The following is a 72,089-nucleotide window of genomic DNA, read 5'->3' as shown; positions in this document are numbered from 1 at the left end:
ACTCAGTAATAAGTTAAACAATCTTTTTTTGATCCTCCTGGTATAGTGATTTTGTCCTCCACCCTATCTTAACCACTGCATATCCAGAGACAAACTTTTAATAATAATCATAAAATCTCAGTGCCCGGCGTCCACTTTTCTGACCATCTCTACTTCCTAGGTTTTCAGCCTACTCTCTATACTTGCTCCATACTTTTTCAACCCCCGATAACAATTCATGAATCTTAACACAATTTCTCTATTCACCTCTTCATATCCTCACTCCTCCAGCTAGCTTACTAGTGCACGATTCATCATACTAATTGCTCTCATACACACTCTCAAGAATGCGTTACACTCAGTTGGAAAATCTCCACCAAGTTACAGCATTTGCTTCAATTGGTTGCAGGTGTCCAAATTAGAGAAAATAATAAAATCAAATTGCCTCATCTTACCTTAAATATATGACCAAAACCTTAAGTAGACTCTTGTCAAATTATGCTTCCATTTTCCCGAGGATACTATCCTATTCATGCTTTCTCCTCTCAAATCTAAAGCTTCTCCTTTTTTTTTAAACTTTATTTTATTGGTACATTTTAGGTATACAATATAATGACATTCATCCTTGGAAATTTGCACCTATAAGTAATCTCTTTTGGTTCTTATTTTTCCCCCTTCCCCTTCCCCCCCTTCAACCCCTCCATCCTTCCCTATTTACAAAGACTTTGTTTCCATTTTTTCATTTTCTCATATTAATTCCATTCCCCTCTTTCCTTTCCCCTACCTATCCTACTTCCCCTTCCACTTTGCCCCTTTGCTTCCTATTTCGCATTATCTATTATACCTTTTAGTCCTTATTTACACTTTCAGTTTCTCACACTAGAGAAACTATTTGGTATTTACACACGTGTGTCCTATTTATTTCACTTAAGAGTATCGCCTCAATGTGCACCCATTTAGCTATAAACGTCTCTAATTTCTTATTTTTTATAACTGAGTAGTACTCCATTTTATTAAAAAAACCCCACATTTTCTTGATCCGGTCTCCAGTTGATGGGCAACTGGGATGCTTCCAAGTTTTAGCTATTACAAATTGTGCTGCTATGAACATGGGTACACATATATCACTGTGATATGATTCTTTTAATTCTTTGGGGAAGATACCCAGCACGGGAATAGCTGGGTCAAATGAGACTTCCAGTCCTAGTTGTTTGAGGTATCTCCATACTGATTTCCACAGTGCTTGCACCAGTCTACACTCCCAACAGTGGAACAGGGTTCTTCTTTCCCCACAGCCCCACCAGCAATTGTTATTAGTTGATTTCATGATAGTAGCCATTCTTTCTGGAGTGAGGTGAAATCTCAGCATTGCTTTCATTTGCATCTCTCGAATTGTTCCAGAATAGCAGAAAGGAATGTATGGAGACACAGAAATTGGGTAAAAAACAAAGCCTTTACTCGCCAGTGAGGGGAACCGCCAGAAACTCGTCTGATCAATGTCCACCCCGTCCATTGTTTTAACATTTCCTTTTATATCTTCTTTTAGCCATTACCTCATTTCTGGTGGTCTTAGTAAAATTTCTGTTTCTCTTTTACAACTAGTTCCTGTTAATGATTGTAGTCACAGACATATAACAAACAGATGACGCCTAAAACACATACATTGTAAACTACCCAAACATTTCTACTTTGCTTTTCTCCAGGTTAAATGTTACCTACAGTTAGGTTACAGGTCAAAGGTTCAGTTAGCCATCACCTTAAACAATAAGAGTTACAGGTAGGGCCGGGGATTTAGCTCAGTGGTTCTGCCGCCTGCCTTGCAAGCAGAAGGACCCAAGTTCAATCCCCGGTACCAAAAAAAAAAAAAAAAAAAAATGAGTTACAGGAAAGGTAAATCTTAAAGGAACAGATTACTTATTCTACTTCAGCTACCTTAATAACTAACCTATAGTTTAAATTTTCTGTATCAGAATGACCAGTGATGTTCAACACATTTTCATATGTTTATTTGTTATTTCTACTTCTTTGTCTGAGAAATGTCTGTTCATTTCAGATGCCCACTTTTGGATTGGGTCTTTAAATTTGGGAGGTCTGATTTTTTAAAGTTCTTTATAGATTCGAGATAGTAGACCTTTGTCTAAGGAAGAGCAGGTGAAGATTTTTTTCCCACATTGTGGGTTGTCTCTTCACACTATCAGTGGGTTCTCTTGCTGTGCAGAAGCTTTTTAATAAGAAGAGATCCCACTTGTTGATTGTTTGTGCTAGTTCATGGGCAACTAAGGTTTTGTTCATAAAATCTTTTCCTACATCAGTGTCTTCAAGAGTTCTACCTGACATCTGTTCCAGGTGATTCAGCATTTCTATTTTAATATTTAGATCCTTAATCCATTTTGATTTTAGTTTAGTGCATGGTGAGAGATATAGGTCTAGTTTTAATCTTTGGCAAGTTGAAACCCAATTTTTCCAGCACCATTTATTAAAGAGGCTATCTTTCCTCCAGTGACAGTGTTTGGCTCCTTTATCAAAATGAAATGACTGTGTGTGCCTGGAGTTTTTTGGCATCTTCTAATCTATTCCACAGGTCCTCAGGTCTGTTTCTTTGCCAGTATCATGCTTTTTTATCACAGTAGCTTTGTAGTATAGTTTCAAGTTGGGGATTGTGATACCCCCTGCCATGTCTCTGTTACCTAGAATTGCGTTTGCTATTCTGGGTCTCTTGTTCCACATGAATTTTTGGATTATTTTCTCAAGGTCCATGAAATATGCTGCTGGGATTTCAATTGGGATTGCACTGAATCTATATAACAGTTTTGGAAGTGTGGACATTTTCACTATATTGATCCTTCCTACCCAGGAGCAGAAGATGGCTTTCTATGTATTTCATTTTCAATCTCTCTTTTCAGAGTGCCATAGTTTTCAGAGAAGAATTCTTTGATTTCTTTTGTTAGGTTGATTCCTAGGTATTTCAGTTTTTTGCATGCTATTGTGAAAGGAATTATTTGCCCTATTTCTGTCTCAGTGAGTCTATTGTTTGTGTAGAGGAAAGCTATTGATTTTTGTGTGTTGACCTTGTATCCAGCTACTCTACTGAATTTGGTTTTAAGTCTAGAAGATTTTTCGTGGGGTTCTTGGGGTCTTCTATATAGAGTATCATGTCATCTGCAAATAATGACAATTTGACTTCTTCATTTACTATCTTTATTCCTTTCTCTTGTCTAATTGCTGTGGCTAATGTTTCCAAAACTATATTGAACAGGAATGGTGATAGTGGACATCCTTGTCTTGTTCCTGATTTTAGTGTGAAGGATTTCAGTTTGTGACCATTTAGTATGATACTGGCTTTTGGTTTTTCATAGATGGCTTTTATCAGTTTGAGTTACAGACCATCTATTCCAATTTTTTGTAGGGTTTTTTATCATAAATGCATGTTGGATTTTATCAAATGCTTTATTTGCATCTATGGAGATAATCATGTGTTTTTTTCCTTGGCTGTATTGGTATAGTGTATTACATTGATTGATTTGTGTATGTTGAACCAACCCTGCATCCCTGGGATGAATCTCACTTGGTCAGGGTGTATGATCTTCTTGATGATCTTCTGCATTCTATTTGCCAGTATCTTATTAAGGATTTTTGCATCTATGTTCATTAGTGAGATTGGCTTTGGGGATCAATGTGATGCTTACTTCCAGGAATGAATTTCAGAGTATTCCTTCCGTTTCAATTTCATTGAAGAGTTTAAACAGTAGTGGCAGTAGTTCCTCTCTAAATGTCTTGTAGAATTCAGCAGTGAAGCCATCAGGACCTGGGCTTTTCTTAGTTGGAAAGTTTTTATGTTTTCAATTTCATTGGATGGTATTTGGTTGTTTAGAATTTTTATGTCTTCTTTGTTCAACTTTGGTAATTCATATGTGTCTAGGAATCTGTCCATTTCTTCCGTGTTTTCCGTCTTATTGGTGTATAGATTCTCAAAGTAGGTATTGATGATCCTCTTGATTTCCGCTGGGTCTGTTGCAATTTCACCCTTTTCATTCCTAATTGCATGGATTTGGGCCTTTTCTTTCCTTTTTCTGATAAAGTTGGCTAAGGGTTTGCCAATTTTGTTTATTCTTTCAAAGAACCAACTCTTGGCTTCACTAATTTTTTGTATCATTCTCTTAGTCTCCATTGAATTGATTTCTGCTCTGATCTTTATTATTTTCTCCCTTGTATGAGCTTTGGGTTTGTTCTGCTCTTCTTGTTCTAGAAGCTTGAGGTTCAGCATCAAATTGTTTAATTAGGCTCACTCTGTTTTCCTAATATGTGTATTCACTGCTATGAATTTCCCTTGTAATACTGCTTTCATTGTGTCCCATAGATTTTGATATGTTGTGTTGCCATTGTCATTTAATTGAAGGAACTGTCTGATTTCTTCTTTAATTTCCTCTGTGACCCATTGGTTATTCAGAAGTGTGTTATTCAATTTCCATGTGTTTATGGAATTTTTGCAGTTTCTTTTGCTATTGATCTCCAATTTCATTGCACTATGGTCTGATAATATACAGGGGATAACTTCAATTCCTTTGCATTTACTTAAAGATGTTCTATGAGTGAATATATGGTCTATTTTGGAGAACGACCTGTGTGCAGCTGGAAAGAATGTGTATTCTGATTCTGTGGGGTGGAACACTTTGTAAACATCTGTTAAGTTCATTTGTTCAAGTGTTCAATTAAATTCTAGTATTTCATTACTTATTTTTTTGTCTACTTGATCTATTTATGACAGTGGGGTGTTGAGGTCCCCCACTACTATTGTATTAGTGCATATATGACTTTTCATAACCATTAGTATTTGTTTTATATAGTTGGACACACTAGTGTTTGTTGCATAGTTATTTATGATTGTTAGCTCTTCCTGTTGGATTGTTCCCTTTACAAGGATGTAGTGTCCTTCTTTGTCTCTCTTAGTCAGTGCTGCTTTGAAATCCACTTGATCTGCAAAGAGGATAGCTGCTCCTGCTTTTTTTTGGGTTCCCATTGCAGGGACTATTGTTTTCCATCCTTTAACTTTTAGTCTATGAGTTTCTTTTTGAAGTAAGTGTGTTTCTTGTATGCAGCATATTGTTGGATCTTGCCTCTTGCCCCATTCTGGCAGTCTGTTTCTTTTGATTGGTGAGTTGAGACCATTAACATTGATGGTTATAAATGATACCATTGTGGGATTCTCCCCCTGTACGTTGTCATGCCCAATGGGTTCATTCTGCTGTGCTTCCTGGGGTTGTAATCCTCATTGTCTGTTCCTAGAATATTATCTAAGATTTTTTGGAGTGCTGGTTTGGTATTCATGAAGTTCCTAAGGTGCTCTTTGTCATGAAAGTATTTTATTTCTCCATCAATTTTAAAAGATAATTTTGCAGGGTACATCAATCTGGGTTGGAGGCTGTTTTCCTTTAGGACTTGGAAGACATCACTCCAAGCTCTTCTTGCCTTGAGGGTTCATGTTGAGAAGTCTGCTGTGATTCTGATGGGCTTTCCTTTGTATGTGCTTTGTTTCTTTTCTCTCACTGCTTGTAGAATTTTGTTCTTCTGTTGGGTTTCTGGAATCTTAACAATTATATGCCTATGTGTAGAATTTTTTTTTTGACCAAGGCTAGCTGGAGTCCTATATGCCTCACTTATCTGTATGTCAAGTTCTTTTCCCCTCCTTGGGAAGTTTTCTGCCATTACTTCTGTGAAGAGTTTTTTTTTTTTTTATGTCATATGCACTGTCTCCTGTTTCTTTGTTGACTCCAATCAGTCTTATGTTATTGTTCTTTGCATCATCTAGTTGCTGCTGGATTGATTTGTCATGGTCCCTTACAGTTCTGAAGCAAGTTTTCTTTTCCTGGCCACTAATTGCAATCTTATCTTCTATACCTGAAATTCTGTCCTCACATTGGCTCATTCTGTTTTGTAGACTTTCAGTGGAGTTTTTTAATCTCCTGGAAATCTGTTTGTATCTGTTTTATGGATTCCATTTGTTTCTATGTTGGGATTCCATCATGTTCCTCAGTTCCTCTATTTTTTTTATCTGTGTCTGCTCTAGATTTATTAATCATGTCTTACACTATGGGCACAATCTCTGCTGTTACTTGAGAAATTATTTCTTATTTCATTTTTTCCAGATCCTCTTTTGTTGCCAGTTCAGGGAGTCCAGGTGGTTGAATATAAGAGTATTTTATCTCCTTTCCCTTTGGAGTTGCTTTAGGTGATCTCGAAGTTTGGTTTTGAGACTTGTTTATGTGTCTTCTCATTTCGATGGGGGGTGCTGTTGGCACCCACACAGCTCACCTCCTCTGGGCTGGGAGTCGTGGAATGGCAGCCCAGGAGCCCCTTCTTCTGGGCTGGGAGTGGTGGAACAGTGGCCCAGAAGCCCCTACCTCTGGGCTGGGAGCAGTGGAATGGTGCCTGAAGCTTCTTCTTCTATCTCACTCTTGTTTGCAGATCTGGGGATAGAACCCAGTCCCTTAGGCATATTAGCCAAGCACTCTACCATTGAGGTATGCCCTCAGATCTGGCCTCACTCTTTGATTTTATATTATTGAGAAAATAGACTAAGATTTCCACATCCCTGCCTTTGAAGCCCTGCATTGCCTCCTTCCTATTTAAATGGTTAAATACTAAGAAAATACCCTGCCTTGGGGTCCCTTATTTCTCAGGTACATGTGGAAGTTCCTTTGTAGACCCCACCTCTCTTCCCTGCATGTTCACACTGCATTAATTTTTAAATGAAATGCGATTCATGTGCAATAACGACATCATTTAAATCATAGAATTCAATTGTTTTCAGTATCATCACAAAATTACACAAATACAGATACCATCTAATTTCAAAGTATTTTCACCACCTACAATGTATTCATATTAGTCAGACTTTTGTCACTGTGACTGCATACTTGAGAAAGTCATCTTAGCAGAGAGTTTAGTTTGGCTCATGGTTTTAGAGGTTTCAGTCCATGGTCACCTGGTTCCATCACTGTGGGCCTGAGGTAAGGCAGAGCATCATGGCGGTAGGCTTGATGGAAGAAAGCTGCCTACCTTACAGCAGCCAGGAAGTGGATAGCAAAGGAAAGGCCCCAGAGGAATGGGCCAGGAATCAGATCCCAAAGGTCACACACTCATGATTCAGCCAGACATACCCAGAAGAGGGCTTCACCAATCTCCTAAGCTTTGCTTAGGCCAATCAAGTTGACAGTCAAGATTACCATCGCACAAATCTTTTATTCTTTACTTTATTCCTCCCTCTATCAGCCCCTTGGTCTACCTTCTACTCTTTATGAATTATTCTTATTGTTATTCTTATCATTGCAGTTGAACTCATGGCTGCACGCACACTGGGCAAGCACTGAGCTTCACCCCCAGCCTATGAATTAGTTTTTATTCTGGAAATTTGATATTAAAGAAATCTATAAGGGCCCTTTTGTGACTGGCTTCTTACATTCAGCATAATGTTTTCAAGTTTCTTTTATGTTGTAGCATGCATGTATCAGTACATCTACTATATAAGATAGTAGTTTATGTTGTAGCATGCATGTATCAGTAGACTTCTACTATATAAGATATACTGTACTTCATTTCTCTTGTATATACAAGTATGAGTGAAATTACTAGCACTAAATCTATATTTAAAATTTGGAGAAACTTCAAAAACATTTTCCAGTGCAAATGCCCAACTTTACATGCCATCAGCATTGTATGAGGGTTCCATTCTATACATGCCTTCTCCAACACTTGTTGTTTTCCAACTCTTGCTACAACCATTCTAGTAAGTGTAAAGCAGTTTCTCATTGTAATTTTTTAAAATTAATTTTATTGGTACATTTTAGGTATACAATACAGTTACATTCATCATTGACAACTTGTACCTTTACATGATGTATCTTGGTTCTTATTTTCTCCCCATTCCCCTGCTCTCCCTTCAATCCCTCCATCCCTCCTTATTTACAAAGACTTTGTTTCCATTTTTTCTTTTTTTCATAAGGGAATGGAATCAATCTCATTGTAATTTTGATTTGCATTTCCTTAACAGCTAATGACAATGAATACATGTTCGTGTTCTGGCTATGTGTGCATTCAAATCCTTTTCCCAATTCCTAGTTAAATTATATATCTTTTCATCTTTTACTTGTAAAAGTTCTCTGTGTATTCTGAGTACTAGACCATTTTTAGCCATGACATGCAAGTATTTTATCATATTTCTGAACTGTTTTCTTACTTTCTTTACAGTATTCTTTGAAGCACCAAAGGTTTTAATTCTGATGAAGTCCAATTTATGGATTTTCAATTGTGTTGCTTGAGCTTTTGATGTCATATTTAAGAAACACATGTTTAATTCAAAGTCATAAATATTTGCACTCATTTTTATTGTAAGTGACTTATATTCCTACCTCCTATTTTCATGTCTTGATCTGTTTTTGAGTTAGGTTTTGCCTATAGTGTGAAGTTGAGGGTTTAACTTCATTCATTTACCCGTGACTATCCCATTATCACAGCACCATTGATTGAAAAATCTACTCTTCACTTCACTGAATTGCTTTGAAACCATTGTTGGAAATTCTTGAAAATCAATTGATTGAAAATCTAAAAATTCCTTTCTGGGCTCTTGATTCTAACCTACTGATGAGTGTGTCTATTCATATGTCCATGTCACATTGTCCTTATTACTACAATTTTTAAGCTATTATCCCAACTGTGTCCTTCTTTTCAAATTATCTTTTGCATTTTAGAGTTAGCTTGTCAACTTTATGCCAGCTATTTGGATTTCCTAGATAAAACTGACAAATTTCTAGAAAAAATCTTTAGCTAATGTGACTCAAGAAGAATTAAGCTCCATAGATCTACAACATGAAATTGGACCAGTAACTAAAAGCCTCCCAACACACTAAAATCCAGGAATACATGGCTTACAAATGAATGGAGACAACTCCAGCTTTAATAGGAAATATTTTAAATCTGTAGATAAATGTGGGGAGTAATCTTAATACTGTTTTTGAGCCATAAAAAATAAAAAGATTTTTAGAACATGCATTATCTTTCTATCTTTCTTCAACAATTTCATAGTATTCAGTGTATTTTTAAGTTTTTCAGTTTACTTTTAAGTTTATTGCTAAGCACTTATTCTTTTGGATATTACTGCAAATTGAATTGTTTTATTTTTTGCATCATTGAGTGGTGCTGAGTACAAATGGACTTGATTTTCTGTATTGACCTTGCATCTTTCAACTTTGCTGAACATGCGTATCATCTCTGATTTTTGTGGATTCTTGGGGATTTTCTATACTGTGGTTTACATGGTTTGAGTGTGTCTCCCAAGGACCAAGTTTTGTGAGCTTGGTCCTCAGAGTAGTGGTGCTGGGAAGTGGAGGAACATTTAAGGGTGGGGTGGTGGCTGGTGGGAAGTAATAGTTATCATGGGCACTGCCCTAGGAGGAAATGGATGTAGTTAGTTTTCACAAGAGGGTTGTTTTCACTGAGGAAGCATGGCTTCTCCCAGGTCTCTCTCTATCTGGCTTTCTGCCTCTACCCATGATCTGTCCTTCTTGCAAATGCCCAGCCATGAAGTAATCCACCAGGGAATGTAGATAAGGCCCCTCAGTAGAGCTGAGCTGACATGTACATGCCCTTCAGCTTCTAGGACTGTGAGCTAAACAACATCTTTTATACATGCCCAAGCTTCAGCTACTTAGTCACAGTAATGGAAGCTATGTACAACATCATGTCCTCTGTGAATAGAAGTAATTTTTATTTATCTTTTCCAGTCTAGATAATTTTATGTCCCTTAATTGCTCCATTTAGGACCTCCAATAAATAGAACTGGTAAAAACAGACATTTTGGTCTGATTTTGACTAAAATGCAGGCAGAAGGAAGCCTTCAGTCATTCACCACTAAGTATGATGTTATCTCTGGGTTTTTAGTAGTTGCCCTTAGGCTGAGGAAGTTCTCTTCTATTCCAGATTTGCTAGTTGAATTTTTTAAATCATGAAAGACTATTGTATTTGTAAAATGCTTTCACTCTTTCTAATGTGATATTTGTCCTTTATTCTTTTTGTGAAATTTAATATTGATTGCTTTTTGATTAATAAACCAAGTATGTTGTCTCCATTCCCTCCTGACAGTTATAGTCTCTGATGAAAAATCAGCCATGAGTGTTATCAAGGATCTCCTGTACATACTGACTTCCAAGATTCTCTCTTAGTGTATGGACATAATAGTAATTGTCTTATTTTTTCTCATTTCTGAGACAAAATATCCAACACCCAAAGTTAAAGGAGGAAGGATTTATTAGAGCTCACAGTTTGTAGAGGTTTTGGTTCATACTTGGCTGGCTCCAAGGCAGGGTGGCAGGGCAGAGAGGCATCACAGAGCAGAAACAGTCCATGGCAGGCAGAAAGCAGCAAAGCAGTGAAGTAGTGAAGAAGCAGCAAGCAACAGTAGCAACCTCTCTCTGTCTCTAAATTCTATCCAGGCTACACACCCTTACAGTGGGTAGCACTCACACCCAGGGTGGGCCTTCTCATTATCCACACTCAGAACTATGCCAAATTAATCAGTGGACTAATTTAGTAATCACCCCCTTGATCCCAGCATCACACATTTGATTCCAGCATCACACACTCTAGATGCAGCCACCTCTGAAAAGCCCCACCTATGTCCACATGAGTCTTTGGAGAGATATCTAGACAGAAACCATAACACTAATGATGCATGTAGGTGCAGACTTTCTTTAATTTATGCTGCCTGCTGCTTGACAAATTTTTTCGGAATGTGTACATTTTTTATGAAATATGGGATATTTTGACCATTTTGTTTTCAGATAGCCTTTCTGTTTCTCCTCTCCTCCTGAGGCTTCCAATACACTGGTACACTTAATGGTATCTCACAAGTCATGAGACTCAGCTATTTCTATTCATTTAGAATGTTTTCATTTCTAAAACTGGATATGTCAACTAACCTATTTTGAAGTTTTCCATTTCTCTTGCCAGCTTATATCTGCTGTTGTTACCCTGCCATGAATTTTTCATTTCTGTTACTGGAATTTTTATTTCTGGAATTTTTGTTTATTTAATAGAAATTTTATATTTTAATTTCTATAATATATACTTCAGTTTTTAGAAGATCATCTCTATTTGGTTAACAACTTAGACCCATACTACCTGTTAGTTCTTTTGATAGGACTTACTTTAATTCTTTGGACATATTTATGATAGTTGATTTCAAATTTTTGTCCAGTAAGTTTTAAAGCATGTATTTCCTCCAGGACTTTTAAAAACTGTTTTGTTTTTTTCTTTGTACTTTTTCTATTTTTGACTAGTTCATCAGTATTTATTGATAACTGTTCATTTAGAGGATTGTAATATGCTAACTGGAAATTATATCCCTTCTTTCCAGGATTTGTTTTAATTGCTATTTGGTGTTGGTCACATTTTTTATCTAGTTACTTAAAATCTGGGTATTTGTTGCACATGTCCAATGACATCTGTGCCCTGTTAGCTTTATGTTCACCTTGTGATTGGACAGAGATTTCTTTACATGCTTGAAGTAGTTCATCTCCCCGTGTTTGTGTTTGTGACATGCCTCCATTGCTCTGAAGATGGTTTTGTCTTGATTTTCTGCTCATACACAGCCTTAAGGTCAGTCAGAGGTGAGAGGTTAGGGCCTTCCTAGGTTTTTCCTGAAAGTATGCAAAGCCCTGCCTATGTGTGTAGTCTTTCAGATTCCTAAGAATATTTCAAAATGTTCTAAGCTCCTTAATGAAATTTCCAGGTTTTAAAAATACTTTTATTCTTTTGGTCAACTTCTTATTTACCCCAACTGTTATTGCTACTCAAGGAAGCAGTGATATTAAACTATCACCCTGGATCATTCTCAAAGAAGCTGCAGGGAGAATTCTGGTTGCAATGAATGAGCTCTGATTCTCTCAGGTCAGATCAAGACCAGGTGTAAATTGAAGTTCCTGTGCGGCTGTCACACAAGCCAAATAATGGCATTTATTTGAGAATGACGTTTTGGGGGGGGGCTCCTGACTTGTTTTCCTCCTCAGTGGCTGCCAGACTTCTGGATTTCATGGTTACCATGGAGGTGGAAAGGTGAGTAAGAAGAGGGCAAGTTGAAACAGCCCCCGACCCAAGTTTCTCCTGAGATACACTTGTTTTTCTTGAATAGACATTCCTCAGATTCGTGCCAGCCTTTGGTTAATTTCCAGAAGTCTGAAACTGGTGGTTTTGATTATTTTTTTTTATCACCATTATCACTGCTTTCATGGAAGAGTAGAAATTCAGAGATCCTTACTCTGCCATTCCAAGTGTTCTTTTTGATACCATGCTAGTCCATTGCTTAGCTCCACCCTTTCAAATGAGATCTCTTAAGCCCCACATCCTCCACATGATTCTGCCCTTCATCTCTTCTTTTTCCATTAAAATTGCTTGAAAGGGTTATCTCACTAATTCCATTCCTGCTCACTCTGTAAACATTCCAGTTAACTTTTTTTTCTCACCTTTTTACTAAAATAACAGCTCTTCTCAAGGTTACCAGTGTTTTTCCTGTCCTCATACTGAAAGATCAACTTCGAGTTTCCATCCTATTGAATCACCCAGTCAAATTTCATGTAGAAGATCACATTCTTTTCTTCAAACATGTTCTTCCTTTATATATGGAACTTCACTTTCTCCAGTTTTCCTCCTACCTCAGCTGCCTCATTAGATTTTCTTTATAGATTCCTGGGATAATCATCTTTCACATTTCTAAATTTTAGAATAATTCACGGCTTAGTTTGGGACTTTCACTCTTGCAACATGTAGTTCCTGCTAATATTATCCATTCTCATGGACACTTTTATTAACAACATGCTGATTTGTACCACATTTCACTAAAATCTGATCATGAATGACAGAAAGGTGTGGTACACAGAGTTCAAGTTGCCCAAGGACTGGGATGCAAACTTGTCAGTACTTGCATGCTTTCCATGGGAACTCTGCACTGTAATAGTGTAACTGGTACTGCAAAATAGAATGGCAAAAGTTAGATTTTTTCTCTTAGAGATAAACAATTCCTCCAAACTTTTTCCTACTGAGTTTATAGCCACCACTCCCTGCTCCACTCAGCCCAAAAGAAAAGACAAAATATGCAAATGCCACCTGCCCCAGGAGTCTGGAGCCCAGTTCCTCTTCCATTAGAAAGGGGAGTGAGGCAAGCAATTAGGGCATAGCAAAGCGGCTGGGTAAGTGGGTGGAACTGTCAATCACAGAGATTCAGAATATGTGCAGAATAGCTTCTTCTAAGTCCTGCAGAGAATGATATTTTCAATTGTTCTGGCACAAGATCAAGTAGGATTTTGATAGGATGGCCTAGATCTAATATCAGAGTGGGGTATAGAAGATGGCAGCCATTGGCCTTGTGGGCATGGCCCTCTTCCTTCCTCAGGGGCCCACTCTGCATGCAGGGTGTATTTCCTTTTCCCACACTCACTCTACAGAGAACTTCTTTTCAGAGCACTTCTTCTCCCTTCTGCTCTTACCTTTAATAAATGTCAAACCTCACTTGCCAAGGCCTGTGCAGCAGGGGTCTGGGGCCTGAGATGAAGAATCATAAGAAAACTGTAGTGGGGCTGGGGAAGCCTCACCACCTGCTGAGTGGAGAAGACCGCTGTGCCCTGCATGCCACCTTATTTAAGGCATAAGGAGGGGAAGTACAAGCAAGGAGACGGGGCAGGATGTCCTTGGTATCTTGCTGTTCTAATACCTTCTGAGGATTGCTCACTGATAAGGCTGGTGGGAACAGGGACATGCCAGCTTGCTGTTCCTAGGACCATGTCAACTAGGACTACAATAAACAGAAGACAGGGAAGATTTCCTTGTCCTCTGGGCTATCTGTTTTGGCAGAGTGAATCGAGGAACAAAGAGAGGGAAGTCATGAGGTGCAGGAGGTGAAGGGCCATCGTCAGGTTTGGCCCACAGCACTCACTAGTTCATTTCCTGTCCAGAACATTTTTCAGGATAACAAGAGCTTGGAAAGGGACTGCTGGAAAGAGTCTGTGGCATCCAGCACCCCACTAATGGGAGGACTAGCTACCAATGTCTGGGAGTGACGTGTGATTTCCATTATCTCCCTGTGTTCCCTCCCCTCTGTTCCTTACTACAAAAGACTTTTGCCCAGCTGCACATGAGGAGATGACAATTTGAGGCAAATGGACCCCTCCACCTCTTTGGAACTAGTTTGAATAAATCCTTTTTTCTTTACAAAAACATATGGCTGCCTTTGATTTGTTCAGCAGCCAGCAGATGAATCTGAGCATATGAACCTAAATGATCAGGAACAATTTTGGCAACCACTAAGGGACATAAGTCCCTGTTCCTGAGAGCCATGCACACTGGAAGGCACTTGGGAAGAGGAACTAATTGCTCATGCACAGATGAACCCATGGTCAGGACTCTAGGGATATCCCAGCACCTTCTGGGACACTTCTGCTCCTGGGCATCTCCCTCCTTTCCTGTTCGTGGCACCAGCTGCCTACAGATACTTTTGATGGAAAGTGGGAAAAGGCTGTGGAGCTGAGCAGCTCTGCCTGGTTTCCCATTGGAAAGTGCACTTCAGGCATCTAGTGTCTTCAGTTTGTGCTTCCTCTGAGATCATTCAGCAGTGCCATCTAGGTGAGATGAGGACTTTCACCATTTGGGGACTATTTGGGCCCTATTGCAGGTCATTGTGGAGCACTGATTGGTGTGAGAAGAGAGTCAGAGGAAGAAAAAATTCCAGACATTTGTTTTGTTTTGGTTTTGATTTTGAGTGTTCATTTGTTCTCCTCCTTTGGTATGCTTTCATTTGTTTTTGTTTCTTTTATCTTTCCCTTCTTATAACCACCTTTACTCTAGGATGAGCAACAGGGTTTTTCAGTACCATCTAGAATTATGCACGCCGCTTGGGACTTAAGCCATTCTGAAGCTTCTTTGTAAGCCAATAAATACAGAGTTCAAGATTCTTGAACCATTGGTCAACAAAAACAAGTTTGGATTAAAAGATTTTAAGAGGATAGAGACACTGCCGGTGTGCTGAGAAATTCTGCTAAAATCTGGTCAAAAATAAAAGTGCTTGTACCACTTTGCAGCTCCCTAGAAAAGTTCCAGTTACCTGTGATGTTGTGTGATAACAACATGGCCTTTATAACTGAAAGGGCGATCTGATGTCACAGAACTGTTCTAAAGCAGAGTCTTTCGGCAAGCTTTGGCCAAGATAACGTCCATGGCTGCTTTCCTTGCCCTTTTCCAGATTAGTGGGGAGTACAAGCAAAAGCCTCTGTACCCGCTGACCACGCAGCTACTAGGCTAATATTGCTGAGTTCATTGGGGTTTAATTTCCCCTCATTTGGCTAACAGTACTTGGTACATTCTAAACCAGTTGTGTTTCAAAATATGTATAAAAATTTGATTGCTGGTAATTGATTTTTGTCTCCTGCCACTTCAGTTCTTCAACTAGAAAAATGAAGAAATTTGACTACAGGGGAGTATTGTTCCTTAACTGCCTCTTTTTGTCATGCTAGAGGGCCTGAGCAATACAGACAGGATAAGATGCGACCAGCTATCTCTTCTCACCAGCTGTCTCTAAATTTTAGCACAGTGGAAAATATCTTAAAGCCTGGGAACTTTAAAATTGACTATGTTCTATAATAAATTAAGGCAGGAAAAAGAAAAATCTTCAGGAAATTCAAACTCAGATACTGGACAAGCAATGTCCTTTGAGATGTATAGTTCTCACTTTGCTACAACTAGGAATCTTACTGTTTTAATGACTTTCTTATTGTGTGGACAAAATACATGACACCCAAAGTTAAAGGAGAAAAAGTATTTGGCTCACACTTTGTAGAGGTTTCAGTCCATAGTCACCTGGCTCTAAGGCATGGTGCATGGCAGAGGGGCATCACAGAGGAGAAACAGTCCATAGCAAGGCAGGCACAAGACAGCAGAGCAGCAGCAAGCAGTCTTTCGCTTTTATCCCATCAAGGCTACAAGCACAAAGGTGTGTTCCAAACTGCCAATATGCATTTTGCCTAGTCAAATCAGAATTATTTTGTTAGTCAATCAGAATTATATTTGAGGTGTTTAATTTTCAAGAATATTCTCAGATTCTCAGGTTATAAAAAATACTGATGAGCAAAAAGAAAATTTAATGAAAACTTTTGAGTTTACTAAGTTCTTAAAGATTCTTAGAAATCAGAGTTGGTAAAACATTGAGATAATGCAATACACATTATACAGCACTGGCTGGGCACTCTTTTATGTAAAGTTTAAATTGTTTAGCTTCTCAGAAACTGTTTCGCAGCCATAGTCAGTATGAAGAAGTATGAAAACTTCTTCTTCTACTAGTAGAAGGTATCCTAAGAGGCAGTATTTTACCAGACATTGGTTAAGAGTGTTTTGGTCTATAGAAAAAATGGCTTTTCTACTTAAAAGCTTCCATACTAAGTCTATGAGAGGAAATGGACAGTTTTGTCTCGCACATTAGCTCATGTCTGAGTGAACATTGTCTAGCCATGTTGTAGTCCTTCCTAATTTCCCGAAAAAGTCAGGTCCATGCTTGTAGGAGGAATAACTTCCTCAGCTCTGGAATGACAGGTCAGGAGGCACTGGTGTGGGACAAGTATAAATGATATATTTGGGTCTATTAAATGTATTTCATGGATTGTTATATGTATAGGTTTAACTCTGATATAAGATCAAGAGATATCTAATCCTTTAATAAGTTTGAATATTCTGGAAAGACAATAAATATCTAAAAATGGGGACTTCTTTCAGATTATAGGTCCCAGTTAAAATGAGCTTTTAAGTATTAAGTGTCAAAGTGATTGAGGGCTGTATGTGTCCATCATTTTAAGATGTGCCAAAGTTAATAATTTATGTAAGTACAATTCATTTCATATTCTAGTAATAGTTGGTTTTAAGAAAAAGAAAGATTTTGTTGAAAGGAGTTAATAGCTAAGACTTACATAGCCTGTTAACTTTTTTACGTGCAGACTAATGCTAATAGTTTTAAGAGAAGCTAAAATGTTTGCTTGCTTCTCTGTAATAGATAAGGTGCTATTATTTTACTATCTAGTCTTTGGTTAAATTAAGTGCTTAAAATGAGTGTTTTTAATCATTTTGTTTTTTCAGAAAAGCCTTGAAATATGCAGAAACACACATTTTGGTTTTTTTCCCACCTCAAGTATGTTATATATTTTTTCCCAGAAGTCTAGTGCTTACATCTATATATGATACAGTTGCGGACACAAATATGAGTTAATAACACAAGGTTTAAAACTGCTGGTAATCTGTGTGTGGGATGGCATAATATTCTAACAATGTAAAAGTTATATATTTATTTTAAACTGGTTATACATGTTAGGAGTATAACTTCTGAATAAAACATATCTAAATAGAGACAGTTGGTACTAAGATAAAGTTTTTTTTTAAATTAAAAATGTAACACATAAGGATAATGTTAGCATCTTTGTTTAAAGTAATGAGGCTGAAGATACTGATATTATTACTTTAGGATCTCTAAATGATATAGGGAAAATAAATGTAACTCCCAACCTGCTAGATGTCAGATATGCTGAGTTAGTGTTCCCCAAAATCGAGGACCGAATTTTAAGAAACAGCAGAGGTTAAGAGCAGGAAATACTTATTGAGGGGAAGATACAACTCCTGAGAGAGACAGGAAGGGAACTGAATGGGGTGCTAGGGACCCCATTCTACAGGGAAGGTATTATAGAAGAAGATCACAAGGTGGGTACAACGTGGGACGAAGCTATGATCAACCAGTAACATTACAAGTATAGCTGCTTAAGTACTACTGATTTGGCAGGGAAGCAGGTCACATGTCAGGGTACATGGGAAGAACAAGATTTTTAGGAAGGGGTGGATCCAGGGGTCTTGGTCACCCAATGGCATGACGGACGTCTGTCTGGACTTTATTGGGCCAGGTGTCACCACCTATCTTATCTCTTGGGGAAATGTGCAGGCCTGGTCATTGTGTCTTTGTCTTGAGGCCTGACCTGCAACAGTTGTGTCTCCAGCCACCCTTGTAATGTATTTTATCTTTCGCATTGCCTCTCTTAAGGGCCTGCTTCTCAAGGATCTGACTACATATACTGTTTCTACCTAACTTAGCTGTCTATAATATTAAAAGTATCGATGAAATTTACAAAAAAACTTTTAAAGAGAGGTTTTAAAATAATAGCTTGTGTGTTCAGTCTTCTTAGCATTAAGTGTTTAGGAAAATGAAGTCTTAGGGAGTTCATTTATTGAAATATATCTGTTTAATATTTTGTTTAACAGTTCTGGTTACATAACTACTACTATGTGATTTTCCTTACTTTTAAAAATGTAATTATCCTGGAGTAATATGCTCCTGATTATTGCCTTAATATGCTATAGAAGTAACTAAAATGTCTCACTAAATTGTTACCATATGTATTGCTTATAGTCATATAACTGACAAAAGACATGTTCCTCTTGGTTGGTAAGAGACAGTCTTGCTCAAAAATGTATGTTCTCAGTGGGTAACATCAGCATCATTTTTTGCACACTATATTCAAACATGCTTACTTTTCTGTATGTTTACCTAAGAAATACTAAAGATGTTACTAAACTGCAATTCTTAGTCTTGCCGTTAGTAAGTTGTATGGTTCCTCCTAAATGGTGATTCACATTAGTTTATAAGAACAGGGGACTCTGAAGTATTTGCTTGCTATACCTTTCTGGCAGGACCAAGCCTGTTTCACCAAAATATTGGCTTTCCCTAATTAACTAGGTCACTATGTTTCTTAGTGCAAGTCTACTGTGCAGATGGATTTGCCTTGCTCATATTGGCTTATTTTATGTCAGGTTATCTATCACCTTTGTAACTATTTGTTAAAGTTCTAATGTTTTAGGGTGCTGGCTACCAAATAGACAAGATTAGACTTGACGTTGGACACTAGATTAACTTAACCCAAGATCCACTCTCTCTAAATCCCTGGCATTGCTCGAATTTGCCAAGACAAGCTTTCGTGGGCCAGACTCTAATCCTCTCACATGCCTGCCACAGTGGGAAGTGTTCTGGACGGCCATCACTAAGGAAAGCCACCTCGACACCAGGGGACAAGGTTGCCGATGGTTAACTGGCAGTGCCTGCAGGAAAGAAGAAATCGCATTCTGAGAGCAGGGGAGAAGCTGTGATGTGAGTATCACAGGTTACCAGTATGTCACCCTAACAAAACAAGTGGAGCTGCAGCACGGTTACGAAAGATGGCTCTTATGCATGACTGCCCGAGCGCAAAAAGCCCTCTGGCACGTGTAATAGTTAGATATCCCCTGACTTTTGTTTTCTTTTGCCTTTGACTTCACACTTTTTAGTGACAATTTTTCAGGCTCCAGCTCCTGGCTTCCCTTTGCATGAGCCCCAGCTACCCTCCGTGGGATCTATGCACCAGTCCTACATGAGCAACCAGTCAGATGGTTTAGCCTCAAGACTAAGGCTAAAATAAGCAAGGGACGAATTGTAACTGGCCCTGCAAAATGGAACTTTGAAAGTTAGAGATTGTCTTTTAGGGATAAGCAACTTCTCTAAACTTCCTCCTGCTGAACACAGAGCCAACTCTCTCCAGCCTAGATGAAGTGACAGAATATGCAGATGCCAGACCTGGGAGCCAGGAGTCTGGTTTGTTTTCCAGAAGAAGGAGGATCAGGAGTGGAAGATGGCTGGAATGGTACCGCGGGTGTGCAGGTCTGCACTGTCTCTCTGTGCCCACTCCGCTCTGCTCCTGACTGTAGAACACCCTTGCCCACAGCACACAGTGAGATGCTGATTTGAGGTAAATGGGCCCCTCCATCTCCTTGGAGCTAACTTTTAATAAATCCTTTTTCCTCTTTACCAAAATAAATGGACAGCAGTAAGCAGACGAACCTAAGTATATGAACTGAAGTGGCAGGTAACAGCAGCAGAGTAGCCAGAGGCTTCTGGGCAGAAATAATTGAACACTGACACGCTATACACAGTCTCCAAGATTTTGAGTGCATCACCTAAGATATCACCTAAGGTCCATACGCAGTCTAGCTCATTATCATCTTCCATTAACTGTTCACTGGGAATTGGTGAGATGCATAGCCAGGAGAAACTAGGAGAATCCTGTCTTTCATGGTAGGATGTGCTTCTCTCTTTCCCATAAGTCAGGTTCAGATTCCCTTGCTTGTACCCCACACTCTTCCTTCTTTGACTTGTCATTCACCTGAGTCTGCAACTGAAACCGAAAATGTCAGCCTCTGCATCTATAGTTACTGAAATTTCAAAAGTTAAATGCAGAATGCTGTGAATTGAATGCTTGTGTGTCCCTACAGTCCATATGTTGAAGTTCTAACCCCTGCTGTAGTGCCCTTCGGAGGTGGAAGCTTTGGGGAGAAATGGGTTTAGAGATCAGCAGGGAGAGGTCTTCACAGCGGCATGAGTGCCCTTACAAAGAGAGGAATCAGCTCCAGAGCTTTTTGTCTCTCCAGGCACAGGCACGGGGAGAGGCCATGGGATCCCATCGCCAGAGGCCCTCCTGTGCATGACCTCAGGCTTCTGGCCTCCAGAACTGTGAGCAGTAGGTGTCAGTTGCACAAAGCACCCATCAACACAATGCTGTTTTGGCAGCCCTGGCAGTCGGAGGCAGTGACCAGGCTCCTGCTGACTAAGCTCTGAGGAAGGAGCCCTATGATCCCGTTTGCTGCACTGCACTCCTGGTGCACAACAGACACAGTCATGCCTGTAGCCTGGGCACCTCCTGCACTTGCTCTTCCCTTCCTTCTTTCAGGCCTGCGGGGTGTGGCCCTCACCCTGGTCCTCCACGGTGGTGCCATGTACCCACAGCTCCTCTTTCTGCTAAATGTCAGGTCCAAAGGACAGAGGGTGGAGGTCTGGGTTGACAGAGACGTGCTCCACAGCAAGCACACCCTCTCTCCTTCAGTGCGCTGCCTCCTTCTTCCCTTCTACTTGTCACTCCATCCTCCTCGGGCAAGCCCAGCCCACCTACCTGCACCCAAATTCTCCCTCCGGGATGCCCTGTCATCTCCTGAAAAGACACTGGGAAATGGTGATGCTATGCTTTCAGGTAATAGATTCACATTTTCACAGAATTATTTGGTGACAATGCTTCACCGCACATCACGGCACCTCACAGTGCTGCTGCAGGCTGCTGTCTGAGTTGTTTTAAAGCTGATGATTCTTTCTTTAACCTGATTTTGAAATTCTACTCAATTTTATTCTAGGAGTCCACTTAAACTTGTGAGCATGATTTTCATGTTAATTTGAAAAAACATAGTAGATCATTATTGATTCCAATCAAAATATTCTATCTCCATATTCCTGGTTGTTTTGTTGTTTTGAACTAAACACAAAGATAAGTTTAAGACTGACTGTCAAAGGAGAATAGTAAACTAGATGAAAAGAATCTCCTGGACATACTTCTGTGTAAAGTCTTCTGACTTTTGTTGCTAAATAGAAGTTGTATTTCAAATGCCTCAGGCTAGCAGGAAACAACTAAGGAGTTATGAGGAAAGTGACTAACTTCCTCCACTCCCTGGAAGCGCGCTGTGAGAGGCCCTCTCTGACACTCACCGGGAGAGGCTGTAGCTTCTGATCAGCATCGTTAGAAAAACTGCCCACTTCTTCCCTATTTTTGGATTCCTTTCAGACTGGGGGTGTAGCTCTAGCAAGCTTGGCAGAGTTGGAGCTGATCAGGGAAGGAAGTGTGGGGTGCCAGCAGCTGTTTTGCTGCTGATCATCCCTGGCGCGGAGGGCCACCCTTCAACTCTGAGTCATGCTTTCCTTGCGTGTAAGAGGAGGCAGAGAGACGCAATGACCTCCATGTTTCTCTTATAGTGTGGGTCGAGATGTCCCTCCAAAGCCTCGTGCAGTCATGAGGTGGCTTTTCAGGAGGTGACCTGATCTAGAGTGTGTGACACGAGAATTGATTCATGGTGCAATGCCAGGCTCAATGTCACCAGGTTTGAGAGCGTGAATGCTACCCGCCCTGAGTAGTCTGGATAAGATGCAGGGGCAGGGGGACACTGCTCAGGTCCCTTGCTGCCTTTGCTGTCTTCTGCTGCCATGAACAGTTGCCTTTCTGCCATGTGCCACCCTGCCTTGGAGTCAGCCGATTACAGACTGCAGAGGTACAAACTGAGCTAAATAAACTTTCCCTCCTTTAATCTGGAGTGTTGGATATTTTGTCTCAGCAATTAGAGAAAAGTAACTAAGACAGTTTCCTTCCACACCTGCTCAGTGAGCTAAGCTTTCTCATTCAAAGGCAAATGAAATAGTGTAGGACATTCTTGGTTCACAAAGCTTTAAATCACACTTGAAACAAAAATTTAAACTGAACAAATCTACCTGAACCACTTCCTTTTGTGACTTACTATGGTGCTAAGAGGGGAATGACAGATTTTCCTTATGCAACTGACATATTGAACAACCTCAGTGTGTGGATGGGAATCTAAATACAGCTTTATTTTATCTTTAACTTGAATCAGTGGTGGTAGTCATCTTTTTCCAGGAGGCCTGACTTTTCCCCTTGCAGTCTTAGGAAATGATGCAGCATTTGATTTCAGAGGCCAACCCTCTCAAACCAGAACTTATAAAGTCTAGTTCCTTATAATCATCAAAATGACAAAATTATCTTAGTATAATGCTTCCCTCTGCCAATTTGGACTTGCTTCTCTGAGCAGGGGCTGTGGTCCTGTTGACTTCCCATTATCTGTTGCATTGTTCCCCAACAAGATCTTGGGGGAAAGCAGTTGGGAGCAGGAGGGGGACACTTCTTTCTCTCCAGTCTGGGTGGCTTGGTGTGCTGTGGGCCTGCTTCTCCCACAATGTGTTTGGAGGACGCTTGCCAGTTGCTTCCAGGACCCTCTCCCTTGCAGTTTCCCTGACCCAGGGGAAACACACTTGGTCTATGTGGCCAAGTGAGACTCCTTCTTCCGCCCTTGGTCACATCATTGTACACGACTCTTTCATCTCCTCCCGACAGAGGTGCCCTAACCCCTCCGCCTGGACCTGGTGGGCAGGATTCTGGCCAACCCCACTCCTGCTTAATGGCTAGATCCACTCCCCACCATGGGAGAGCTCCTGCAGCTGCTGCCCCCACAAGCTTTGGAAGGCCACCTGAATTTCAGCACAGTTATGTGGGCATTCACTTTCCTCGGTGTTTCTGGACAAGGCTCAGACTGCAGCCCAGAGCTGCCTTAAGTTTGCTTAGTTTCAAGGTGAGCCCCAGTCTTCTTTGTCTCTCAGTGTCAGGAAACTGCCCCAGTACTTGATGTGGACACCTCCCCAGCGAGCTACAAGCCTTCTCACACCCACAGTCTTCCACCAAGAGGAAGACAGGCAACAGCAAGACAACCAGACTCTCCATCTATTGCTCCTCTACTTTTGATGGGGTTGCATCCTGGTGGAGCCAAATACTCCAAATAGCATAATTCAAAAGTTCTTGTGGTATGCCTAACCCACTGACATCATGGGTGAGCCTCGCCTGCCTTAAATGTGTTCAGAACACTTACATCAGCCTACAGTTGGCAAAATCATGCCGAGTAGCTTATGTAACTTGCTGATACCTGTTTTCAGAAAAAGAGACCCCACTGACAGCAGGATTTCCTGTGGGGTGACAGTGCCCCATCATGATTGCCTGGGAGCTGGAGATTGCAGCCAACACCACAGTCTCGAGAGCGGATTGGCCCATGTATCACCAGTCTTGGAAAAGATCAACATTTCTAATTTGAAGTATGGTTCCTGCTGAATGTGTGTATCTTTTACACCACTGTCAAAAAAACCTTAAGAAGTGGGGACTGTTTGCATCTTTGCTGTACTTTCCCCAAATCTTCCCTCTGATGCTTTTGTACCTTTATTGTCACTGAAGTATCTGAGAATTGAGGGGTTTCCATTAACTGTACACATTTTGCATTAGGAGTGATAGGCAGACTCATGTCTCCTTGAGTCATCAGCACTACATTTGTGCTTTGGTTGGAACAAGTGAACAATGGAAAAAGGTCTCAGTTGAACAGCCTCTTGCAGATATGTTAAGCCCAGGGCTGATATTTGCCATTAGAAAGACACATTAGAAAAGATAATAAAACAATGAAAATATTTTAATTGCTTTGACAGAAGCACACACTTTGATGCTTTTACTTTTGAGTCTATAAAACCGTACTTCATTTGTAGCCCTCATCTAATTGTGTCTATACTTCTGCAATCTGTGCTTATTAACTTACTCTTCACAGAGTTGTGCTAGATCCTGCTGGAATTTTAATGTGTGCATGTGGGCCTGTATGCCCACAGGCTGTGTATTCATCAATGGCTTCTCAGACACTTACCCTGTGGCCCAGCGTGGCTTAGATACTGGGTAAGATGAGAGCCAGCTGAGCGGAACGCAGGGATGACAGTGTGAGATCCTCCTTGCCACCCCCAGTGCCACATGTGAGGTGGGCTGCAGAAGGAAACTCATGCTTCTTTTTGGTGCCAGGGATCGAACTCAGGACCTTGCACTTGTGAGGCAGACACAGTGCCACTGAGCTACATCTCCGGCCCCTGAAAACTCATGCTTTTAAGGAGAACTAGGTGGAAGCCACGAGGACAGTGTTGAGGTGTTTGTGGAGGGTGTGAGAGGCAGACACACAGAGGCGGACACTTGGTAGGCAGAACTATGCCTGCGAGAGCTTGGGGTTTGTTTCCATAGTAAAGGGGCGATGTGCTTTTTGTTCAAAATGGATATAGCATTGCTCTAAAAAGTACTCATTGAATAACCCTTTCTCCTCAAGTAAGACGTGACACTGAAAGCTAGTTTGGTTATACCCTAATTGCATCATTTTGTCTACGGATGGCACCTCCTCCCAAGCCCAAGGATTCGTGGTTTTCTTTGAACACCAGCACCATTCTTCTTGAAGCATGGTAGCTTTTCTCATCTTCTCAAGGACCTAACGAGCTAACCTGTTTTCAGAGCTTCTCTGGCAAGAGTTCTTTTCTGAATTGTTCTAATTCTAATACCGTCTCAAAGGAATCTAGTTCTCTTTGGATTTGTAGGTGTCAAAAGTGTTTTTAATATTTTAGAACACTTGAAGCAAAACAGCTTCAAATTTTCAGCCGAATCAATGATTGATTTCATTTCATTCTCGCTTACCTTTGCCTTTAGGTGAAAATCTTACATAACAGTTTTGAAGCCAAATCTTAGAAAGTTTGAAAATATTTCATTGCCATTATTGATGGAGTTTTATTTAGTTTAGGTGTGTTTCTTCATACAACCCTAAAAGCACATAACTTCATAATCTCAAGGATTTCAAAATGCCCATTTTTCTTAAAAAGTGTGGGGTTTAAAATGAATCTTCCAAGCTGTATAATTTAATCTAGTGAGTCAACCCAGGGATATGTACCTATTCCTGCACTCAACATAAGGAGGCAAAGTGATGAGCATTTGGAGATGGTTGAGGATGATTAATTCCCTTATTTAATACTCAGTGTTAGATTGATATCAATTTAGTTCCACGTGTTTCTTCTCTTTTTTCCTGAAACCCTGAAGAAAAATATGCACAGAAATAAAACATACATAGGAAAGATCCCATTCTGAGCCAGTTAGAGTTACTGACAGCCAGTGGGCTGTGGCCCCAAAGCACCCCATAAACTCGATGATGGTCCCTGGGGGTAACTTGCACGGGGGCTGCAGGGCATGGGAGGAGAGGGAGGAGGAAGCCCACCTCAAGGTCATGGCACACAGCACCTGAGGTCTTTCTCTGAGTTTGGAGAGGAGGCAGGACCAAAGCGCAAAAGGTGCGTTACGCAGATGTGGGCTTGAGCACTGCCGCAGATGCGACAGTGGCCTGATCATGTCTGCTACACTGCCACCCCGAGAAGACTCCAGGTGCAGCACACACATGCTGTGAGGCACTCCTGAAGGGTCCTCCTCGAGGGCAGATGAGGAAAGCATGACAGATGCTGCACGGTGGCCAGCAGCACCCCTAAATCTGAGGTGAGGCCAGTCTCTGGAGTCATTGGTTTAAGGGAAGGAAGCCTTGAGGTCCTCATGGGTGGGAACCGGGACAGTCCAATGCCATTCATAGCACTGGTGTGTGCATGAGGCGAATGGACTCCGGCCACGGGTGGGTCAGGTTTACAGTTACTAAGTGCTAACTGGGTTCCACTGAACACTCACATCAACCTATGCCTTTCTGAAGGGTTTTGCAGTTATCCGAATACCAAAACAAACAAAAAGCAGCCCTGGAATAGTTTGGCGAATCATCAGTCCCACGTAGTAGGAGACTCTAAATAGGACTCAGAAGGCATCATTTCTCATTTAACTCAGGCTCCTGTTTGCCCTCTCTGGACTGATAGGACATTCGCAAAATGAAGGAGTGCCCTAAAAAGTGCCCCCCCCAAAAAAGATTGTTGGTCTCATGCATGACCAGGAGGGGAAAGTTCTTCAATAAAGTACTACTAAATGGAATCTAGCAGTGCACAAAAGAATAAAGCAACTTGAAAATCCAGGGCTTATTTCAGACACAGAAGAGGGGTGCAAGGTTAGGGATTCTATAAATGAGACTCACAGCATCAATATTTCAAGGGTGCAAACAGTAGATCATCTTCATAAATTTCAAATCGTATTTGATGTTACTTGGCAACCATTCTGATAAACAAGAGAAAACGTACTTCCGTGCTTTGCAGCTGCTTCTGTTTCTTGATCAAAGCTATACGGAACTATGGCATTCATTCCTACTCTAGACTAGTCGGGGACAGATGCCGCCTGTGGGTGCGACTGAACTGTGGCTTGCTATACAAATAGAACCCCAGAAATACTGCAGTGCCTACTCTTGGCTTATGCCATACAACACCTGATATCACACTTGTGCCCTTGGCAGCCATCTGCCAGGGAAGAGAGCAATTCTCCCTTGTTGAGAGAGCAGACACCAGCAAAAAATCTAGAGGATTAAGTGCCATGCAGACAGAGAGGCGCACATCAGGAAGGCCTGACATGTGAGTGGTGAAGCCAGATCAGTAAGCAAAGCCTGCAAGCAGGGATTTTTATGTGGCTAGTTAGTCACAGTAACTAAAGCACCACAACATAGGTAAAAAGTGAGGTATACAAATAAATGTAACATAGTAGAGAACCCAGACACAAACACAAGTACTAAAGGAACCTAAAACACACACACACATGGGTATATCTTATATGTATACACACACATTTATGTAAATGCCAGTTGGATTGGTGCTGACACTATGAATTATGCACGCATGATTCAAAAAATGTTGCTTAGACAATTGATGTTCAGGTCAACAAAAGGAGAACAGATTTAGGTCTTATCCCATCACTAGCACAAACAAATCTAGATGAATAAAAAATTTCAATTAAAAATGAACTATTAAAATATTAGAGGATAACACAAGCAAATGTTTTTTATATTTTGGGGTGAAGAAAGGTAAATTATAAGCAATTTAAAACTTAAAAGACCATAAATTAAATTATATGAAGACATTAACAAAATAAAAATGAAAACTTGAACATGACAGAATTATACTTATAAGCAGATGTAAACGATAAATGTGGGAAAATATTTGTTATTTGTTTGTCAGATTATTATAGCCAGCTAACTTAGGTAGAAATGTTACGGGCAGTCAGATAGGGCCAGGTCCTCGAGAGTCAGGCCAAAGGTGAAACTCACCACAGCTGTGGCCGGAGACATCGGCTGGAAACCGGGCCCCAGGATAAAGACAGATGACCAGGCCTGCACACTTCCTCAGAGGATGAACACAGGGCCTAATGAAGTCCAGATGGACATCAGCCACCCCTGATGGTGGCCAGAGACCCTTGGACCCACCACCTAGCAGAATCCTTGTTCTTCCCATCCATGCTTGTTACATGACTTGTTTCCCAACTGGACCACTACTATCTAAATGACTGTGCTTGCAATCTTATTGGTTGATCATGGCTGTGGCCCACGTTGTACACATGTGGGTTCCATTCTATAAACTCCTTTGTAAAGTGGGGACCCCTCCTGCCTCTCAGGAGCTATCCTATCAATAAATATCTTCCTATTCTTAAACTCCATTGTTCCTAGAATTCATTCTACGATTTTTAGAGAACACAAGCTTAGCGTATCAGATAGCTAACAGACTGAGAGATATAATATTTCATATTTCATCTCCAATATTATTTCCTGTATTATTATGATTACATAACTTTACTATGTAATGTTCTTATTAATTATTACATAAATGATACCTCCTAGAAAAATGAGAAAGGGCTGTCAATAAGCATTTCACTGATGTTAAATACAAATATTTAGTAGGATCAAGATGCAAATTAAAAATGAAATTTTATGTATTTTTTATTAATACCAATGCTCAACTTTTGAAGAATGAAAACATTTGTCTTAGGAAATGGTCATTCTCAGATTTTTCTTAGATTGAATTTTTAATATCTTCAAAAAATACTTTCTACTGAAGAATAACACATTCAAAAGTCAAATGTGTTACATCATAAACATCTGTGTAACTACCGCAAGTCGAGCATTGTAGCCACCAGTCTCTCAGAAGTCCTCCTCATAAGAGCTTCCACATATCTATGCGTCCTCTCTCTTCCCTAGGTAACCAGAAATCTCATTTTTAATGCCATAACTTGCTATCTTTGAACTTTGTAGAAGTGGAGTCATTCTTTATGTCTCTCTTGTTTTGTCTTGTTTGTGAGACTTACCCTTGTTATTACAAGTAAATGCAGTTCTAATACGCACACTATTGAACACAGTTTCACCTCATGAATACATACAATCTACCATTCTAGTCTTGACATTCAGGCTGTCTCTGGTTTTTACCATTTTGTGTAATGTGTCTGTGTCTCTTGGTATAGGTGCAAGGATTTCTGCCCTTTCATACATGGGACTACAAAAGCTTATTCTTGATGGATGCTTGTGTTCAACTTTGATAGATAATGCCAGATAGTTTCAGGAAATTGTTGCACCAAGTTCTCTTTCTACCAGCAGTGTATAATGGCTCAAATTGCCCCATAATATGACCAAGTGCTAATAATACAAGGCTCCCTGAGGTTAGCCATTCTAGCTTGTAATCCAGCACCTTTTCATATGTTTATTAGCCAGTTAAATAACCTTTACAGAAAAAAAAGCAAATAGCCTTTACAGATAAGGACCTATTCACTTACCTTGCTCATTTAGGATTCTCTGTGGTTTTCTTCCTAACTTATAGGAAACATTTATACATTCTTAAAGGCATTGGAAATATTGTCTCCCATGCTGTGGCTTCTTTGACAGTCTTTTAATGCTATCTCTGGATGAAATATTTTATTAATTTTAATATAATGCTAGCTATCAATGTTTTCTCTCTCACTCCTCGCCTTCTGTGTCCTGTGCATAAAATCTGTTCCTGCCACAGGTCATGAAGATAGCTTTGTGTAATATTCTTTAGAGATTAGCTGTCCAACTCACTAGCGACTAACCATATGTAACCTCAACTAATTGTGTGAACTTAAATGAATTGAAATAAAATCAAATGAACAAAAAAGTCAGCTTCTCCTTCATACTAGTCATGTGTTAAGCCCTGAGAATCACAGACTGAGGATTTGTCTGTCACTGCAAAACAGTTCTATTGATCAGACAGGTTCTAGAAAGTTATTTAGTTTGGCCTTTTGTGGCTCTAAAAATTATTGTACCCAAATAAGAGGATGATCAGTTGTGACATTTTAGACAAAAACAAAGCAAAAATGATCTCATGGAATATTTATTTTTTAAAGAGCCTAAATTTTATTTCACTGCCAGATTATGAATAAATAATTAAAATATGGAGCACTCGTGGACAAAGTGAGAATTTAAACCATTTGCATCTAAGCCTAGGCTAATTTACTGTGAGAAACAAGGATGTACCTAACAGCCATCAAAGGGTGGGAAGGTAGTGGGAAGAAATAGGAGAATGTTCATTTTCTTTCATCTTCAGCAGGAAGACAACCAATGTTTTCTAACATAAACACAGGTTGAAAAATTTATGCCATTTCTTAAAACTTAGCCTTACGAAGAATTTTTTGGCTATATCTCTGATATGAAAAAATATTGATATAAAGCATAACCATTGCTTCAGTTTTGCTCCCTCCTTATTTTTCTATTAAATTCAAGTGGAACTGATTTTCAGTAACTGAGAATCTACAGGATGGCTCTATGAATAGATTGCATCAGATCCCTGCTTTCCTGCTTTGACCCTTTTTTCTTTTTTTTTTTTTTCTCCCCATTCTGCTATTTCCCTTTTTGCCTCCTTCTTCCCCCAAACCTTGGAAATCCACAAGGCTTGCAAAAGCAGCTTTCAAAGGAATTCTTCTGAGAGTTGCTGGAGTGAAATTGTACCAATGATTTGAGCAAAAGGCATGTGAATCCAGAGCATTCCCTCTTACAACTGTGAGTTTTGCAGCAGTTAGGGCCTAAAGGTACAGCCTAGGCTGGAGCCAAAGGACATAGGACCTCTTCACCTTGTCTCCAGAGCTCCGGGCTTTGACCGGGAAATCAGGGATACTACCTGGCTTTCAAGTTTTCTTGAAACCATTTGCATCAACTAATAAAGATTTTGTCATTTATTTGAGTCAAGTAGCTTTTTTTCCTTGAAATCTTTTTAGAGAATTCAATTTATGCCTCCATTTGCATATATGCTGAGAGAAGGATATAGACCATTACTTACAGATTTTTCTGAGTTGTTAAATTGGGTGAAACTGGTATTTTTCTATGTTTGAACGTTCTTTATAATGAACATAAATTAATGGAAGTAGCCACTCTTTGAAAACTGAGAATTTAAATCTATAAGTCTGATAGTGCGCAAAACCTAGAGTATATTGTTAAGCAACAATAATAATAATTTGTAGAATAATTTGTAGAAAAGGATTCCACTAAAAAACAACTACAGCATTATCCCTGTGCGTCTGAGTTTGCACATGTGTTTGTAACGTCTGAAATGTGTGCTACCTAATGGCAAACAAAAGATCTAATGATCCACAAAAGCAAATAATGAGAAAGGTGTTACAAAAGGAGTCTGAATGAAGGTAAAAAATCTAGGTATGTATGTTGATGAGAAGTGAATTAGAAATGTTTTCACTGGAAAAGCCACAAAATGCAGTGACTTTTAGATTTTCATGAAAAATATCCGTGTGCAGAGCCGTTGCCCACAGTGACTCACGTGTGCGGCCCAGGGCCTAGAGCGTCATTCACACAGTCTGCACTGAGGGGCCTGGCAGCACCGACCCCGGGTGGCCTACAGACGGGCGCCCTCTCAGTCCTGCCCTGGGGCAGCCGCTTTCCCCAGTGCACCTGGGGAGTTTGAAACAGTACTCGCCACTGAAAGAAAACAGACATCCTTGCGGGGAGGCTGACCTCTGTCTTGTGGCTTAAGAAAAGTCAGCCTGGAAGCAGAACATCTTGTTTCTCTCAAGGCACAAAGATCCCATCTGAAAATCCTGGGTATTGCTCTGAGAGCCACATACACACACATACCAGGTGGTGGCAGTTCCATCATCAAAAAGTGTAAAAGAAAGTGCCATTTAACAAAATGTATTAAAGGGTGCCTTGCAAATATGATTATGATGGCTGTAATGGTAATGATGAAGGGTGACTAAAATATGCAGTAAATATTTACATTCTTAAAATTATTATAGCAAAACACATTGCTTTCAATCCCCCTCAAGCTACTCTACCTTGCTTTGAACACACCCTATCATTCTCTGCACTCTCCAAAGCAGCTCTGGAGTCCTCTTTCCGAGTGTCTTTGGTCACACCGTCCTGGCTGCCTTGATGTCCTGAACTGATTCAAAACCTTGGCCTTTCACGGTCATTTTGACTGTGGGGAAGAGCCAGAAGCCACACGGTGCCAGATCCGGTCAAGAAGGTGGATGAGGACGCAGCGCCATGTCTGACAGAAACTGACAAACGTGATCAAGGAAGGGTGATCAAAAACTAAGGTGAATATTTAAAATGTTTTAAGTGATTACAGAAAAGACATATTGCCACATTGTCATTAACCCTCCCCAGCATATTCCTCATTTCAAACACACTTATCATATTGTTCTTGGCAATGTTTCTTTTACTGTAATGTTTTAAAACATTTTAAAATATTCACTGAGGTGTTTGATCACCTTTGTAGATTTGTGCATCACAATGCCTATAGAAGAGATGATATAGCTGAATATTGTTCCTTTAAGTATATATTGAATTTTGCTTTTCTATGCAGTCAGGAATGAGTGGATTCAGGGGATTGTGAGTTTATTAGTTACTTTTTTCTCATTGCTGAGACAAAATATCCAACACTCAAAATTAAAGAAGGGAAGGTTTACTGAGTCACAGCTTGTGGAGGTTCCAGTCCACAATCGGCTGGCTCCAAGGCAGGGTAGCACACGGCGGAGGGACAATAGTTTATGGCAGCAGAAGACACCAAAAGCAATCAAGGGACCTGAACAGTGTCTTTCTGCCCCTTTTATTGAGACTACTTAGGGCTGGTAGCACTCACCCCCTTAAACCTAGGGCCCTTGGGCTTAGCCCCACCATGAATCAGTCACACACTCTAGATTCGTCCACCTCTGAAAAATCATGAGGCTTTGGGAGCACATCTAAACACAAGCCATAACAGTGAACAAACGAAATATCTTAAGGAAATTTCATATGAATAGAAAATTCTGAGGACTAGCCAATTAGAAATAGAATTCTAGGGTCCATGTTGAGGTGATGGACCAGTGAGAGGACCCACGATGAAAGACAGCTCCATAGACTAGAGCCTCATTTCTATAATTACAAAGCCTTAGACAAGTCTCCCAGTGATAATAAGATGTGAATAAAGCATTTCCATGGTGTCAAAAATGCTAAGAGAAATTTGCAATGATATGAATAAGGTTGAAATATCAATGGGTTTGCAATGCAGGTCAGGTGGCAATCAGTAAAAATTTTCTTCAGTTTTGTTGCATTTGAAGATGAGATCACAAAAAATCCACTTTAAAATGGGGGTTGGCTGCAAAGAGGGCCTATGGATAGCATTTATCCAGCTATGAAAGATTCTAGAGGCCACAGTGAAATCCCAGGCCCTGGCCGAGGATCACTTAATTAACACTCCAAACCCCACAACTTAGCAGAATTCAGGGGCATGGTATTTTCTTTTGCATATGTCAAGATTACTGTAACCCTGGGGAGGTATAAAATTAGTACAGAAAAACAAATGACTCAAAAACATAGTGTCAATATTTTGTATTAGGGTAAGTAAAAAATATAAAAATAAAATTTGCAATGAATTTTCTCTGTTTTCAAGGTGATGGAATTAACCAAAAGAAGTTGACATATAAGACCTTTGAGTTTATTGAAATATAGAGAGTGTGGTTAATTGCATTCTAAATCAAGGTTTAAATATTTAAAAGGAAACATTAAATGTGCAAATACTTATGCTCTGTGATGTTTAAATGTTTAGAAACATGTTCAGAAGATTTATAGATTTTAATAAAATGAATACCAAGTAGAGAAACACAAATAGAGATATTCTTCATGTCTGTGTTTGGTGTGTACATAAAACAAGAGCTTACTTTTGACAAATGAGAGGTACAGCTAATGGAATGACACGAGAGTCTCTGTAGAGAGGGGACAGCTCTACATCTCTTCAAGTAGACTCTTTAATAGCCCGAAACTGTCACTCTTACAAGAGTGTTAATGGCAATAAAAGTTAATAAAGCTGGACTGGATGGCTCAGCAAGACTTACCTTTTATGTCCGACATTGGCAGAGCCTGCAAATGAGGCAAAGGGACACTGGGAAGGCCACACGGGCTTTCATTTGGGGTGCAATGTGAGAGTACTTCTCGTGGTTTAGATTTAAAATATCTCCCAGAAGTCTTGCATTTGGAGGTGGGGCTTGGCCGCAGGAGGCAATCGCTGGGGTGTGACCTGGAGGGTGCATTCTAGCTCCAGCTCCTTCCAGCTCCAGCTCCTCCTAGTTCTCTCTGCTTCCAGGTTGCCCTGGGTGAGCGGCTGTCTTCTGCCAGGCCCTTCCGCCATGCCATCTCTGCCTTGGGCCAGTGGACCATGGGCTGGACCCACGGGAGACCATGAGCCGAATAAATTTCTCCTCCTCCGTTAAGGTGTGGGCACTGGGTATTGTGCCCCAGGGATGGGAGAGTGACTCAGACAGTATAGACAGCTCCAAATATAATAAAGTTTTGAATGAGAATATGAAATATTAAGTGAAGCGTCAGGCATAGGAAGTCAAATATGGCGTAGTCTCATTTATAGGTGGAAATTAAGTTGATCTGAAAGAAACGGAGAGTGGAGTAGTGGTCACCAGAGCCTGGGATGTGTGGGGAAGGGAACGGAGTGAGGGTGCCCGAAGGCGACAGTGTGTGCTGGACAGGAGGAATGCCTTCTGACACTCCAAAGCACAGCAGCAGGATGACTGTGGTCCACAACAACTAGCTAACGGGTCACAAAAGCTGGGAGAACTCTGGGCGTTCCCAACACATGGGAATAACATATGTCCAACACGCCAGACGCGGCAGACACCTGGTCATTACACTTCAGACACATGAGTTGAAAGGCCACATCATACCCTGGAAACAGGTGTGGGTACTGTTGTTGATTTTAAAAATATGTTTAAAAATTACAGAGAGAAAACGAGAGAGAGTGAGTGAATGAATGAATGAGTGTAAGAACTAAGAAAGCCCAAGCCCCAGTAAAGTCTAACCTAACTAAATCATATTATGTGATGATGCTAAGGTCCCAGGGTGGACTCTGGTTATGTGATGTGTTGTCACTGGGGGAAGCTGAGTTAAGGGTATTTGAGGACTTTCTGTACTGTTTTTGAAAAATTGCGAGTCATAGACTATTACAACATAAAGATGCTGTCAAAGATCTCTGTGGATAGCAGTTATTGCCCAGGAGTGAGTGTGGGCTCTGGCGGAGGCAGGCAGGGGGTCGTCTGGACCTGAGGGGCATCCCACGTCCCTCTGCTTCATCTGCATGCTTGGCCTGTGAAACCGATATGCGACAGGAGAGGTGAGACTTGCTAGTTCTGCCGGTTCAGCTTTGTCGATTCCCTTTGGTATTAACACTCTTTGATGCAGCAGGAAATCAGCACAAGCATAAACACTACAAAACAGTCACTTAGGTTGACGTACAGTAATTCTGCTCTCCAGCCTCTTGGGATGGTGCCTCCTTAAAGACGAACCTTCAGGCACACACCTGACCCTGTCATCCTGCACCAAAGCTTTTGGGGTATGAAACATGGCTCTCGCATTCCCTACCACCCTCCCAGTTGCTTCCCCTTGCACTCAGGGAAGAAATGAGGCTTCTCAGAGGCCTCCAGGACCTGAACATCTGCCCACGCTGTCTCGCCTGCCAGCCTCCGTGACCCCTACGCAATTCCCGGGATGCCCACACACCTGTCCCAGGGCTCTGCTCTGCTGCTTTCTTTGCCACAATCACCCATGATTTAAAGTGACTTCCTCTGTCACTCTCTCTTCATCAACTGCTATTATCTTCTATATATGTCTTCCTTTTTGTCTTCATTTTAATCTCTATTATCTAGTGCATAATTGATGTTCCATAAATATTTTTGAGCAAATGAACAATGGATAAATGAATGAGAACCCTCATTGATATTGCTTATTGTGAGACCCATAAGTGAGGACCAGAAGACTTTCTACTTCTTACGCATCAGGGCAAGTTGATGTCCTCATACCAAGAGAAGCTTATTTCGCAAGCAAGTTCAAAGTAAACATACATGCACGTGCGTCTATTTCTGCTGGGACCAGATGACCGCAAAGATCATTTTTGACTCTAGCATTCTAAGATCTAGAGTTTTCAAGTGATTCTTAAGACACAGGAAGAGCCGGACATGGTGGCACGTGCCTGTAATCCTAGCTATGCAGGAGGCTGAGACCAGAGGAGCACAAGGTCCAACCAGTCTGGGCAATTTAGGGTTAGTGTCTCCAAACAAATAAAAGAAAGGGCTGGGTGTGTAGCTCAGTGGCAGAGTACTTGTGTGACATGCACAGAGATTGAGTTCAATCCACAGGACACACACACACACACACACACACACAAATCAAAGATACAAAGGAGAGAGAGCACAGTTTAGCTCTAAATGGTGTGGCTCAAGATAGAATCAGTGGATTCTATTTTCCAATTTTGAATTAACATAAAGCATGAACCAGTGTCAGTATCTAGAGCCTTCCAAGAATCCCTTAATATACAGGTTAATGTGGGCACGTGTGCTCCTTCCCCGAATCCCTGAAAAAAAAATCAGGCCAAGACCCTCAGTTCTCTCTGGCCACCAGTGATGCATGGGAGAAACAGGCAGTATCATCCTGGAGGGTGGCAGTGAGCTCACAGGCGTGACAGCTATTTCCAGATAGAGTACCCCCTTTCCCATCTGGTCTTTGGATGCAAAGATACAAAATCCCTGCCCTTGCTTTGAGGGTAATTACCGGTAACACTGAACCATTTGACTTCTTGGCCAGGAGGTGGGCAGGTAAGGGCTCACATGGACTGAATATTAAATTCCTAGCATACCTTCGCCTCTCCTATAGTGCATTTAGGCAACCTTCAAAGATGTGGAAAAAAGACAAGATAACAGCAGAGACAAGAAAAGGCCTGAGGTACGTTAACATGAAAGCCGTTTCTCAGGGACCCAGGCTTTTGTAAATAGGCTGCAAACGTCTGCTGCACCCTTCTCAAATCCAGTACAGACAAGGAAACTGGATCAGTCACACCTTCTTCAATATTGCTAACATAAGCTAAATCAAATCAGTTGCACTGTCAGTTCACGCCTCTTCCCAGGAGACAAGTAGAAGGAAATTCTCCCTGAAAGTCTCTGTAAGGAGAATATTATTCTTAATCTTTTTCTCCCAGTGATTTTTTTTTTTTTTTTTTTTTGGTACCAGGGATCAAACTCGGGTCCTTGTGCTTGCACAGCAGGCGGTGAAACCACTGAGCTAACCCCTGCCCTTCTCCCAGTGATGTTTAATCTCATTAATGTTAATTTAGGGAAATGTTAACTCCAAAACGCAATTAGGCTAGAGCAATTCCACAGTGATGGTGGGCGTGAGTGGGTGTAGAGGTTGTGAATGTGGTTCAAAATAGATACTCGTGGCCTTAAAATATTCACATGCATTTTCATCTTTCATTTGCCCCAGGATGAGACTTAGAAGGCATACTGCTTTAGAATCCGCCCCTGGCACTCAGAGAGCAGAACCAGAGAGACTGGAAGTTAAAACCACCTAATGTCATGTGTTTCTGCCTCTCTGATCAGATGTATTTTGGGCATATGAGTCAGCACAGTATGAGCCGAGTGCTTGGCCTGGACTTGGTCAAACTTTACATCGGTTTTCAGCAAGTGCAGCTGTCCCGCTAGGTACTTCAGACTCGGTGGGATCAGGGCTGAGGGTGGGGTCCTGCACCAGTGACAAGGGCACCCCTGAGCGCAGCTTCTCTGTCCCAGCTGCCTCTGTCCTGTCTGGGTTTGTAATGTCACTGCCTAGCTTATTACTTTCCCATCACTAGATACAGCTCCTGACACCGACAACTTAAAGGAGGAGAAGTTTATTTTGGCTCATGGTTTCATTCCACATTTGGCTGATTTCAAGGCAGAAACAGGAAGGCAGAGGAGCCTGGCTGGGGAAAAGGTGGCCAACCTATGGTGGGAGAAGGAGAGTGAGTCAGGAACACACCCTTCCGGGTCACTCTCTCAGGGACCACCTCCAGCCAGGCCCCACCTCCTAAGGGCAAATTCAGCTGTGAAGTCATCCAGGAAGGCATCCACTGGTAAACAGCTCACCCTGTATCCGGGCCCTTCCACACACAGGACACTGGTGGACATTTAGATCTAAGCCAAAGCACTATCTTAAGCCCAAGTTGCCCAGATCAGCCAGGGCTCCTGTGCTCAACGCTCTGCAGTACTCAGCAGCGACGCTGGCCTGCCGGAGCTCTCTCCAGGGCAGATTAGTGCCCAGGGAGGAGGTGGTCCTGGTGATTCTAACTAAGTGCACTCTATGGGTTTGATGTGCATGAAGGAGGAGGTGGCAAAGACCAAGACTTATTCCTGTCACCAGAAGCTCTCAGTGTGCTGGCAAAGACAGAGCTGGACACAGCTGCCACAGGGCCAGTCAATGAGAGCACAGCAGAACGAGCCCAGAGGTCCTGGAGCAGGGAAGAGAGGCCTGTCTCTGGAAAGACTCTTCTATGCCCTTTCCTTGAGGGCCCTGCTATTTACCAGACACTTAACACATTTTAGCAAATACCTAAAAGTTGCTAGATAGATGAGTAAGTGAACGGAGTGCTGGGTGCGGAGGAAAGAGTAGCCTGTGAAAATGCAGAGATGCACAAAGAGGGTCCTGGAGGTGAAAGCCCCTTGAGGGACGGTGAGGTACAGAGCCGGCTGCGGTTGGGGCGGCTACAGCCCAGCGTGCCAGCTCTCCAGGGCTCCTGGAGGTGAGCCCAAGAGGCACTTGGAGAGGCGGAGGGAACCTCTTATTGGGCCAGCGGGCCCCGAAGAGCTGGGACGCTGAAGTCTGAGTCCCAGACAGAAGTGGAAGCAACCTTACAGAGCTCTGTGGGGCGGGGCTTGGTTCGCGCGCAGGCCAGCGCGGTTACGGAAGTGGGAGGCGGATTAACAGAGTGTCTTGAACCTTCCGGCGGGGTGGGAACACCCTGCAGCTTGTACATTACATTTGCAGTTAGGATGCTGGGACAGTTGCATTACCTGAACCATTACATTGGCAGTGCAGATGGCTTTTACATAACATGAGTCCTGGCAAAAACATGGGGGAGGGGAGCTTTGAAACAGACAAAACCCTGCTATGTTGTGCATTATTTCCTTATCAGGGGGACGAATAGTGGCCTAGAGTGATCAAAACCTAAGAAAACTAATTTTCAAAGAAATATGTATTTTGATAGTCTAAAAATGAGTTTGGAAGTACATATAAGCCCTTGGAAAATGAGTACAGACAAATACTACTATAAGATTGAAGTTGGTTGATATAAGCAAATAAATACACTATTGTAAGATAAGATATGATATGATATGGTATGAACCCAAGATTTTCCAGTGAAGTCTAGTAGGCCCACCTGTTGACTGCCTCTTACCTTTTGTGGCACAGCCCCATGGGGACCTAAGGATACAGAGACCTAGCATCAGGGTACTGGCACACAATAATAGGGGAAACTGGGAGGGTTCAGGGAAGAGCTATCTATAAACTTGCAGGTCGGGATAGAGAAAACCAACAAGGGGTACGCGGCCTTGGGGCTATTGACATCTGGGGTCCTTGTGCCATTACAGCTGCCCTGGCAAGGGAATAGGATGGTGAGACGGAGCCGGGCTGTGGGTGGGGGAAGAAGGTCCCCAGGTGGAAGCGGTGCCTTCTGTAGAGGAACGTGCCCACTGCCATCTGTGTGCCAGGGCAAGCTAGGGACACGCCCTGGACACCTGTGTCCTCCCTGAGCCCCTCTTGGGGCACCAAGGCCCTCCAGCTCAGCCTCTTGGCCCAGAGAAGGCAGCGCAGGTGGGAGAGTACTCGGCAGGAGAGCAGAGCAAATTTGGCCCACATGGGAGGCCACAGCTCCTTTGCCCATGGAATCTTGGAAGGTCTCATTTTATTCACACCTTTGACTACTGTAACATCGAGGCTGAGCTTGAAGATATTGCAATAGAGCTTACAAAAGTGAACTGCCTCACAGCTAGTCTAGGCTTTCTAGAATGTAGAATTATTTCCAAATTCTAACTGATTGAATCTCCTTCATCCTAAATACCCATTTTCCTGAAATAACTGGGTCTCATTATTTTCTCCAGTGTTGGTAGCATGCATGTGCAGCATCACGGACTGGGCAGCACAGGTTCCAGATGCCATGGCCGCTTCCCAGTTCAGTGATTCTTGTTTCGCCACTGCAAATCTATGTGTCTTTCACTCAAGAACAGCATTTACAGATTGAAAAACCCTAAATCCATGCACCACGCTGCTAAGGAGTAATGAGTCGCCTTGCTTTAATTCCAAGAAGGCTGTAGAAAAACCTCAGGAGAAGTACAATGAGATTCGAGTTCAGAGGTCAGTGGAGTGTGCTGCATACAGGGAAGGTTGTTTCATGTTTCAGAAATGGTTCATTAGCAGAACAATGGGAACTGAGCAGAGTCGAGAAAGCCTTACTCCTCCCCAGCCCTTTACGTAGGATACCAAGAGAAAGAAAGACTCAGGGAGTTAAAGAAATATTTCTACCTTCAGAGAAAGACACCCTAGTTCATTTCAAATATCAATGCATTAAGGGTGAATTTTCAACCACAAATTTGCTTGTAAAAAAATGTCACACAGTTGTTTTCAAAATGAATAAAATCTGACTTTGAACGAGGAAGTTGCTGGGCTAACGGGGCATAAGATATCAGCCCAGTGGCTCCACATTCTCCCTACCCCGAGAGGCCACACGGTGCCCTCTGGTCTCCCTCAGCTCCCCAGCCAGGGGTCACGCCCATCGGGCTGCCAGGGCAGAAAACAGTCCCAGCACTTGGGAGACGCCTGGCCTCCATTCCTTCACCCAGACTGGGAATCTCTGGAAGCCACGGGCCCCTTCCCTCCTGCATCACACAGCTCAGTGAGTTTAGGCTTTCTTAAAGATGAGGGGGGGCTTCCCATCAGAAACTTAGATGTGGAGTCACTGAGTGGGCCCCAGGATGAACAAAATAAAACACTGTAGACAGAAAACCAGACAAAATACGTCGCATCTTTAGAAATCTCTAGATACAGAAAGAACAAGCCTAAGTGATGCTTTCAGAAATTATCTTGCCACACGGAGCTTCTCCGAAGCCATCCTCTGGCTTTGGAGGTGAGCCCTGAGGTAGGGCTCTCCCCGGCTCTAAGGAGCTCTGTCCTGGAACCGTTGCTAGGTCCCAGGCCACAGAGAGGCCTCAGGCCAGCCCCCCACTCTTCCTCTCTGGGGAGGAGCCAGTAAGGCGGTAGATGCCGCTGTGGGAGACAGTGGGGTCCCCACAGACTGTCGGGGTGCAGCAGGGATGGAGGACATGGTATCTGCGTAGCAAGCCAGTGACCAACACAGACCCAGCAGCCGCGTGGAGGGAAGCACCGTTCACAGCGGAAGAGGCAGCCCTGGTAGTTATCAAACCACAGAGAGCCTGTTGCGGTAGCCAGTGAGAGGGTCCCTGTCTGGTTTCCCTGGGGCCGACGCCGAAGCAGATTTTCCTGTTGAAAGCTTTCTGGTGAGTGCTGAGGAGGGGAGTCGGGCTGTGAGGGAACAGGAGTGAGCAGCAGCAAGATTCTAACCCTAAGGTATAGCTCAGCAGAGCCCCGAGGCGGCCCCAAGACCCTGCAGAGGGCCTCACATTGAGATGGGGGGGCCGCATCTTTGCAGGCACTGAGAAGAAAATCAGAGGGCAAGGCTGCCCGTGGTCAGAATGTGAGACCTGCTCAGAGACATTGGTGGAGGGTGATGCCCAGGGAAGGCCTCAGCTGGGACCCTGGTGGAGCCTTGTCCTGGAGCTGGGGCGACCACCTCCATGGAAGGGTGGGAGAGGGGAGGAGGCCTCTGTGTCAGGCCTGGCGGTGATGGAGGACAACATGTTAGCGGGGGAGCACTGGGCTGCACTGTGGCACAGCCCCTCCAAACCCTGTACCACGATAAAGCTCGTGTGGTCGTCTGTCGCTTTTCTTTGAGCACTGGGGTGATTGTGCACGTTAACCTGGGATCCAGGCTCCTTCAACCTTCCAGAGTTGCTGTGAAAGCCAGGGGGAAAGAGAGGTTCGTGCGGAGAGCTCTGTGGCCCCACCTGCACACTGCGCACCCAGCTTCCTCCCACTTCTCTTCCTGAGGCCGCATCACATGGACCCCACTGAGCGGCGAGAGAGCCGGGACTATCATCCTCCACACACCCAGACAGGGGAGGTGGGTGGGTGGGTGAGCATCCAGACAGCCTCTGGCTCAGGAACGCACAAGCCTTGATCAGTACAGATTGGGACTGATGGGGAGAAAACACTGCCAGTATCCAGTACTGAACAAAACGACCCAGGAATTTTCAGTTATTTATCAAAATGAATACTTCAAAATCTTTCACATTTCCATTTTTCCCAGCAACACTAAGCAGTGCTAATGTTATAAAAGTCTCCCTTCAAATTAAAAACTCTTCAAGCGTATAGTGCAAATTACTTATTGAAATAATAGCAAATCCATATTTTTAAGCTACCTTAAAGCTCCCTTCCTTGGACAGCTTAGTACTTTTGTGTAGAACAACTCTCAAACCTCGTAGAGACACAAGAGACATCCTGGGGAGGGGTTTGGGGTTCATCCACAGACTTATGAGTCTTTCTGAGGGATTTGAACAGTACTTTGAGGGCAATGAGAAAACTTGGAAGGTTTAGCTAGGATGGTAATTGGATTAGTCAGCTTTTCTGTTGCTGGAACACAATACCTGACACAACTTAAAGGCGGAAAGGTTTATGTGGCTCACAGTTTAGGGGATTCAGTCCGTGGTGAGGTCCATGATGGAAGGGAATGGTGGAGTAAAGATGCTTAGTTCATGGTTGCTAGGAAGTAGAACAGGGGAACAGCACCAGAAAGGAAGGAGTCAGGGACCAGATATAGTACCTAAGGCCACGCCACCATGACTCACCCACGTATACACCCAAAAGTGTGCTTTGCTAATCCCCAAGTTAATCAAGTCCACAGTTGAGCTCAACGGTCACAGTAACCTGACACCTCCTGTTGGCGATATGCTCACCCATCTAAGCAGATCACATGGTGATCATGTGGACAGTCACGGTCTTGATGTATGCCAGAAATTTATTTGTAGCTTAAATCAAGATATCTGATATGTTGTTAATCCAAGGGAATCCAAGGGGAAATTTTCTTTACATACCCTCTTACTTGAGCTACTTCCAGAATTAGACCTGACCTCATGAAGCCAGTTCCTTCCATGGGGGAACTTGCAGAGCATCTGCCCGCCATGTAGCCCTGTCCACTCTGCTCCTTCATCCATGGAGAGAGCGAGTGTGGAGCCACTTTCACAACAGGCCTTAAGGAGCTCTGATCTTGCTGGGCACCGAGGACTACAAAGCTCTTTGAACTGCAGCTTGATGGCACAGAAGAGGCCAAGTGCTGCCAACAGGAAGCAGCAGTAATCCTGAATCACAGCAGACAAAGTCCTCTGTGATCTGCTTCATTCAGTTTGTTTGGCTCATATGAAAATAAGCATCAGACAGGAAGCCTCCAGTGACTTCTCCCTCCTTCCTGTGGAGCACTTCATTGCTGCTGTCTCTTTATCTTTGTGCCACGAGACCTGGGCTCCACCACGTACCTGCAACATGAGCCAGAGAGCTCTTTGCTGTCTACAAGCAGTCAAGAGCTCTTTGTACAGCTATAGGTGTGGGACCTGGGCTCGCCCAGGACGGTGGGACCCTGTCGGGTAGATCACTTAATGCTTTGGGTTCTCAGCTTCCTTGTTTAAAAGTTGAAGAGATTGGGTATTCTGTGGACTCCTTCCAGCTCAGGCTCATTCATCCATCAGTTCAGGATTTCAGTGAGGTTGTGGTGATTTGCTGCCCTGGAGTCAGGGAGATTTTCACTTGAGAGCTGAGGAGCGCTCCTACTCACCAGCTGAGTGACCTGGGGAAGTCACTCCCCCCAAGGAAAGACAGCTTCAATCATGCAACTTCCTGTTGAGGAATAGATAAAGATTCCAGCGCACCACAGCATGCAACAGGTATGGTCTGAACCTGTGAGACTAGAAGTAACAGGAGAGTGATGGTCGCCGTCTATAAGTCTGGAAGTTCTAACACGAATTGCCCTGTCACAAGGACTTCCGCCTCCGGGGCCTGCTACGGCCAGCTTCTGGGTGGGTGCTGGCTTAGAAGGTACGCATGTTTGCTGGGAGGGACAATTAAGCGGGTGGGAGCGGCCAATTATGATGAAAACTCCACAGGTCTCTCTTCATTTGGATGACTTTCTTCTAAATGCCAATAGCATGTAGCAAGAAAAGAAGTTCAGACATTAGGAGCAATTTTACAAAGAGGAAGACCACAAAGGATACATGTAGATATTTGAACCAGACCTGCGAAGCTGCACCACTGGCGGATACACACGTGTGTGCACGTGTGTGTGTGCTTGCATGGGTACGTTTGGCCCTTCTGGAAAACCTGCCTGTTCCTTGGAGGCAGCCTCACGCTCCAGACACCAATAGCATCAGCATCTGTCATCTTTTACACCAACAGCAACGGAGCACGTGGATGTAAGAAGCAAACACATCCTTCAATCATCTCTGGGGAAAGGGCAGATGCCAAATAACTATGTTTCTAAGATTGGAAACACTGTGTGAATCTTCCAAGCAGTGCTGGTGAAAGGTTTACTCACTCACGAATACAGGCTGCAGCTAGCACAAAGGAGTGCATTTTCTTAGCAAGGGGCCCGTTAATGGCAGCCACCTGCCAGGGAAAGGCACCTGAGGCACTGGGCTAATTTAGCCTTGTGTGCACGTATCTCTGGGTTGGGTCCAGTCTTGGAGAATAAATGGGGCTGAAAGGCAGAAGCCGCCCACCATGTACATGCATCAGGGTGCAGGAACTGGAGTCCAGCTTTTGAGCCTCAGAAGATTATGCAGGAACAGTGGGCGAACATGGCCTTCCTCACCTCCCATCTCTGCAGAGTGAAAATCTGAGGGTCTGGAGCTTTGGGGATTTTGTATGGCTGGATGATATTCTGAGGCATCACTCTGTGGGTTTGGTTTTACCACCTCTTATTTTGTTTTCTCCTTGCCTATCCATGTAGGCACAGGCCAGTAGCAGGATAGGAAGCAGAAGCCACCAGTAAGACTGGTATTTTCCTTACACATTCCTTGGTAGCCAGGAGCTTGGGGAAGAAGCCAAGGGGTGCAGAGCATGCTTTGGCAGAGGCAGAGCGATCTGAAGAAGCAGAAGGGAGCATGGAGCTCACCTGTGTCTCCCCTTTGATCCACAAAGACCTGGGCTGCAGCAGGAGGCCAGAGTGGTGGAGAGGCACCTGGAGTAGTGCGGGTGTGTGGGGTGGTGGCCTGGCCTCAGAAGCATCTGGGTAAGGAGCTAAGACCCCGGAAGGGAAGGAATGCTGCAGGGAGGGACTTACCAGGCAGCACAGGAGTGGTGCTGCCCAAGGGTACGGGCAGACTGTTTGAGACAGGACACCGCCCATGTGACCCAGGCATGCCCAGGACCTAACCCCACATGCCCCTACCTGCACCCTGCCATCCCATGGGATTCCAGGGAGGATGGCTGAGCCCTGAGGATGACTGAGTTCCCATGCTGCAACAGGCCTGGGACAAGAGAGGTGCTAGAATAAAATAAACCCTGGGCTGCCTTCTACAGTGCACACCTGAGTGTGGAGGCTGGCATTCCTATCCACCACACCTCTCCAAACAGCAGTGGGTCTTTATTGTCTGCTGCAAGGTTGCTCCAGGACACTCTGGTGTCGCCTCCTCTCACTTGCTGTGATTAGCTCAAGATGTCCCCAAGAGCCTCGTGTGCTCATAGACGGGGTTTTGCCAGGGGGACAGGCCTACAGAGGGCTAAGGCCGACTAGCCCTTGGGGGGGGGAGGGTCATGGGGGTGACCAGGGGCAGATATCACCCTCCCACGCTCTTCTCTCCTGGCTGCCTGGAGCCCTGATGTGAGCAGCCGTCCTCTGCCCCGGCCCTTCTGCCGTGCTGTCTCCAAGTTTGAGCCTGCCAAAGTTGGACTAAAGCTCCTGAATGGCAGGCCAAGATAAACCCTACCTCCTTTAAGCTGTGCGAACTGTGTCCCAGGAGCAGGCGGTGACACACTTGAGGAGGAAGCCCCACAGGACCCCACGGGCCATGGGAGACCCGGGGCGAAGTGGGCTCTGCCCTGGGGCAGATGGGTGACCCCCAGCCTTACCGTCGGTCGGGACCCTGCATCCAGAGAGCACAGCGAATCCCCAAGGCATCATCCCACCTGGCTCCTTGGCTTTGTAGCTTTGGCCCCCATGGCACAAGGGCAGCTCAGGCATGGTGGGTGAGCTGGGCTTGCAGCCTGGGGTTTGCCACCTCTGGAAAAAGGGCTTGGGGAACCCGTCTACCTGCACCTTGTCGTTCTCTCCCCCCGCATGCTCCCTCCCTTCCTCTATTTCTTCCTCTCCTTTCCGCTTTTCCTGCTACCTCTTTTCAGGGCGGCATGTGCAGTAGGGTGGGGCCTGGTCAGAGCTGGCCGGTCACTGGGGCGTGACTCAGAGCACTGATCACAGTGCCACTTGTCTTCTCTGTGTGCTCCCTGACCGCAAAGCAGCTCTTCCTCAGCGGCGCCCCTCTGCCCTGCCGCTTTTACCTTGGGGCCTGCCAACTATGGACTGAACGCACAGCACGAGCCAAAGTCAACCTCTCCTCCTTCCTTTCAGTGTAGGCGTCGGTGTTCCTGTCTCAGCGATGAGGAAGTAAGACTTGTATGTAATTGTAAGAGGTTTATCAGATTGGCGTTCACAGTCAGACTGGATGTTTCTGCAAAGGCCATCTGGGTGCTGGAGAGCTAGGGAAAGCAGCACCTGCTCAGTCTGAGCAGCTGGAGGCCGTGGACTGAGTGGGACTAAGGGTGTGGCCCAGGCTACACTGAAGGCCTGCACCCTTGGACGCTCCCTGGAGGGTTGTTGATCTGAGTGTGTGAGTCCGTGCTCAAAGCTGAGGGCTCTGGAGTCCGAGGTCTGTGGGGGCTGCAGCAGCCAAGGCTCACCAGCTCATGAAGACCCTTCTGCTCTTTTGTCCCATCAGAGGCCCAGCACAGTGGACAGTGCCACCCACATCCAAGGCTGCCCCCGGTTTACTGGCTACACCACACCGAAGTCTGGACTCACCGCACAGACACACTGTAAGGTGTGCTTTTCCAGCTTTCTAGGTGTCTCAATCCAGCCACGCTGACAACCAAGATGAACCATCACAAACGTGGAGTGCCAAGAATCTCACAGAAGAGGTCAGAAATGTGTTTTGTGGGAGTGAGAATCAGAACAGGCTTCCTCGGCACAGTGTTTACTCCAGAAACGTTAGCCGGTTGCAATGGTGGAGCTGAGGGGGAGTGGAGTTAGAGGGATTGTATTTTTTTTTTTTTACTAATGTATAGTGCTTTCTAAGCCCAGTTCCATGGGGGCCAGACTTCTCTGCACTTTAAAATAAGGAAACTGAGGCACGAGGAGTTTAAGCACCTCACCCACCATGTTCAGCATGACTCGCTGTATTAGGTGATGGCCTGCACAATGGCTTCACATGCACTGCTGCATCAGGAGACACAATCTTGCATGTTGGGAATCTGGAAACAGGATTTAATAAGTGGCACACAGAGGCAGCAAGATGGCACCAAGATGGAGCCTCTGTGGAGAATCCGGTGCTCCGGTCCAGGTCATTGAGTGCTGCTCTGGGCTCAGTCCATTTTCAAAAATCCCCGTTGCTCCAAATGTTCATCATTCCCTCGGAACCTTGCTAGTGTCAACCATTTGCAGAGCAAGGGAAATGGCAGTGAAGCTTGGCACAAATTGCCATCCTGTCTGACTTCCAAAATCCCAACCCAAAGGAGCCCTTGATGAGTCACAGGTAACCATGATCCTCTCATGAATTAATCAAAGCACATAACTGGGAGAATAACCAACTGGAAAATAACTTTTGTTTAAAAATTTGGTGGGCCGGGGATTTAGCTCAGTGGTTCTGCTGCCTTCCTTGCAAGCACAAGGACTGGATTTCGATGCCCAGTACCAAAAAAAAATTTGCTAAGTATGGAAACCTACCCATTGGTAACTCACTTCATTTTATTGCTTTGGTGTATCTGGCATTTATTTGAATTAATTGATCAAGTTTGGTGAGATAAATGTAACTAAGAATAAAATCCTAGGAATAATATGTGGATGATGTTTGAATTTTATGATCATATGCTCCTGTTGGAATTGTAGAATTAAGAGATTATAAAAAGGATCGTGTCTAGCAAAATTTGCATGGAACTAGGACACATCCTGTACCTCCTACTCCTCTCGCACTCACAGGAGAGAATTTAGTTCTTAACAGCTTTGAGGGTCAGCCCACACTCTCGGGAGGCAGCTTTGAACTGCAGGCCACAGACGTCCTTCCTGCAGGGTGGTGATGAGCAGTTAGCCGTGCACTTCCCACTTGCATTGCATTGCACTTATCATCTATCACTGAGCATTGCTGGGTGCCGACTTGTTGCCAGTCCCTAAGCATGCTCGGTTTACCGTCAGCAGACCAACAGGCACCCAGCCCCGCACCTGAGTTCTGAAATAGATGCATATGCAGAGTGCTGTCTGCCTGTGTTGCCAGTGCTTTTCTAGAAAAGGGAACCTTCACGTTGGCCTTTGAGAAAGAAGCAAAGCGGCAGAAAGGGAATGCGCAGAGTCATGGAGGAATAGTAGGGAAGGAAGAGGCTGCTGCATCCTTAGAAACCGTAGTGAGCACCTTCTCCAATGCCCCGTTAGTCTTGCCTTTGATACCTGTGCCCTGTGTAGTCTCCTCCAGTGACGAAGCGAGATTGGCCAGGATGAACCGCAGAGCACTGAGAAGCGAGGGTGTGGGACAGACAAGCCTCATCGTGACAGACCTTGTCTCCTCTGCCTTGGCCTTTGGGGCGTGCCCTGTACAGGAAGTCAGTAGCCATAGAAGGCCCTGTGGAGCGGCCTATGAGGAGGAACTGCGACCTTTTGCCAATAGCCATACTGTCTTTCCAGCCAGAAAAGTGGGCCATGCTGGGGGAAATGGATTCTCCAGCCCCAGTCAGGGTTTCAAAGATGCCAGTCCCAGCCAACCTCTGGCAGCAATCTTGCCAGGTTGCAGAGCCAGAATTCCTGAGCCAGGATGCTCCTGGACTCTTGACATATGACAACTATGAAATGCTATAACTGCTGCACAATAGCCAATGAAAACTACCTTAATTTACTCAACCCCACTGGTATTTCTGCACCTTTTTCTCCCTCTCATTGACTCACACACCAGTAGCATGGACACTTGGTGATGTTTATTTATGTTACAACTTGACTGGGCCGTGGGATGCCCAGAATAAACATTATTTGGGGTGTATGATTGGATGAGATCAGAGTTTGAATTTGTGGATTTAGACCATTGTCATTCCCAGCGTGGATGAAAATCACGCAATTCTCTGAGAGCCTGGATAAAACTTGAGGCAGAGGATGGGAGGATTCCTTCCTTTCCTGCTGGCTGGCAGGGGCTGGTCAACCAGTCTTTCTTTCCCTGCCCTTGGACTGGAATTTGCGCCATCAGCTCCCCTGGTGCTCAGGCCTTTGGATTCTCACTGGAATTACACCACCAGTTTTCCTGGGCCTCTGGATTGTGGGACTTCCCAGTGTCCACCATCTTGTGATCCAGTCCCTCATAAACTGCACACACACACACACACACACACACACACACACGCACACACGTACCCACTCTGGAAAACTCTTACTAATACACTATTCAAGTAAAGAATCCTTGGGCCTTTGTAGAACGACTCTTCTCGGGCGTTCCCGGGTATTGCCAGAAAACAAAGCAAGTTCCTCGCTTTGCTTCCTCTGGGAATCAGGTCTATCTCAGTCATGTGTCAACAATCCTCTTTTGTTTCAAGTTTTATAAAAGGTGTAAATTACTTCAGAAAATTTTATCTCTTCTTTGCTACGCAAGATGGATAAGCAATAGCTCCCGAAGGCTGAGCAAAAAGAAATGAAAGGAGAAGGAACTATGAGCGTGGTATACAGACTGGGGAATCCGAGCCGCACCTCTGGGAAGGTGTAATGGAATCTGCACAACATGGAGGTTCAACCCTAACACTTTTCTTTCTTGTGTGCTCCTGGGCTTGTGGGCCCCTGTGTTCCTCCTGGAACTTCACATGGTGTCATAGGATTGTAGCCATAAAGAAGTAGTGTTTGTAGGACATGGTGCTGGCCCTCAGCCTGCTTCCCCGACACAGGTGCACTACATGGTATTCTGAGGTCACTGTTCCTCCTCTCCCTGGCCTTCTAGGACACGCTCACCCAATAGGGGTGGCACAGAGGGGTGGTCCAGGCCCATCTATCCCTGCAGCCAAACCCACCCAGGACAGAACCCTGTCAGAGCTCCCAGCTTCCAGGGGCCACAGTCCTCAGAGAGCTGATCCAGGGCACCTGCGGGCCTGCCAGAAGCCACTTTCTGTGTCATTCCACTCCAGCCCCACTGTTTTCCCTGTCCTCGGCCAGATCATACTCTTAATATCTACTTAGACTGGCATCCTGCCCTGTGTTTTGGAAGTGTGTAGGGTCCCACATTTCTGCCTCACTCCCAGTAAGACCTTGGTCTCCATGAAAACCAGACATTCTTGCCCACTAGCATTTTCATGACCTGCTGTCTTATACACAGGAGAAGAAGCATCTGAGTCACTGTCAGGCCATTTGTCGACTTCTTCCTATGCTGCATATCACCCATCACATAGCTATTTTTTTTCAGAAATGAGAATTGTTGAGCTCATGTTTGAGTTCTGTCTTAGTTACTTCTCCTTGTTGAGACAGAATACTTAACACAATATGCCTGACACCCACAATTTAAAGGAGGAAAGGTTTATTTAGCTCACAGTTTGTAGAGGTTTCAGTCCATAATCAGCTGGCTCCAAGGCAGGGTGGCCTGGCAGAGGGGCCTGGCAGAGGAGAAAGAGCTCATGACATGGTGGCAGGAAGCAGAGAGAGAGAGATCAAAGGAGGAGGCAGGAGAGAGCCTTGTAGGCCACGGCCCTAGTGACTCACCTTCTCCACCAGGGTTTCTCCCTCCCAACAGCACATTCAGTGACCATCCATGGATCTATCTGGTGTGTGTCATGCTCCCATGATCCAATAACCTCCCCAAAGCCCCACCTATGAGCACTCGAGGCTTTGGGGTACATGTAGATATAAACCATAACCAGCCCCCCAAAACTTCTGAGCACCAAGCAAGACCCAGCCCACCCAGGTTTTTCTTCCCTGCCCACGAGCAGACATTCCCTCCCTCTGCACGCTTCCCAAACTGGCCTCCCGATGTCCCAGCATGCCCCGCACCGCCACTCCACCAGCCACAACAGTACCTGATTTCTTTGGCTCCTGCGAAGAGTTGGGTTTAGATTTGGTTCTTGCGGCTTGCCCTACCAGCGAGGGAGGGGCTGATCAGCAAGACCCGCCTAGTGGGAAGTTAAGCACAAGCGTGGTGAGAAGCTGCGGAGGCCGCTCGTCTCTGGCACTGGCGCTGAGCTCCTTCACAGCAGATACTGTCTGCTGCCTGCCCTGGAGGAAGCACGTGAAGCCCACAGTTGGCGAAGCTGTGGGAGTGAGTGGGGTGGACTGAGGTCCTCCGTAGTCCCCCTGTGCTCCTCTTCCTAAACAAAACGTCATGTGGTCATGAGACTTTCGTGTCAGGACAAGCTTCCTGGTCATCTTGGAAGGCTGGTATGTGCATCTCCTACCACGCCCTCTAGCCCTCTCCTGGAGAGGGGAATCCACTGCTCCAGTCCTTGCTAGCTTCTTCAAGAGAGGGGGCAACTCACCCTCACTGCCACAGTCTGTGGCTCTCTCCCCCAGGAGGTTTTCACGCACTGGGCCTTGCTCAGAAGTCACTGTTATGAAACTGAGTTTTCTCCTTTTCCCTGGGGCCTCCACAGACCTTCATTCATATCTCATATGATGCTTTAGATTTTATTGGAATTAATTTTGTTACAGGTTTATATTTTATAAGCGTGTCAAGTCACAGAAGACAGGCTTATGCTTTGTCCCATTTTACAACTGCAAAATTTAAAAAATGAAAACCAGTACTGGCTGGGCTAAGTTAAGCCAAGGCCACATGAGAGGCTGTGTGGATGCTTCCCACTCCACAGTCTCCCCTCTGTCACTTGGCTCAGTCAGTCCCCTGGCTTTAGAATTTCTCACCCACCCCACTGCATTTTCCTGGCCAGCTTCTGCGCATTCTTTAATATTGATTCAGCCATTAGTCATCAAAATTAGGAAGCTTTCCCTAATCCAGCTTGTTTAAGACCCTCTTCCTGGAATTTCCAGAGAATCCTATGAGCATAATCCTATTGCTACTTGTTGTCTTAGATAATCTATACGTGACCATCTCTTTCATGAAATAGTGAACCTCTATGTAACAATTTCCAACACACAGTTGAGCCAGAAGAAAATGTGTGTCAGTTGAATGAATGCAAGAATATGAGTAAATAATTTCTATCATCACTTGACTCTTATTGTTATAATTCTAGGAAAACCTGCCCATTGGGAGCACCGCTGACTAGGGACAAGTTTGTAAAGATTTCATCTGAACACTTCTTATGATGGTCAGGACAGAGTTTCAACTTAATTAACTTTGGTATCTGCTAGGGAGATCGTGCAACACACTTCTGGATGTGTCTGGGAGAGTCGGAGAGAGGTGACTATGATTAGGTGCTATCCAGTTCCGGGCCTTTCCTCTCTGACACTGCTTCCCTGATCTGCTTCCCGGCTGCCATGAACTAAGGAGCCTTTTTCCACGATGCCTTCTGCCTTGATGCTCCAGCCTTGGGGCCAGCAGATCATGGACTGAATCTTCTGAAACCATGAGGCAAATTAACCTCTCCTCTTTGAAGTTGTGGGTGTCAGGTCTTGTGTGTTAGTGATGGGAATGCTGACTAACACACCTCTGATTAGAAATTATGAAGAAAGTTGAAGACGGGTGTTATGGAACTCTTACCCTGGCCTTTCAGGGCTTACCATCACAGTGGTGGGCCTGAACTGAGAATGAGGTGGCTGGAATGAACTCTGTCACATGCTGACTACACTCCATTGTGGTTCAGTTGTAATTTATAGATCACTTTCGTCGTCATGGACCATTACCATAGCTGAGTGCTGTGGCCTTATTACGGTACCTGTGCTCATCCATCATGCACAAATGGACAGCCAGACACTATGTGCCCATTGAGAAAGCCATTCCCAAGCTGTGCACGTTACTGCTCATCTCTGATTGCTCCCAGATTATGTCTCTGCACTGACATTATAATTTGTGCTCCCCATTTAGGGAAATAACGACAACACATCTTGTTACAGGATTTGCATAATTCTTTAAACCTTCTCAGGTGTTTCCACACCTTTCTTACTTTCCTCTAGGGCTAAGACAGTTTTGTCCTCTTTTTCCTTTACTTTATTACAATGGTTACTCTCCTGTCAAAATCTGGCTATGCTTTGTGAGTTTTTTCCTTTTCAAAAAATCTACAAGAGCGAAAATGCTATTTACATAAAGAGCAAAATAAAATATAGACAATAGGAAAGAGGGAGATAGATCTTTGTCAAAGAGGAAGGCGATCAAGGGATGAAGAGGGGAGGGAAAGAGGAGGAAAAACCGAATGAAGATACCCTACACACACGGACCGGCTCGACTCAAGGACGCTAAACGGTACGTGTCACAAACACGTATCAGGAAATGATATTTACAGACTAATAACATACATAGATGTTATACTCATTTAAAGTACCAGTTCTCTATTCATAGAGGAAAAATCATTAATTAAGAAATAAAGGCCTCAAAGTTGTTTTCTCTATGTAGCATTGAGAGATGCTTTGAAATTTGCATTCTGCAAGTCAATGTTTTTTACTTAGTAGCTTTTCCATTTATCTAGCCACACTCAGGGATACACATCTGTTGTCCTAGCTACTCAGGAGTCTGAGATAGGAGGATTGTTTGAGCCCAGGAGTTCAACACCAGACTGGACAACATAGCAAGACCATACCTCAACCAAAATAAAATGGAAAAACATGTTCTGTCATCAGTAGGAATGTAGGATTCCAAGTCTGTCCACTTACATACTTTCCATACTTCCTAATACCCCTGAACACGTGCCTGGCCGTTGTGTCAGTGGAAGGGGTCAGAGGCGGCCTGGGAAGGGCTCAGGTAAGGGAAGCTGTGTTCTGTGTGGCAGGGAGCTGTGGCACTTGGGAAGGGACTGGACCAAGTGTGTGGCCTCTGTCCCACGGCACCCGCTTCCCTGCGCGTCTGCTGGGCACTTCTCCAGCTACAACCAGGGTTTCCTCCCCACTCCTTCTTGCTGGACACATGAGTTTTGAATTTCATGCCCTCAGTCCAGCATCAAGAGTTTGAATCACCTCTACTCCCAACTCGGTGTCACTGCCACCACCATTTAATCCCCAAGAGTGGACCCTGAGCCTCCCAGCCAACTGGAGCCGGGCTCGCAGGGGAGGTCCTGGTCCACTGATGCTTGCTTCTCTTTGGGCAAAATGCGCAGTGTTGCTGATCAGCTGTGGCGTCGCAGGGCTTGTCTGTCACAAGTGTGCTGAGGGCAGAGGAGGCAGAGTGTACTGCACTGGGGTGGCTGAGGTGGGAATTCATCGGAGTGGTGTCGGCTTGGACCCCTGAAATTCTTCTGCATGGAAAATAGACACATGCGATTAGTCACCACTTTCATGACCTTCAGAGCTGAACATCCCTGCACTAAGGGGTGTGAAGAGACGGTCCAGATACAAAGGAGCAGGGAGCCTTGTGCTGCCCTCCCATCACTCCCAATAACTGCGGGCACGTGACATACAGCTGTGGCGAACCAGCGGAAGCCAACAGGAGGTGCAATGCCCACAGGAGCTGTTTATGGGACGAGTCGGGTCACAGCTGCTCTCAGAGCCTGGACAGGGACCCTCACTGGCAGGGCTCCCTGTGTGGCATGTCGGCTTCCTTTCTCTCTGGCCAGCTCACCCTCATAGAAATGTGCTCTGGGTTCTCTCATCCTCATCAATTTGAGATTGAAAAAGGCTTTGAAAACTGTGAGGAAGGACTCTGATTGACTCATCTTAATTGCATCCCAAAACAGCATTTTCCCAAAACACAGAACCAGTAGGACACATATGTTTATAGGGAGAGATTTCTCTTAAAGAATTGGCTCATGAAGCACGGAGACTGGCAAGTGTGAAGTGTCCTGGGCCGGGCAGCATGCTAGAAATTCAGGCAGGCATTAACACCGCAGTTGGAGGCAGGATTTTATCTCCAGAAAACTTAGTCCTCAACAAATTGGATGAATCCCACCCACAGGAATGAAAGTGACCTTCTTTACTTATCACTGACTTCAGCTACACACAGCACCCTTAAATTATGCTTGACAAAGTAACTGGATACCGTAGCCCGCTCAAGTTGGTACACAAAACCAATCCTTGAACATGGCCACCCCATGTTGCAATTACTGAGACCATGAGTACTGGGCACTATGTTTGGGATGGGAACTCATTTGCCACCCGTGGCCATTGGTAGGGACTCTAGTAACAGAAAGGAGACATCTATGGACAAGGACCCTGTAAACCTAGAAGCCACCCCATGAGTCACCTCCCATGTTGACGCCCTAAAGCCCAGTCCCCGAGTTCACATGTGAATGGCAGTGATAGTAGGGCCTTGAGAGGCAGATGGAGTTCTTCAGAGGCCTTGGGATTGAATGAGGTCTTGAGGGTGGGACCTTGGTTGGACATTGGTGGCTTTATAGGAAGAGGAGGAGAGACCCGAGACTATGAAGTCATGCAGCAGTCTCTGCGTTGTGAGATACAGCAGGAAGGCCCACCAGATGTGCTGTGCTAGGAGCTGAGTGAACCCCTGTTCTTTCTAAATCACCCAGTCTTGGGTATTTTGTTACAGCAACAGAAAATGAGTAAGACACGGGGACACACAATACGGCCTGGAACACCTTCTTTGTCATTCCCTGGACTCAGCCTTGACCTGGCTGCATGGTGGGACACAGGGAAATAAGGACAGGCAAATACCTGCTTTATTCAACTTAGAGGTACTGTAATTCCAACACATTTTTCTTTTTGTTTGGTCTTTTTGACAACACTTTGCTTCTTCTAGGCCTCAAGAATTAATAAAGTGTGGAAGATAAACAGTGCAAATAAACATATAGCATAAGCTACTTGTCAGTAAACAACAGGTAGGTTAACAGCCACAGCTGAAAGTGTGTGCGGTCCATGCCGCCCTCTCCTCTCTGCTCGGGAGCACCGAGGCTGCTCTGGAGCAGCACACGGCCATGGCAGCCATGCAGACAACACACAGCTTGTGTCGAGTTTGCTTTGGGGAAGCTGAGAGCAGGGAGGCAAAAGACCGAGCCAACACACAAATGCGCAGGCCATGCCAGTGGTGACGCGTTTCCTGGGCCGCACATGGTGTGAGGGCCGTAGTTGGCGGGAGCTGAGCTGCGTGCACAGCACCCTGGGGTGAGCGTCAGGGACAGGCAGGAAAGGGCTCCCCGTGGGCACGCAAGCGGAATCCACTGCTGCCCTGGCCTGAGCTTCTGTATGTGAGGATGCGTGCGTAGAAGCTTCTGGTCACTCGCAATGTCTGCTTCCTCATATCTTCCTCCTACACATTGTGTAGATTCTCAGTTTTCTCTGAGTTTCCCATTTGCCTCCCAGTACTGCTGTCGCTGACCCCACATTTTTCAATTTTATCATCAGAGAGAAGAGAGCCTGAGGGCCCAGCGCACTTCTCACCATGGATTGGCTGCTTCGTCAGGTGCACAAGTGCATGCATAGCCTTTCATCCAGCCAGCTGTGACCAAGGTGGAAAAGGTCTGGGGTTCAGAGGGGGCTGCGCATTCGGCAGCGCCATGGATCGGCTCTTTTCACAGGAAAGGGCTCTTGGTCGTATGAACATCATGACTGAGATATCTGGAGCTAAGAAGTTCACAGCTGGTGGAGGAATCCACACAGCATCGCTATTAACACTGACCCGTATCTTCTTTATGTATTTCTATCCAGCACCCTCTTCCCTTACTGCTCATTCTTTATGTAGTTTCTTCATTCTACCTGCAGCTTAGCCTATGCAGTGTGAGTGAACTGCCCCTCGCAGTGGCCCTCTGCTCTGTGTGTATGGCACCCCGTCACACCAAGCGGGGCGTCTGCATCCCTAGGCAGTGCTCAGCAGGCAGGGTTCTGCTCCCCAGGGGGTATCATTGCCAACATCTGCAAACACTTCATTGTCACAAACTGAGTCGGGGTGAGCCTCGCTGCACCTGGTGAGCCAGCGACCCACAGTGCATGAGGTGGATCCGTACCAGGGACCATGCAGCTGAACACTGATCCTGCCTGGCAAGGCCTCGTGGCAACATCTGACCTCTCTGCACAGCCTTATTGATAGCCATGAGAAGTGACAGAGTGTGCTTGGTAGGCAGAGAGGGACCCCATTTCTGAACCTGAATCAGCAAAAGAAGCTGCCATTTGGAAGTGGAACCACAATGTAGGACTCACAGCCATCCGCCATCTTTCTTTTTGTGTAAACAATGAGTCAGTATCACTACCATTAATATTTCACATAGCCACGTGATGCCTTTAATACAATACCTGCCCTTTAAGTCATCATGTCCTCAGTAGGACTTGTATATGATACTACATAATTTTTCTTGAGACTGGGGTATGGCTTGGAGAATGATTTCAATTTGTTTCCCAGACACACTGATATAAATCACCATTTCACCAACTCTGATCACCAGACCATTGTTGGTCTGCAATAAATGTTTCCCAGCCTGAAAACCTTTATGCAACAGAAAGTCCTCCTTTTAAAGCTATAAAGTGAAACAATGACCCTTGACAGGTAATGAACCCTATAACATTGCCTGCTGAGGTTCTGACTTTTACTGTACTAACCAATAAACCAAACAACTGAGTGAAGAACGTATATATCAAGTATGGCCTGTCTTACCATACTGTCTTCCAAAGTAGAATTCGAGGTGAAGGTTTATGAGTTGGCCCTTGAGAACGAGATCGCAGAGACAGGAGCCCAGGGTGTCAGAGTGGGGAGCAGATGGAGGGGAGCCCATCCCACACAGGCTTGCACCCGCAGGTGATTCTGGGACCTTGTACACTGCATCTCAGAGTCTCGGTCTGCTTAGGTAGAGGCAGCTGTTTGGCTGTTCGCTGCCAGCCCTCTTTGATCGGATTCCTTGGCAGTGTGTCTACTCCCAATTTAGGGTGTGAGTGTTTGTAGAGCTTTTCCTCTAGCTCTTGAGCCATACCTTCAGGGCTCCAAATTTCAGCCGTGAATGCTAGGTGTCCCAAGGACAGGAAGCACAGGAACCCAAATCAAGATCATGGTAGGTGCACTAGCAGGAAACTTGTGCAGAGCTTGTCACTGTAGAGGGATCACAGTGAAGATACCCCCAGTACTTGGAAAGGTGAGTATGCAGTGTGGGGACAAAATAGTCTAGCGAACCACGTAAATGTAGTCACAGACCCTTACATGTGTAATGTATATGAGGAGTACATGGATGTCTGAGGCAGTCCTGGATATCTACGCATTTACCATTACATACTCATGTAGGAATGTGTACATACATATGCATACACATGAGCATGCTACACACAGATGCATATACTTCTTAAGTATATGATTTAAATAGGTGCATGACCATGTTAAACATTCATAACATTTGATAATGGTAATGGAAACTGGGGCACTTCTCTCTCCTACAGCTCAGCAGCACATATGCAGTAAGGAGGCTGCTCTCCTGTGACTCCCCTCGGAGGGGATTAGTGTCTGGCACTGACAAGCGTGGCTGTCTTTCTTGTTGGAGGTACCTGACAAGGAGTGCTGTTCCAGGGCTTCTTCGCTTCTCTGTTTCTGTGGGTAAGATATTTAGAATTGACTTTTTAGCTGTTCAGACTTAGTACTTGGTTACTTCTGTTTAAATATTACCCACATAGTATGTGAGCTTTGTGATTTTGTGCAAGTTTTTGTTTCATTTTATTTATTTACTTATTTTTTTGTGGTACTAGAGGTTGAAATTAAGGCCTTTACATGGAACTATGTCCTCGGGCCTTTTTTGTCTTTTACTTTAAAATAGGGTCTTGCTAAGTCTCTAGTTGCCCAGGCTGAGCTGGAACTTGTGACTTTTCTGCCTCAGCCTCCCAGAATTATGGGATTTTAGGTAGGTGTGTGTGTGTTTGTGTGTGTGTGTTTGTGTTACCATGCCTGGTTCCGTGGAACTTATTTAATCTTTCTGTGCTTCAACTTCTTAGACACAAAAATAGAGACAATTATAGTATCTGCTTTATCTTAGTTACTTTTCTTTTTGCTGAGACAAAATATCCGACACCCAAAGTTAAAGGAGGAAAGGCTTACTGTAGCTCACAGGTTGAAGAGGCTTCAGTCCATAGCTAACCCATAGAGGATGGGTGGCTGGCAGTGGGGTGCCACACAGCAGGCTGGAGGCAGCGGAAGACAAGCAGCAGCAGCAATAAGTGACAAGCGATAAGCAGGGCCCCTCCTGTCCCTTGTACCTTATCCAGCCTACACACCCTTAGAGCAGGTAGCACTCACACCCAGCGTGGGGCACACCTAACCCCACCCAGAACTGTGCCAAGCCAACCTTGGCCTGATTGAGTAACCACGTCGCACACCCTCGTCTGAGCTGAATACTCTCCAGATCCAGCCGCCTCCAAAAGGCTCCACCCTTGACTACCTGAGGCTTGGGGGGGACACCTAGACAGACACCACAGAAGCCATTAAGGTCAACAAGGACAGTGTTTCAGGACAACGACCTCCTGGGTCCTGCTATCCCAATACTGTGGGCCAGATCATCTTTTAAACACCCTGACATCACATAGTTTGGGTTTGTTGTGTGCTGCTCTCGGCTCACTGTTGGAAAAAAGATCTACTTTGGAGACCAATTCAAGCTGAGCCCTACTCCCGTGCAGAAGGATCGAGTCCCACCCTAGTCTTGGAGGATGATGCTGGCTGAGGAAAGGGAGAGGGGAATGGAAAAGAGGATTTGATATGAGTGTAAGCAGCAGCTCTCACCTGAAATTCTCGCCTTTTCTCTGTGTGAGGGAAGAAATGTCACACTGATTGAGTACCTGGCATGTTCCAGGCAGTTGCAAACCTCTCTGGAAGAACATCTTTTCTGCTTTAAAAGAAAGATCTCTAGCCTTCATAAAAGCTTAGTAATCTTCAAACACCATAAAGATAATGAGGAACCAAGGAGGAATTGTAACCAGTGCTTCTCCAGCCTTCAGAACATCAGTGTGTGTGTGTGTGTGTGTGTGTGTGTGTGTGTGTGTGTGACAAGAGACACCAGCTTGTCAGGTACACAGTGGACCTCTGGGGCCGTGCCCATCGGTGTCAGCATAAGGACTCTACCATGGCACAGTGTCAGCTCCAGTTAAGCCCTGCCAGAGACAGGACCTGTTCTTGCTATTTCAGATTTGCCCGACAGCACAGATACAGAGCTGCTGCCAATTAGAAACACGAAGGGGGATTTTTTTCCCCAGCCTAAAGGTAAACAGCTCTTCTGCATAGTCATCTGAATGTTGGATTGGGAATCTCTTACTGAACTGAATAATCATCTGAAACAAGTTAACTACCTAAGGCAAAGGAGACAAAACGTCCTCCTGAGGAGCCCCTCTGTTTATCTTGTCAATTAGACTTTCAATTGTGCTGTTTCCCTCCTCTTAGCCTTCCTGACATTTAAAGGCTGATGACAGGCTGCATACTTCTGACTCATGACAACAGTAAAGGATATGAAGCACAGGACTGACCTTCCATTAACGGTGAGCGAGTGAGGGCCGGAGAATGGTGTGGACCAGGCAGTCCACTCTGTCTCAGTCCCTACTGCTTAGCATCAGCTTGTGTCCAAATGGTCCCCTCTTCCAGGGTCACTGGATGGGGCAGAGATCCTGCATCAGAAGCCTGGGTCTGCACTGCTCTGTCCCCTTGGGGAGACTGTAACTAATACTCATTTTCACCTTTCATTAAGAAGTAGAAATTTCCACACACATAAGTTCATCTTCTTACCCTATACCACCTGGTGATATTGCCTCTCTTAGTCTCTTTCCTGTTGCTGGTACACAAAACCTGACATCCAGGGCTTGAAGGAAGAGAGGTTTAATTTGGCTCACAGCTGAGTGGATCCAGTCCATGGTCAGCCAAGGGAAGGAGAGAATAATGTATATATTTAATGTATATGAAGAATATATACATTATAAGGGAAGGAAAAGCATGGTGAAGGAGTGTGGCAAAGGAAAGCTGCTAAACTCATGGCAGCCAGAAAGCAGAGGAAGAAAGGAGGGGCTGAGAAGGGAGATGGACCCGCCCAAGGCATGGCCCAGTGACCCACCTCGTCCAGCCAGGCTCCACCTCCTAACACACAGTCAGCCATGAGCTCATCAAAGGATGCATTCACTGAGGGGTAGAGGACCCTCACGATGCATCACCTTCCAACAACCCCACTCCTGAACATGCAAGACTTCTGCAGGGACACTCCAGATCTGAATTATAGCATTCTCCCTGTTTATTTTAGAGGAAAAGCTGTTTGGTTGAGCTTACAAGGAAGACCTGGAGTCTGTTATCTGTGCGCTAGTCAGATTTCCAACAGCCACAGCTCACTGGCTCTGACTTAAGGCCCGGCATTTCTGCCTTAAAAATAAAAAGCGATCAGCTGTGAAGACCGCACAGACGTGACTGTCCTGTGAACTCTGGTCTGCCATCAGCCACACAGATTTAACTCATCCTCTCCCACCATCTCCAGCTTCCATCGGGTTTTCTGGTCCAACCTCTCCTTGGCTTTTTCCTCCCATTGACCACCCTGCTGCCTTTATTCTGGGCCATTTCCCGGACCGAGCACAGCCTTCCTGGGCTGTCTTCCTCACCTCCACGCCCTCTTCCACCTGCAGAGGGGCTGCCTGGCTTTTTACACCGTGAGTCCTCTGCTGCGAGGATGCCCTTTGCTCTTGCGGGATCGGCCTTTGTACAGCCCTCATGCACCTTGTCTCGCCTCCTGAGATTCTGTCTGGAACCCTCTGTCACCTGGTCCCAGAAGGAACTTTGTCCCTGAAAGCTCATCTACTGCACGAGGACTTGGCTGTTTTACACGGAGCTGCTACTCACCTGATGCACAGGGGCACCGTGAGGAGCTCCCTTAATCAGGAAACAAGGGATGTAAACTCATGCTCTGGCAGCTAACCTGAACACTGACACAAGGCAGAGAAGTCCTAATCCATCTGTAGTAGGAAGAGTAGTTTCCACACTTGCACAGTTGGATTATAACAAAGCTGAAACCCTAGGGGCCAGATTTGTTTTGCAGTTCAGGTCGCTTTCCTGCAGCACAGTGAATCTCGGTTACAAGGCTTGTGGGGTCCACCACGAAGGGGAGGTTCCGTGAAGGACACTCACCTTCTCCTCATCAAGGCTCTGGTGCTGGCAGTGAGCCCTCAGTCCTCGAAGAATTCCCAGATGGCGCTGATTCCCGAACACCAAGCAACCCCGTTGTGACAGTGCCCACCTGGAGATAGATCAGACTGCACAGGCTGGGAGTCAGGCTTCAAGACTGCAGCCTCAGTTTCCAAAACCAGTCCCAACCCTCAGCTTGTTTTCCCTGCTTCTGACAGAGTAGGTGTAAACGAACTCCCCACATCCTTCTTGGCTCCCATTAATTTGCTGCAGAGGACCCAGCAACTAGAAACAGAACTCAGAGTAACCATGATGTTTACTGATTTATCATAAAACACACAGAAGAGGAGATGCACAGGGAGAGATTTGTGGGGAGGCCATGGAGTGTCTGGAAGCTCCGCGAAGCCTATCCTTGAGGGGTTTTATGGAAACTCGTAATGTAGGTATGATCAATTAAACCACAGGCTATTGGGGATCAGCTCAGCTTCTGGCCCTCTCCCCTCCCTGGAGGCTGAGGGAGAGGAAGTTAAAAGCTCCCCTCTGTGATCCTGCTTTGTGTTCCTGGTGATCAGCCCCCTTCCTGAAGCTACCTAGGAACTGCCCGCCGTGCCATCTGTGGTTGGGTCATTAGCATGCAACAGACACTTATCACTTGGAAGAGTCCATGGACTTGAAGAGCAGCATGCCAGGCAACAGAGTGAAGACAAAACATCTCTTACAGCATCACACCCACAAGTGCCCTGGGCATTGCAGTTTAAAATCTGTCACGCTGGGTGTGCTGAACTGCAGTGCTCCTGAATATTCTTGGTAAAGAAACTGTAGCCACCATTTTTCATCTTGAAGCCAAAGATGAAATCCCTAAAAGCCCAAATCTCCTCATTTGCTACCCTTAAAAATAAATTGGAATTTCCTTAAGGGACTTTGGGTCCTCAAAGACTCAGGGAAATTTCTGTATTCAACTATGATCTAGTCTTTTTACATTTTGGGACACAAACCTGAAGAGTATTTCATTTCACTGACATGCTAGAAATGTTTTATTTTTATCATGGTAGAAAATAACTGATATATTCAAATTATTATCACTGGAAGAAAACAACAAAAGGACTATTTGTAAACATATAGCCAACAGGTAATAAAAATCACAACGTGTACCAGTTGTCTAATAATGATAACTCTAAACCCTCCAGCATCAGGCATTTATTCCTTCACCAGTCCTGCGGGTCAGGAATTCAGGCACAGCTGATCTGGTCTCTGGCTTAGGTCTCTTAGGAGAAACCAGTCCAGCCGTCCGTCGGCCAGGCTGCTGTCTCCTGAAAGGCCTGAGTGTGGGTGAAAGAGCTCCCAGCCTCGCTGCAGGACTCGTGTACCTCGTGGCTGGCTTCTTCCAGGCCAAATGAGCCAAGGGAGTGTGGCTTCCATAGAGTCAGAGCCGTTTACGGCCTTATTGCAGAAATGACATCCCATCCTTTGTGCTGTGTTCTGTCTGTTAGCAATGGGCCAGTAAACCCAACCCATACCCAAGAGGAGAGGAACACACAGGGTGTGAATTCCAGAGAGCAGAAAGCACAGGGCCACTGGGGGGCTGTGCTCGTCCTTCCTGGTAGCTCTAACAGATTGCCATTGGGTGGCAGTTTAAACAGCGAACAGCAGTGTGATTCCTTCTAGTTGTGGAGCTGCAGAGTCCAAAGGTGAGGCCCAGCAGATTCAAGGGGTGGTGAGGGCTCATCGCGTGGTTGGTCTTGCTGGGTCCTAACATGGAAGAGGGGTGAGGGCTCTCCCTGGGGTCTTTCTTGTGAGTGTACTGACCTTGTGCACCCTACCTTCGTGACTAGGTCACCTCTGAAAGACCCTGGCTCCTAGTATCACACAGGAGGCTGAGTTTCAACGTATTATTGGAGTAGGAGGGGATGCCAAATTCAGCCCATTCCAGAGGCTGCCTGGCATGAGAGAAATTATAATGTGTCCTAGGACTTGTCACAGCTGACCCGTTCATTCTAGGGCAGCAGGGCTAGGGAGCATTTGCCAGCACCAGAAGGGGAATGCTACACGGGGAGGCAGACAGAGAAACACTGTCTTCGGGCATGAGTAGCAGACATCTCAAGATGACCACAGGAAGGAGCTGGGGAATGAACACCCTGATCTTTCTGCTCCCTCCCTGCATCACTGGCCGGGCCTTTCAACTGGAAGAACCTGATCATAGCCAGTGCTTGGAGGGGGCAGCTTGGCAGCTGAGCTCACCAGAGCCCTGTCCCTGCCCATAGCATCTCAGGCCCCTATCTGCTGTCTCCTTCAGGGCAGGTGGCGTCATTACACAACTGCACAAGATCCCCAGAGATAGGAGGGAGGTGAGATTTTTTCATGGCTAGGCTCATCTGTCTTGGCACCACTTCAGCTGCACGGCATCTGTCGAAAGAGCCAGAGCTGGCCCAGCTGAAGGAGAAGTTGACAGGTTCTGCAACCGATGGGCAGAGCTGAAGAGTCTGTGACATCTTGAGTCCGTGTCAACTCTCCACCATAAACTAGACTGCTTTCTCCACCTTTTAAAATGGGCAGGGGCCGGGGATTTAGCTCAGCGGTTCTGCTGCCTGCCTTACAAGCGTAAGGTCCCGAGTTCAATTCCCGGTAACCCCTCCCCCAAATGAGTAGCACTTTATTTAGGGCTGGGGATTTAGCTCAGTGGTTCCACCTCCTGTCTCACAAATGCAAGGACCCGAGTTTGATCCCCAGTACCAAAAAAAAAAAATTACATGGGATAAAATGCGCAGTGTCATGGCAATGCCTATAGTTACAAGATGAAGGAAATAATGAGGACAAAACTGAGGGTTATTTTAACCACAGAAGCATCCACTTAATGCAGAAAATTTAAATATCAATTGGGCTGCTAAATCCTTCACTAATCTCTAGTGTAATTTATATGTCCCTTGCTTCATCAACCCAGGTTTAAATGACATATGTATTCTTAACCTAAATACACTCTTTAAAAATATTTTTAATTGCATTGATTTTGGAGTGCCAGGGATCAAACCCAAGGCCTCATACATGCTGAGCACAGACTCTACCCCTGAGCTACCACCTGGCCCAATATGGTGCTCTGAATCCCCTCCCATCCTCTGCCTTGGGATACCTTAAAAACTGTCCCTCCCAGCTAACTTGGGGGTCTCAGGCACACCTGCTCTGGCTGTCCCAGGAGCCGGTGGTGGCTTTCCAGGAGAGTCCACCAGGGGCTGTGCTGCCTCTGCTGTCTGCCTAGAGCCCCTTCACCCAGATCCACACCCAGCCACATCTTATGCCCAGCAGGAAGCACACACGTGGCTGACTTTCCTACCCCCAGTGCTGTGAAGAATCACCCTTCTGTGCAGCTGAGAAGGACAAGGCCTCCTCTTTACCTGTCTTAGTTACTTTTCTCTTGCTGCTGAGAAGAAATATTCAACACTCAAAATTAAGACCTTCTGGGGTCTCCACTGCACCTTCAGCTTCACACAGCTTCACACACTGCCTCTAAGGGGCACACTGCCTGGCCTCCCAGGCCTTCTTCTGGAATCTGGGTGAAGCCTTCCTCACCCCACAACCGTTGCATTCTGCATGTGCCTAAAATCAGCACCACGTGGATGATGCCAAGGTCTGCAGCCAGCTGGAGCAGTAGCCAGGCTTCCTTCTCTCTTGGCTGTACGGGTCCAGTGCCTATGAACCAAATCCTGGGGAAAAATTGCCTAGGCCACCACTGCTATTCTAGATCATGGTGGTCTGGGGCTCTCTTCTCAAGGGAAACTCACATTTGCAACTTTGAGGCTGTTGCTTCTTGTGATGCCCTAGGAGCATCTTTTCTATCCTCCTGTTCCTTCTCAGCAATCAAGTTCTCTGCTCTGTCTTTGCAGGCCACAACTTTACTGGAGCTTCTTTTCTGGCCAAGCTCAAAATGTTCTGAATCATTCCTCTGGGCTCTCTGCTCTTGATTCTCAACATAAACCTGGCTGAAAGTCCCCAATAGGAGCCATGCCACTGCCTCAACTGCCTTGAAATTTCTTCTGCCAGATTAATTAGGCCATTGGCCTTAATCTCAGTCTCAGGCAAAGTCTCTGGACACGAGCAAAACGCAGACAACTTTCTGCCAAGCCATAAGACACATGGTCTGGAGTCCAGCAGCGAGTGCAGTCCTTCTTCCCAGCAGAAACCTCCTGAGCCTGGTCTTTACCGGCTCTCTGGTCTTCTGAACTCTGACCAGAATTTCCCAGACAGAACAGCCTTAGGCGCTCCAGCTCTACTACTTCAGTTGGCAGCTCCCAGCCCTTCCTAACTCTTCTCCTTCCCACCAGCCAGCTCCAAAGGTTCTTGAGCTACATGACTAGGTAATGTCACAGCAATGACCCCACTTCTCTGGTACCAATTTCTATCTAGTTACTTTTCTCCTTGCTGAGACAAAGTACCCGACACCCAAAGTTAAAGGGAAAAGGGTTTATTTAACTCACAGTTTATAGAGATTTCAGCCCATAATCGGATGGCTCCAAGGGAGAGAGGCACATGGCAGAGGGGTGTCACAGAGGAGAAACAGTTCATGGCACCCACACGGTAGCAAAAGCAGCAAGGGAACCTTGACAGCATCTTCCTGCTCTGTTTATCCAGACTACCGGGATTAGGGCGGTGCCAAACTACTCAGTGGACTGATTTAGCAGTCACACGCCCGTAATCCCAGCATCACACACTCTAGATCCAGCCACCTCTGGGAAGCCCCCTATGACCGCATGAGGCTTAGAGGGGTGGACATCTAGACACAGCCACAGCATTGCCTTTATTCTCACATGGGACTGGTCCCACTGTGAGGCAGCCTGGGTCTCTAAAGTTACTGTCCTCGTCAGTCTCTTTGGAGCCAGGTAAGCTGGGTCCCTAATGCAGCCAGAGGTGGGCAGTGGGGCAGCATCAACACCCGCGGAGCTGTGTTCTGGAGGCCCACACCCAGCTTTTCATGAACTTTTGTTTTAAATGAGCCTCATGAACTGGACTTGATGGTGCAATTTAGTGACTTAGAAAAATTGTCTCAAAAAGTGACGGTGGGTGCTGAGGATCTAGCTCAGTTGAAGGCTCGGGCTCAATTCCCCGAACTACAAAAGGGAGGTCCTCGCTACAGCTTGCACTGCAAGCACCTTATCTTTTGCTTGCAGAAATTTTCAGCAGGCACCGATGATGCTGATCAATGTTTTTTCAGTACTAGGGATTGAGCGCAGGTCTTTGCACTGAGCTACATCCACAGCCTTTCTTGTTTCTTGTTTTATTTTGGACAGGACCTGGCTAAGTCGCTGAGCTGCCCAGGCTGGGCTCAAACTTGTGAATCTTCCTGCCTCAGCCTCCCAGAGAGCTGGGGTTGCAGGCATGCGCCCTTCCCTGTTTCAATGCTGCTTCTAGAAGCAAAACAACTAGATTAATTTTTTCTCATTATAGAAGCTGGCATTTCCAGACAAGAATGCTGAGAATAAAGACAAAATGTTAAGATTTTGATAAATGTCTTCCCATATTTTTCTATGTGCATAAATTAAAATGACCCAGAAGCCCCAATACTGGGCGTATATCAAGGGCAGTGAAATCAGCATATTGAAGAGGTATTGCCTACAATGCTTATTGCAGAGCTATTTACAGTTGTGAAGATTCAGAGCCACCCTAAGTGTCAATCAGTGGATGAAATACATTTTTAAAACATGGTACCTATGCAAAATGCAACACTATTCAGCCACACACAGGTGCAGGAAGAAGGAACACTGCATGGTCTCATTCTGTGTGAAGCAAAAAAGCTGACTGCATAGAAGGAGAACAGAATCGTGCTTACCTGGGACTGGAGAGTAATGCTAGGCAAGAAATGCTCATAAATACATTACAAAATATACTTTTTCTTAAAATCAATCCAGAGCATGTGCAGATGCATTTGTGGGTCAAAAATTTGTACACTGTTGGAATTTTTGGTATATGCACAAGTTTCTCCTTAGCAGGAGCTTCAAACTTTCCTGGGCACCAGCAGCATACAAAATAGGCATTATCATCATTGCTTATTTTTGCTAATCAAGTTAAAAACAGCATTTTGTTGCTTTATATTTTTTAAATACCTGGTCTTGATAATCTCGTTAAGTTTAACTTTTTACCTTATATTTTGTTGATCATTTTAATTTATTCTTTTGTCAATTGCACTTTTTTATTCACTCAAAGGTATTTATCAAATACAAAACATTTGTCAGATGAATTATTCATTCATATCTTTTTTTTCCAAGCATCTATTGGGTTGTTTCTTTCTTTTACATTTGTGTCAGCTCATTTTTCCTGAGGAGGATATTATCACCCCTGCCTGTCTTATGTACTGCATACACTTTTTTTCCAATTTTTACTTGTCTTCAATGGTTATATGTCTTTTTCTATGGGAACAGAGTTGAAATGGTAATGTAATGAAATACTAAAACTTTATCGTGTGTGTGTACACTGAGAACTGACTTCACTATGGATAAAGGAGTAAAAGAAAGCAAGATATTTAGAATCATTGAGCTGATCTTATGGCCTCAAAGATTCTGTTACTAAATGTTAAAAACTGATGTGGCCATAATTATTTGAAAACTAGCTCAAACTTTATTACAACCTATTCAAAAGCTGTTGATTCGAAAGCCTGATGGAGTCAGAGACTGGCCTAATTAATATCGGCAATGAGTCTACATCACATCATTGGAATTGCAATGACATTTGGGCAAACGCCTTTACCTCATCAAAATCCCTCTGGCAGTCTCATCTAATTTCAAATAAAATAAGATCTGGAGTAGAATAAATCAAGTTTAATGCATTATTGAGTATAGAATCAGGTGTCTTAACTCAAAATGTTCAGCATAGACGTGCACCGTGAAAATGTCGCTTCCCTGACCGTTGCAGAGCAGAGCTGTGTGCCTGCTCCTGGCTTCTCCCTTCCATGATAATTACACAGAGATTTCTGGATTCACTGACTTGATGTTGACTGCGGCTGTCTCAGAGTCGGCAGGGTACAGCTGTCTTGCTGATCACACCGTCCCCTGTGGCTAACGCAGTCCTGGAAGGTGCTTGGTATTAGCAGCACTGCATCAGTGCAGGAACACACGGGCCTCTGTCCGCGGGTGTGAGCTCTCCATCGTACCACTGAGCCAGGTGCAAGGAACAACTGGAGAGTGACTGACAGTTTCTTTTTGTGCTTGCTCTGGTGAGAGGAAGAAAAGAACAAACACCGGTGACTGGCACTGACTAATTGAACGGACTGAGGGGAAACTGCAAGCTGAGGCCCTGGGTCAAATCTAGCTAAACCCTTTCCTTCATACACTGCCCACGTTGCTTTGTGGCTGCTATGATTTTGAGTTGGAAAGTGCCCCGAAAGCCTGCTGTGTTCAGTGTGGGACCAGGTCAGAGGGAATGGGTCGTGGGGGGGTGACCTGCAGGGGTGCATGCTTCTCCCTGGCTCCTCCCTCCTCTCGCTGCTCCCTGGCTGCATAGGTGACCAGTTCTCCTCTGCTGTGCTCTTCCACCATGCCATTCCTGCCTTGGAGCCAGCTGACCATGGAAGGAACTCTCTAAAACATGAGCCAAATAAGTCTCTCCTCCTTTAAGTTTTGAGTGTTGGGTAATATGTCCCGGTGATGAGGAAACGTCGGATACACTGGTTAACTGAACCACTGAATAGGTGCTTCTAGCCTGCAAAGCTTAAAATATGTATTATCTGACTTTTTGCAGGAAGTTTGCTGTCCTTTACACTGACCATGTGAACTTACCCAACATTATGATTCCAACTGTCATATTGGCATTGCTTTTTAATTCCTCCTCTTTAATGCGTTGAGGATCTCCCTGCCTTTTCAGTTCGAACCCACTGTGTGGACCTACGCAATGCCCAGGTCAGTGCTGGTGCGAGCTGTAGCTGACCCCTGCCCAGCTTACTGGCAGGCTATCACTGGCACAGGCTTCTTGCTCCCCCATAATTGGGCTGTATTGTATTAGGAATCTGCTGAAGCCTAAGTGACTCACGTGGGCACGTCAGATGGCTGGCAGGTGAGCATAGCTCCCCCACCCCTGCCAGAAGCTGTGGCAGAGACCTAAGTCCTGGTCTGTGAAGCTGCAGGACCCTGACTGAGAAAAAGCACAGCTGAGGACAGTGTGACTCCAACTGAATTCCTTTCTCTGAATTACAGCCTCCCTCACTGACCTGATGGGTTACTGGTTAATTAGACCCAGTCCTGCTCTCCTTTTTGTTTCTTCTGCAGGAATGCATGGCCTCCCTTTTACAGTCTTGCCTGCAATAACTGCTATCACCAGATGCCACACACGCTATCGACAGATGTCTCACATATACCCTGCCCATGTCTTTCCATGCTTATAGTCAATAAATACTGGAGGCTTGGGAACCTGATGTCTTTGCTGCCAGATCAGCTGAGAGGATCCCAGGTCCCCACTTTCTAAGTCTTGTCTCTGTGTCTTTCTTTAGCCTTGCATTGTATTGCCTTACAGGAAATCAAGACTCTTGGCCAGGGCCTCAATGGCAAGCTCAGGATGCTGCAGACCGGGGAGATGACAGGTAGATCTTTAAGAGAAAGGAAAACTCTAGGTAGAACAGTTTGGGACCACCTAAGAGTACCAGCAAAAAACTCCAAAGGCCAAAGATCTCATATACTGAATTTCTGATCAGTTTAATGTGAGAATGGATGTCTCTTATATAAATTTGTTTTTCATGAAATTTAATGATCTTGACCAGACTGTTCTTACTCCCAAAATAAACCTTCCTCTCTGCTAACACTAAGAAAGTGGGGCATAGGGCCGAAACATTCTCAGGCTCTCTGTGCTCATTTTCTGACAGCTGAAAAAGGAAGCTGCCTTTAGAGGCAACCACCCTGAAAGGAGAGGCATATTCATGATACACTGAGTTCTGAGGAGGAAAAAGATCTACAAAAGTCAAAACTGCAACACTAGGAGTGGTAAAGCCCTTAGGTACCGATGCTTACATGTCTATGTAGACCCTGTGGGTCAGAGCATCAGGAAAATAATGAGCCAAATTCGAGAAACGTGGCTTGGGGCTAAGGGGTATAACATAGGCTAGCTTGTCTAATGCTGTGTGCAAGGTTCCACCCCAGGGGCTGATAAACGAAATGCACTGGTGTTGGAAGTTAACTGAATTTGAAGGATGTCCAAGGATTGCCTGGAACCAGGGCAGTCCATGAATAGTTGTCAGAAGTGCCAGTGGTCTTATCAGACCCCAGCAGCTCACCTATCTACTGGGAGCCCAGGGGGCAGGGATGGGAAGGACGCTAGCTGCATACTTGCCTTAAGCAGATGAGCCTTTTCCTTTGATTTCTAAGGGGGGTCTGGGGAGATCAGTGCCCTGGTCCCACCCCAGTCCCTGGTGGGATCTGCTGCTCTGCTGCTTTACCACGCGGGGGACTGGCCAGGCTCACTCCTTGCAGTGCACATGCCCTGGGTCTGGCAGGCACAGAACCTACTCACTTTTGAGGCAGCAAGTGCTGCATTCCAAGGTTTCCTTCCCAACTTCACATCACTTGAAATGTGTGGAAGTCTCTTCGTCCAACTTCATTTCTTCTCCATGTTGATTTCCTCTCTTGATGATGTGAGGGAAGCTTAAATTTTAAGTAGCCAATATTATTCTCTGAGAGCTTGAAAGCATCTACCTTTTCATTGACTTTCAAGTGTGCTTTCTGCATGAAGAGGTTTGTCCCACACAGAACTCCGGTGAGGGTTTCCTTTCAACATTGTGGTAATAATTTAAAGCCTTAGACATTTAAAATTAAAATTTATGACCAATTAATGTGTTCCTTTTTGTGATAATTTTCATTTTTTCATATGTGTGAGAAAGCATTTCCTATCCAGAGATTATATAAATAATTGGCTGTATTTTTGGCTAATTATCTGCCTACCTCCCTACACATCTCTTAT

At 44.6% G+C, this 72,089-nt stretch overlaps 1 long non-coding RNA gene across 1 annotated transcript; it reads left to right on the top strand.

Moving 5' to 3' along the window:
• Positions 1-51,063: 51,063 nt before the first annotated feature.
• Positions 51,064-63,261, top strand: LOC110347510 (uncharacterized). Its single transcript, XR_015450903.1, has 5 exons — positions 51,064-51,442; positions 55,647-55,791; positions 56,459-58,625; positions 60,453-60,547; positions 61,297-63,261. It is a non-coding gene; the product is annotated as an uncharacterized LOC110347510 (long non-coding RNA).
• The last annotated feature ends 8,828 nt before the right edge of the window (positions 63,262-72,089 follow it).

The sequence above is a fragment of the Heterocephalus glaber genome, unplaced genomic scaffold, assembly GCF_053883595.1.
Source record: "Heterocephalus glaber isolate CG9 unplaced genomic scaffold, H.glaber_assembly_v1.0 deba00001111, whole genome shotgun sequence".
In the NCBI taxonomy this organism is placed as follows: domain Eukaryota; kingdom Metazoa; phylum Chordata; class Mammalia; order Rodentia; family Bathyergidae; genus Heterocephalus; species Heterocephalus glaber.
Note: the sequence above shows the minus strand (reverse complement) of the source record. Positions and strands in the feature narration are given on the sequence as shown.